Source organism: Procambarus clarkii, chromosome 88 (assembly GCF_040958095.1).
Source record: "Procambarus clarkii isolate CNS0578487 chromosome 88, FALCON_Pclarkii_2.0, whole genome shotgun sequence".
NCBI classification, from domain to species: Eukaryota; Metazoa; Arthropoda; class Malacostraca; order Decapoda; family Cambaridae; genus Procambarus; species Procambarus clarkii.
The window spans coordinates 62,291-134,379 of record NC_091237.1 but is presented as its reverse complement, the minus strand read 5'-3'; the positions used below and the strand labels follow the sequence as shown (position 1 = coordinate 134,379).

The following is a 72,089-nucleotide window of genomic DNA, read 5'->3' as shown; positions in this document are numbered from 1 at the left end:
TGGAATTTCTGTCGTTTAGTGGAGGGTTGTAAATGACTGCAACTATTATCTTAGGTCCACCCATTGTCATACTTCCTCTTATGTAATCTCTGAATCCGTCACAGCCCGGAGTTTCCATCTCATCAAAGCTCCAGTCCTTCCTTATCAGCAGGGACACTCCTCCTCCTCCTCCTCTCCCTTCCCTTTCTTTACTTACTATATATTAGTCCTTTGGAAACACAGCATCTGTTATGACCCCTGACAATTTTGTTTCAGTGAGTCCTATTATTTCTGGGTTTTCTTCTTGCACCCTTTCCGCCAGTTCACTTGCTTTATTGGTAACCCCACCGATGTTTGAGTACATTACCTTGAAGCTCACTTTCCTGTGTGTGTGTACTCACCTAGTTTTGCTTGCGAGGGTTGAGCTCTATCTCCTTGGTCCTGCCTATCAACTGTCAATCAACTGCAGATGCAGATCATATCTTCATTTAAAACTGAGTATGGAGTAAGCCTCTACCATATCACTGCCTAATGCATTCCATCTGTTAACTACTCTGACACTGAAAAAGTTCTTTCTAACGTCCCTATGGCTCATTTGGATACTCAGGTTCCACCTGTGTCCCCTTGTTCGCGTACCACCCATGTTAAACAGTTTATCTTTATCTACCCTGTCAATTCCTCTGAGAATTTTGTAGGTAGTGATCATGTCTCCCCCTTACTCTTCTGTCTTCCAGTGTCGTGAGGTGCATTTCCCGCAGCCTTTCCTCGTAGTTCATGCCTCTTAGTTCTGGGACAAGCCTAGGGGCATACCTATGAACTTTTTCTAGCTTCGTCTTGTGCTTGACGAGGTACGGGCTCCATGCTGGGGCCGCATACTCCAGGATTGGTCTTACATATATGGTATACAAGGTTCTGAATGATACCTTACACAGGTTCCTGAAGACAGTGATGATGTTAGCCAGCCTCGCATACACTGTAGTTGTTATTCTTTTGATATTGGCTTCAGGAGACAGGTTTGGTGTGATATGAACTCCAAGATCTTTCTCTCTGTTCGTTTCATGAAGGACTTCCTCCCCTATTCGGCATCCTGTGTCTGGCCTCCTGTTTCCACTGCCTAGTTTCATTACCTTACATTTAATCGGGTTGAACCTTAATAGCTATTTGGTGGATCATTCATTCAATCTGTCTAGGTCATCTTGTAGTCTCAAACTATCTTCCTCCGTCTTAAGTCTCCTCATAATTTTTTTATCGTCAGCAAACAATGAGAGGAATGATTATATACCACCTGGATGGTCATTTACATATAAAAAACAGTATGGGTCCAAGGACTGAACCCTGCGGGACTCCACTGGTGACGTCTCGCCAATCTGAGTCCTCACTCCGCACAGTGACTCGCGGTCTTCTGTTACTTAGGTACTCCCTTATCCAATGGAGTACCTTACCTTTCACTCCTGCCTGCATCTCTAGCTTTCGCACTAGTCTCTGGTGTGGAACTGTGTCAAAGGCTTTCTGGCAATCAAAAAATATGCAGTCTGCCCACCCCTCTCTTTCTTGTCTGATGCTTGTTACCTGATCGTAGAGTTCAATTAATCCTGAGAGGCATACTTGCCATCCCTGAAACCATGTTGGTGTTGTGTCACAAAGTTCCTTCGCTCCAGATGTTCCACTAGCTTTTTTAGCACAATTTTCTCCATCAGCTTGCATGGTATGCAAGTTAGGGACACTGGCCTGTAGTTTAGTGCCTCCTGTCTATCCCCCTTCTTGTATATCGGGACTATGTTCGCCGTCTTCCAAATGTTTTTCAGTTCACCTGTTACCAGTTATTTGTTATGCACCATGTAGAGTGGCAGGCACCGTGCTTCTTCTCTTTCCTTTAGTATCCATGGCGATATTCCATCCGGGTCTATAGCCTTTGTCACATTCAACTCTAGCAAAAGCTTCCTTACATCCCCACTGGAAATCTCAAATTCCTCTAGTGATGCCTGATTAACTATTCCTTCCCTTATCTCTGGAACTTCTCCTTGCTTGAATGTGAAGACTTCCTGGAATTTCTTATTGAGTTCCTTGCACACTTCTTTGTCATTTGTAGTGAATCTGTCTGCCCCTATCCTCAGTTTCATTACCTGTTCCTTCACTGTTGTCTTTCTCCTGATGTGGCTGTGTAGCAATTTGGGTTGAGTCTTAGCCTTGCTTGCTATGTCCTTTTCATATTGCCCTTCTGCCTCTCTTCTTACACTAACGTATTCATTCCTGGCTCTCTGGTATCCTTCTTTGCTCTCAGGTGTCCTGTTATTTCTATAGTTTCTCCATGCTCTTTTACTTGCTTAGCTAGCTTACATCTATGATTAAATCATGGGTTTCTCATCTGTATTTAATTTTTTACTTTTTGGGCCGAGATAAACTGTGTGTCTGTGTGGTTGTGTGTGTCTGTGTGGTTGTGTGGTAGTGTGTGTGTGGTAGTGTGAGTGTGTGTCTGTGTGGTTGTGTGTGTGTGTGTGTCTGTGTGGTTGTGTGTGTGTGTGTGTGTGTGTGTGTGTGTGTGTGTGTGTGTGTGTGTGTGTGTGTGTGTGTGTGTGTGTGTGTGTGTGTGTGTGTGTGTGTGTGTTTACTACTTGTGTTTTTGCGGGGGTTGAGCTTTGCTCTTTCGGCCCGCCTCTCAACTGTCAATCAACTGTTTACTAACTACTTTTTTTTTTTTTCCACACCACACACACACACCCCAGGAAGCAGCCCGTGACAGCTGACTAACTCCCAGGTACCTATTTACTGCTAGATAACAGGGGCACTTAGGGTGAAAGAAACTTTGCCCATTTGTTTCTGCCTCGTGCGGGAATCGAACCCGCGCCACAGAATTACGACTCCTGCGCGCTATCCACCAGGCTACGAGGCCCCCTCGCAGCCTATGTGTGTGTGTGGTTGTGTGTGTGTGTGTGTGTGTGTGTGTGTGTGTGTGTGTATGTGTGTGTGTGTGTGTGTGTGTGTGTGTGTGTGTGTGTGTTTGTGTGTGTGTGTGTGTACTCACCTAATTGTACTCACCTAATTGTGCTTGCAGGGGGGTTGAGCTCTGGCTCTTTGGTCCCGCCTCTCAACCGTCAATCATCAGGTGTATAGGTTCCTGAGCCTATTGGGCTCTATCATATCTACACTTGAAACTGTGTATGGAGTCAACCTCCACCACATCACTTCCTAATGCATTCCATTTGTCAACCACTCTGACACTAAAAAAGTTCTTTCTAATATCTCTGTGGCTCATTTGGGCCCTCAGTTTCCACCTGTGTCCCTTAGTGCGTGTGGCCCTTGTGTTAAATAACCTGTCTTTTTCTACCCTGTCGATTCCTCTTGAGAATCTTGAATGTAGTGATCATGTCCCCCTCTAACTCTTCTGTCTTCCAACGAAGTGAGATTTAATTCCCGTAGTCTCTCCTCGTAGCTCATACCTCTCAGCTCGGGTACTAGTCTGGTGGCAAACCTTTGAACCTTTTCCATTTTAGTCTTATGCTTAACTAGATATGGACTCCATGCTGGAACCGCATACAACTGCCGTGTGTACTCACCTAGTTGTACTCACCTAGTTGTGCTTGCGGGGATTGAGCTCTGGCTCTTTGGTCCCGCCTCTCAACTGTCAATCAACAGGTGTACAGGTTCCTGAGCCTATTGGGCTCTATCATATCTACACTTGAAACTGTGTATGGAGTCAGCCTCCACCACATCACTTCCTAATGCATTCCATTTGTCAACCACTCTGACACTAAAAAAGTTCTTTCTAATATCTCTGTGGCTCATTTGGGCACTCAGTTTCCACCTGTGTCCCCTTGTGCGTGTGCCCCTTGTGTTAAACAGTCTGTCTTTATCAACCCTGTCAATTCCCTTGAGGATCTTGAATGTGGTGATCATGTCCCCCCTAACTCTTCTGTCTTCCAACGAAGTGAGGTTTAATTCCCGTAGTCTCTCCTCGTAGCTCATACCTCTCAGCTCGGGTACTAGTCTGGTGGCAAACCTTTGAACCTTTTCCATTTTAGTCTTATGCTTGACTAGATATGGACTCCATGCTGGTGCCGCATACTCCAGGATTGGTCTGACATATGTGGTATATAATGTTCTGAAAGATTCCTTACACAAGTTTCTAAAGGCCGTTCTTATGTTAGCCAACCTGGCATATGCTGCTGCTGTTATCCTCTTGATATGAGCTTCAGGGGACAGGTCTGGCGTGATATCAACCCCCAGGTCTTTCTCTCTCTCGGACTCTTGAAGTATTTCATCTCCCAAGTGATACCTTGTATCTGGTCTCCTGCTTCCTAGCCCTATCTTCATTACATTACATTTGCTTGGATTAAACTCTAACAGCCATTTGTTCGAACATTCCTGCAGCTTGTCCAGGTGTGTGTGTGTGTGTCTGTGTGTGTGTGTTCACCTAGTTATGTTTGCGGGGGTTGAGCTTTGCTCTTTCGGCCCGCCTCTCAACTGTCAATCAACTGTTTACTAACTACTTTTTTTTCTCCACACCACCCACACACACACACACACACACACACACACACACACACCAGGAAGCAGCCCGTGACAGCTGACTAACTCCCAATTACCTATTTACTGCTAGGTAACAGGGGCATTCAGGGTGAAAGAAACTTTGCTCATTTGTTCCTTGCCTGGTGCGGGAATCTAACCCGCGCCACAGAATTGCGAGTCATACGCGCTATCTACCAGGCCCCCTGTGTGTGTACTCACCTAATTGTGCTTGCGGGGGTTGAGCTTTGACTCTTTGGTCCCGCCTCTCAACGTGCGTGTGTGTGTGTGTGTGTGTGTGTGTGTGTGTGTGTGTGTGTGTGTGTGTCTTTGTTATCATGTTGCTCTGCATGTTAAATTTGTTAATAACTAGTATAACTGTTGTTTGCACGGTCTTAAGAACTTCAGAAATGTTTCAGACTCGCCATGAATTAAAATAATAAATCTCATAATTTTTAAGATAATCCGGCTCTGTGTTAATTTTATAAAATCACTGGTTACTAAAATACACACACAGCTGACACTCATATTTATATACCATAAGAGAGAATATTCTCAAGAATTTACCGTCGGGCCGGTCAGATGCATGAGTTGGGCTCATGCTCGAGTCAAGTGTCTCTTATTAGTGAGAAAAATTAATATTCCACCTCATTTTCTTTCCCCTTCACATATTATATCCCTCTACCTCCTTCTCCTCCTTCTCCTCTTCTCAACTTGGAGTCCATTACATTATTAAGGTTATAATTACCTGAAGTTCTGCTATCCGGTGTCAACTTGCTCCCCGGGATAATAATTAGCGCCGTGATGACATTATTCATGTACTGAGGTGATTTTCTGGCGTTCTTGGGTCATGTTTTGAAAAAGTGTTGTGGTACGATTGAGTTTCAGTTATCATTAATACCGTAAAGGGTTCATATTATTATTATTATATTATTATTAAGTATTATTAAGTATTATGCAAGTATTAACGTATGTCAGGTCGTATTACCCCACACACCAGCAAGACGGACACGACGTCTCCAATGGATTTGTTTTAGCTTCCAACAAATTGCTGTAACAATGCAAGAAGAGACACGTGGTTTACTTATAGATAGGTAAAGAGATGCCACTGAGGGTCCTTTCACATAGTGCATCTCTGCATGGCCATATCATGGGAGATACATCCAATAGGCAGATAAACGTATCTCAGCAGGTATCATCCATATATACTGTCTTCACATGATAATCAAAGCATTCTTCAAACTTTAGGAACACATACTGCTCATATACAGCCAAAACAAATGCGCCGACCTCAAAAAAGTTGACGGAGACTAGCAAACTCCTCAGAAAACTTATAACAAATACATGACTAAACCTATTTATTTAGACGAACTTTTTGTAGCCACTCTGGCAATGAATGGCAAGTTGATAGCCATATAATTATCGCCATAGTCCAAATGTTTGTTTCTCAGTTGACTATTTGGTACATTTCTGTCATTAACGCAGAAACATTACAGGAACTTTTAGGCAATAATTGATGTCTTTAGGAAGCTTTAAATGAAGAACTCGATTTAGTCAAAAGTTATGACTTTATATTATAAATATATATATATATATATATATATATATATATATGTCGTACCTAGTAGCCAGAATGCAGTTTTTGGCCTACTATGCAAGGCCCGATTTGCCTAATAAGCCAAGTTTTCCTGAATTAATATATTTTCTCTAATTTTTTTCTTATGAAATGATAAAGCTACCCATTTCATTATGTATGAGGTAATTTTTTTTTTATTGGAGTTCAAATTAACGTAGATATATGACCGAACCTAACCAACCCTACCTAACCTAACCTAACCTATCTTTATAGGTTAGGTTAGGTTAGGTAGCCGAAAAAGGTAGGTTAGGTTAGGTTAGGTAGGTTAGGTAGTCGAAAAACAATTATTTCATGAAAACTTGGCTTATTAGGCAAATCGGGCCTTGCATAGTAGGATGAGAAGTGCGTTCTGGCTACTAGGTACGACATATATATATATATATATATATATATATATATATATATATATATATATATATATATATATATATATATATATATATATGCGGAAAATCCACAGAGAAATATGAAATGAGGTGAACGTTTCGGCTTTGTTAAAGCCTAAAGCCTATATATATAAATCCACACTGAATTTAAATTTTGATTTTAAACTTATAAGTTTCGATGTGACCTCTTTATTCACTAAAGTTCCTGTTGATGATCTGTTAGAATTTCTACGTGAGGAACTGCCTAAATATAATTTGAGCTTGCAGACCAATAAAGTATTGGAACTTATTAAATTGTGTATAAAAGACAATTATTTTAGTTTTAATGGAAAATTTTTCAAACAAACATTTGGTATGGCGATGGGCAATCCCCTGTCCCCAGTTTTAAGCAATTTGTATATGGAATTCTTTGAAACAAAAATCTTATCCAGGATTATCCCGGCTAATGTAGTTTGGTTTAGGTATGTTGATGATATTTTGTGCTTATGGCCGTGCAACAAAGACCAGATATTTTTCTTAATGAACTCAATTCTTTGGTACCTTCAATAAAATTCACTTGTGAGACTGAGGAGAATGGTACTCTTCCGTTTTTGGACATTATGATTCATAGAGTCACAAGAAAGTTCAAATTTAATGTGTATAGGAAACCTACCAACGTGGGGTCGTATGTTCATTTTTATTCGAATCATCATAGTAAAGTGAAACAGGCAGTATTTTCAGGAATGTTTCTACGAGCTTTGAGGATTTGCAGCCCTGAGTTTTTTGATGAAGAGATTGCTAAAATATATGAAATTGGGAAGAGTTTACAATATCCTAAGAGGTTTTTGGATTTCTCGTTTGTACAAGCCAAGCGTACGTTTTATAATCACGTCCCTAAGGCGAAACCAAAAATTATTAACTCATTGGTGGTACCTTATGCGAGTGGACTTGAAAAATTGTCTCTGATTTTTAAGAAACTTAATATAAATTTGGTGTTCACTAATAGTACGATCAAATCCAATTTAATAAAAAACTCCCCTGATACAGCAGGTTGTGTGTATTCGATTCCCTGCAATGATTGTGATTCTGTGTACCTTGGACAAACAGGAAAGTCCTTACAATTGCGGTTGTCACAACATGCTTATAGTATTAGAACTGCCCAAACGTCTAATGCATTGTATCTACATACGAGTTTATGCGATCACAATATTAACTGGAATGGGGCAAAAAGCATTACCAATTGTAGTGATTTCGTGGAACGGAATTTGATTGAGTCTGCTCTAATCAGTCAGTGTCCAAATCTTCTTAATGTTAGTACTGGAATGTACAAACTTGATCCATTTTTAAGTTATAATATTGCACAACAGTTTAAGAAACAACTCTGATAGAGAGGCTTACAATGTCTCATTATAATTGTATATTCATATATTGTGTGTTCATGAGGCTTTTCTTTAATCTTTCATCCTTATTCTCTGACCGCTTAATCCTCTTTGACCATTCTAAGCTAAGCTATACCTGTTTTTGGTTAATTACACCTGACCAACCCCACCTGATGCAGGGCCCTGCATAAGCAACAGGGCTCCATTAAGGAACATATAATGTCTTCCCACAACCAAACCATCGCCAGAGAAATCCTAGTAAACAACACAGAAATCATCGATAGATACAGCGATAGCAGGCGGCTTGACGTTTGCGAGGCACTACACATCAAGAAGTCAACACCAGCAATCAACAGCCAATTAATGCACAACTATATTCTAGTTGAATGGCAAGCATACCAACTGCCTGCCATTCTTCCAGGGGTTCACTGTGATACCATCCGGGCGACCAATAAGAGCATCAGAGTTACGGGGCGTTAGGTAACGGGGCTCCCTTTCAGCTGGGCATCCAGCTGTGGTGAGGCTCCTCTTGATGATGTCGTTAACTTCATTGTGCCTCGAGTGCCATCCCCCTGTGCTTTGGCAGAGTAGGCCATGGTGGCCGTACCTGTCAGCCACCACCTCGCCGCAAATACACCTATATCTGGTGTGGATTGGGGCAGCAAGGCCACAGCAATTCGTAGGGCGTGTGGTGTGAGACGCGTGCCAGTTGCCGACATTGGGGTTGCTAACAGGAAATCCCCTGCATGTGGTGCTGCTACTGCTGTGAGGCGAGCAATGTCGTGTTGTGTTGTTGCAGCACCCAGGCACTCTGCAGCAACTTGGTCTACAATGGGGCCATCCCAGCTGGATTGCTTGTGGGCTTTTGGGGATGGTGGTTGAGGTGATTGGCCTGCACGAGAGGCCCACTCTGTGGCACAGCGTGTAAAATTGGGATCATGTACACCTGCCAGCTGATGTAAGTGGGCAGGTAGAATTTCCTTCACAAGGTCGTCGGATGCTGATAAGGAGGACAGGAAGGCTGGAACAGCGATTTGCGTTGCTGTTCGAACTCCGAGGCCCCCAAGTCTTACGGGAAGAGAGGCTTGTTTCCACTGTAGGTCATCGAGAGAGAGGTTAAGGGCTTTTTCTAGCATTGATTTCAGTAACCGGTCATACTCACTTAGTTTTTGGCTACTGTAAGATGGTGAACACCTCAGAAAGTAGGTTAACCTGGGGAGGGACAGACATCTGGTGATGAGGTAGAGTGCATCATGAGCATCAATATCCTCAATCCTCCCATCCATCCTCTTAAGGTCGGCGATTTTCTTATCAAGGACCTCATCGATGGCTTTCAACCCCAGGGGAGCTCCTAGGAGTGTGCTGTCTTCAGGTTTAGTTTTATGGATATTTGGCAGAAGACCCTCTATTCTCTCTACGATGCCCTGGTTGGAACATATTATTTGACATTTATTAGGGTTCAGGGTGAGGCCTAAAACTGCACCTTGCTCCTTGATTTTTCTGATGTCCTCCAGGAGGGAGTCTTGGGAACCAGCTAGGGTACCATCATCCAAGAACCAGATGTTAAGCTCGCTGGACAGGACCTCTATGACTTGTTTGATGACTAAGCAGAAAAGGAGAGGAGCAAGGGGGTCACCCTATTGGACGCCTTCTCGCGAGTCAATTTCATGTTCGCCAAAAAGTAGCTTAAGATCCATACTGTAGCATGCATGTACAAAAGGGTAGAGGGAAGGGAAATGACTATGAACCGCACGGAGTACAGCATCCCTCCGCACCAAATTGAAGGCATTTTTGAAATCTAGCTTGATAAGGGCCTTTTCGTCTGTGATATATATTATACATATATATATATATATATATATATATATATATATATATATATATATATATATATATATATATATATATATATATATATATATATATATATATATATATATATATATATGTCGTACCTAATAGCCAGAACGCACTTCTCAGCCTACTATTCAAGGCCCGATTTGCCTAATAAGCCAAGTTTTCATGAATTAATGTTTTTTCGTCTACCTAACCTACCTAACCTAACCTAACCTAGCTTTTTTTGGCTACCTAACCTAACCTTACCTATAAATATAGGTTAGGTTAGGTTAGGTAGGGTTGGTTAGGTTCGGTCATATATCTACGTTAATTTTAACTCCAATAAAAAAAAATTGACCTCATACATAGAGAAAAGAGTTGCTTTATCATTTCATAAGAAAAAAAATATAGTAAATATATTAATTCAGGAAAACTTGGCTTATTAGGCAAATCGGGCCTTGAATAGTAGGCTGAGAAGTGAGTTCTGGCTACTAGGTACGACATATATATATATATGTCAGACCACGGAGGAAAATGAAACAGGAAATTTCCTTAAGTACTTTCGTATATTAAATACATCTTCACAAGGAATGTATTTAATATACGAAAGTACTTAAGGAAATTTCCTGTTTCATTTTCCTCCGTGGTCTGACATTGTCACATTCTTAATCACGTGTTTATTTTCGTGATATACACACACACACACACATATATATATATATATATATATATATATATATATATATATATATATATATATATATATATATATATATAAATGGAAATGTTCGTTATTTCAAAATCGCTAATCTCTGAAAGTTCTTCACCGATTGCTTTGAAATTTTCATACAACATTCCATTCGCATCCGGCCAGGTTTTTATATATATACTATATAGTTGTCTCTTCTGTGAAGGTAAAAAAAAAACATGCTTTTTCTGAAAAACTGAGTTTTTCATGTGAGGGAAATCTTCGAAACCTCTTTAGTGATTGCTTTGAAATTTTGACACAACATTGCATTCGAATAGGCGCGTCTTTTTATATATCTACTATATACATGCCTCACCTGTGACAGGTAAAACATGCTTTTTTGGAAAAACAACGCCATCTGTTGGACATAAGAGCAACCCACGCTTTAATCTCTGAAGTTCTTCACTGATTGCTTTGAAATTTTGACGCAACGTTGCATTCGAATAGGCGCATCTTTTTATATACCTACTATATAGATGCCACCTCTGTGACAGGTAAAACATGCATTTTTGAAAAACAGCGCCATCTGTTGCACATAGTAGAAACATGCACGCAATACTAAATATGTCACGATTTCCATTTCAATGTTTCCAATTGCATTGATAAATTTTATTTTCATAGACTTCGATTTATTTTATTTTTTATTTAATTATTTTGGGTGACATTATGTTGGAATTGAGCTGTGTTGTTTACCATACCATTAATTTCGTAAGAATAAGTATAGATGCCACACCTGAGACAGGAAAAAACTATGCTTTTCTTGAAAAACAGCGCCATCTGTTGCATGTAAGAGCAACATACATGCTATACTACATATGTTACAATTCCTTTTCATTGTTTCTGATTGCATTGATAAATTGAGTTTTCATTAATTTTTTTTTATTTTCATTTTGATTTAATTATGTTGTGTGAATTGCATTGGAATTGAGCTGTGTTGTTTACCATACCGTTCATTTCGTGAGTATAGTTAATTTTTATTTTTTCATATTTTCATTTAATTTTCTAACTATTTTTCTTATATTCCAGTGATAGGAACATCAGATCACTTGATGTTCCCAATTTTCTAATGGGAAAATCAGACCATTTAGGAAGGCATCGGACGAGGGAGTGGGGAATGGTGGGGACGAGTGGATGGGAGAATGGAGAAGGGTGGATAGGACAAAAGGACAGGGGAGTGGGCATGGTGGGAAGAAGAGGGGATGGTGGAGTGGGGAATGGTGGGGAGGACTGGAGGACAGGGAAGGTTGGTGTGGTTCAGCAACGCACATGCGTTGCTGAACCACAGCGCTGCTGTCACCATTATTACTATTATTTCCATAAATCCTTACATGTATCTCGTGTGTTGTAGTTTACTTTGAGTAAACTTTATTATTTTATCACTGCTTTTGGTGTAACCTCCATCTCAATGAGCTTTGTGATTAATAACGTGATTATACTGTACTGTTACTGGCATGGCATAGAGAGACCCTGTGTTGGCAACACGACATTTGATTTGAACACTGGTACTGGCATTCCCTAAAGAGTGACCCTGAGTTGGCAACATGACTGTACATTTGAATTCTAGTATTGGCAGCACATACTACGGTCCTAGGCTGCTGTATATATATTATATTCGAACTAACAGCGTTGCTGGGACGCTGAGAGAATTACCCAGCTGACGACCAGAAGATAAGAGGTGGAAGTGAGGCTACGGCCGGACGTCCGGCAAATTCTCTGCTGCATAGGTGCGCAGGCCCGGTGGGGGAGTCACATACTGCAGGATTGAGTTTAGTAGTCTTGAGGCATGACTAGGAGAGCTCCCTGGGGTGACATGTGACACTCTAGTGGACGGAGTGAAGTCCCACGGCGTGGGGTTACAGAATCAGTAGCACGATCCACCGCTGTTTAACTGTAACCTCATGTAACACAAGGCCAAGGTGAGCGCCGCGTGACAATTGGCCGTTTTTTTTATTTTATAGTAAATTGTGAATTGTATTTTCTAATTTTTGTCTGTAGGGATAACGTTCCTATCAACAATATCTTTCAGGACCCTTTCTTCCTTTTTATGAGCCATTGAAAAGAAGTTGGTGTAAAATAATCTAATAGGGGGTACAAGTGTTGTGTTGGTTGACTCTTCAAAAGTTGCATGGCGTTTCACCTTTCTTTTTATATCTTCAACAAAGCCGTTAGAGAAGCCGTTGTTGACTAGGACCTTCCTTACCCTACCGAGTTCTTCATCGACTTGCTTCCATCCTGAGCTGTGGCTGAGAGCACGGTCGACGTAAGCGTTGACAACACTCCTCGTGTGTTTGTCTGGGCAGTCACTATAAGCATTGAGGCACATTCCTATGTTTGTTTCCTTAGTGAAAACTGCAGTGTGGAAGCCTCCATTCCCTTCTGTGACAGTTACATCAAGAAATGGCAGCTTCCCATTATTCTCCATCTCGTAAGTGAAACTCAACACAAAATTCTGCTCAAATGCCTCCTTCAGCTCCTGCAGATGTCTGGCATAAAGTACCTGTGTAAAAATGTCGTCAACATTCCTGCAGTATATGGCCGGTTTCAAGTCCATGTCAACTAAGACCCTCTGCTCGATGGTACCCATGTAGAAGTTCGCAAACAATTCACCTAGGGAAGAACCCATGGCGACCCCATCTACTTGCTTGTACATGTGCCCATCTGGGCTCAAGAAGAGTGCCTCTTTAATGCAGGCGTTGAAAAGTTTCCTTAGTATGTTTTCTGGTATTTCAAGAGGAGTGCAAGCCGATCCGACGATACACTGTCCGCTATCATTAGCAATGTATTGTGTGAGCATGAGCTGGGTTTGACCGCTAGTTATTGTGCAAAAAATCATGTAAATTCTGTTGTGCTTGAGTAGTCAATGGCACCATTAATCATGCTCCATCTCATTAGTGAGGTAAAATATGTTGTAAAATATCAATGAAATATCATTAGATTTTTTATATTCTAGTCTTGATTCTAATCTAATCTAGACATTAGATTAGTCAACGTATATTTTTGAACAGGTTGAATCAGTATTGACCTTGAAGAAATCTTTTAATAATCAGATTTTTTTCAGTATAGATTTTTTCGTTTAGATTCCATATTGACTTTTCCCATATTGGAGAAAAAATGAACGTACTTTCCCAGAGTTTATCCATATATATATTTGTTTCAGTATCACATATTTGTACATTATTTAGTGTAATAAATAGTAAGAAAATATTGAAAAAAAAATTACTTACAAGGGACAGGGTTAAAAATCTCTATCAGAAGCTAGAAATGGAACAGAGTACATTGCCAGGCGCCGTTGTTCCAGGCACCGTTGTTCCAGCCGCCGTTGTTCCAGGCACCGTTGTTCCAGGCGCCGTTGTTGCAGACACCGTTGTTCCAGGCGCCGTGTTTGCAGACACCGTTGTTCCAGGCGCCGTTGTTGCAGACACCGTTGTTCCAGACACCGTTGTTGCAGACACCGTTGTTCCAGGCGCCGTTGTTGCAGACACCGTTGTTCCAGGCGCCGTTGTTGCAGACACCGTTGTTCCAGGCGCCGTTGTTCCAGGCGCCGTTGTTGCAGACACCGTTGTTCCAGGCGCCGTTGTTGCAGACACCGTTGTTCCAGCCGCCGTTGTTCCAGGCACCGTTGTTCCAGGCGCCGTTGTTGCAGACACCGTTGTTCCAGGCGCCGTTGTTCCAGGCGCCGTTGTTGCAGACACCGTTGTTCCAGGCGCCGTTTTTGCAGACACCGTTGTTCCAGGCGCCGTTGATGCAGACACCGTTGTTCCAGGCGCCGTTGTTCCAGGCGCCGTTGTTGCAGACACCGTTGTTCCAGGCGCCGTTGATGCAGACACCGTTGTTCCAGGCGCCGTTGTTCCAGGCGCCGTTGTTGCAGACACCGTTGTTCCAGACACCGTTGTTGCAGACACCGTTGTTCCAGGCGCCGTTGTTCCAGGCGCCGTTGTTCCAGACACCGTTGTTCCAGCCGCCGTTGTTCCAGGCACCGTTGTTCCAGGCGCCGTTGTTGCAGACACCGTTGTTCCAGACACCGTTGTTGCAGACACCGTTGTTCCAGACACCGTTGTTGCAGACACCGTTGTTCCAGACACCGTTGTTCCTGGCGCCGTTGTTCCAGGCGCCGTTGTTCCAGGCGCCGTTGTTCCAGGCACCGTTGTTCCAGACACCGTTGTTGCAGACACCGTTGTTCCAGACACCGTTGTTGCAGACACCGTTGTTCCAGACACCGTTGTTGCAGACACCGTTGTTCCAGACACCGTTGTTGCAGACACCGTTGTTCCAGACACCGTTGTTGCAGACACCGTTGTTCCAGACACCGTTGTTGCAGACACCGTTGTTGCAGACACCGTTGTTCCAGGCGCCGTTGTTCCAGACAGAATGGCTCCATTGTCGTCAACGGGTCACTGGAACCACTTGTATGTTCCTTCACTCATTCACAAGTAAAGCTGACCAACCAAGTCTAACTCTTGGCCTTTAAGACTTCTTTCTCGTAAATTGTCACACATAATATACCACGCGATATTATAAGATATATAATGAATGAAGGTTCAATCAATTATGATCATTATATCATTGAGAATAATATGTCGACAAGGAGCTATGAAATATGAATATGAAAATATGAAAACAATATTCATATGGGATATGGAAACAAGAAGCTGGGATATAAGAACAAAGAATTGGTAAATGTGGATATGGAATTGGGATATGAGGACAACGAGATAGGATATAAAACAAGGTGCTGATATATGAGAAATATATGATATATTAGGATAAAGCGCCAAGATATGAGTACGTTAAGCTGGAACCTGTTGAAAAGTAGCCGGGGCATTTAAGACATGGCGCTGGAATATGAGGACAAGGAATTGAGTTATGAGGATGGAACGTGATTATGAGGAGGGGGCAAAAGAACGGTGCCAGCCTCATGTACCATGGGGGATCGAGCCCTGACCCTGCAAGTAGCGAGGCCGTCGTTGAATCCATTAAAAAGGATGTACTATATTGAACAATGGACACGGATAAACCTTCCGGAATAGGCATCAGTAAATTCCCGGAACCAAGAACGGAAATCAGACAAGTTCCTTCGCTGAATTCCCGGCCACCTGCACTCAGAGAACCAGCAGCAAAACAGAATAGCCTGACTGGCCAAGAAATCTAATCTTCCAGTTCAGTAGTCAGAGCAAGAAAACATTCGACACTGGTCACAGAATAAAGTTAGAATTCATAATTACAACCACATAGGCCTTCTCATCCACCTTTATTTGGTCTAATCCTAATTATAATCAGATTATCGTGACCGTTTTGCATCATTTTATGTGGCAAATTATATTAATTATCACTGACAATATCACGTCGACCATGAAAGACTAGTTTCAGCGCAAAAACATGACCAGATATTTCCTTATCAGCCAATATCATTGAAGATTATTATTAGACTACAGTGAGCAATGTCCACATTATTCACATTTACTCCTTGTTGAATCAATATATTCTCCCTGAAAGAGAATTACACGGGTCAAAATATACACACATGTATTACAATTGCATATATTCAAAGACTGAAGGGCAGGTGATGTAAGAAACACCTGTCAGCTCTAATCGTAAGATAATTATTTAAATTGCAGTTACTCTTAACAATTTAATTCACGTACAAATTAATCATGCAGAGGGATGAATGGATACACAGCCCGTGACTGGATGGGTGAGTGAGTTGAGGATGGGTGAGTGAGTTGAAGATGGGTGCAGATGATTGATTGATTATCAGATGTCTGAGTGGAAATAAACGTATATTAATTCGGGGTTGGAGTGGCAAGAATTTGGAGCAATATACATGCCGTTCAGATATACTCCAGAATGACAACCATTTCTTGAATATAAATGTTGACTATTAGTTGATTAGCTAGGTGGCTACGTAAACTAATGATCCATTGTCTATCTAGCTGGAGGAATGAATGACTAGCAAAGTGGATGGGTGGAGGAATCTAACTAGCTAGGAAGGTGGAGGAATGGTTAAATATCAAGCTGGGTATGTGGAAGAATTATTGACATGCTGGCTGGCTGGGTGGGGGAATGTTCAACTATCTAGCTGGCTGGCTGGGTGGAGGAATGTTCAACTATCTAGCTGGCTGGCTGGGTGGGGGAATGTTCAACTATCTAGCTGGCTGGCTGGGTGGAGGAATGTTCAACTATCTAGCTGGCTGGCTGGGTGGGGGAATGTTCAACTATCTAGCTGGCTGGCTGGGTGGGGGAATGTTCATCTATCTAGCTGGCTGGCTGGGTGGAGGAATGTTCAACTATCTAGCTGGCTGGCTGGGTGGAGGAATGTTCAACTATCTAGCTGGCTGGCTGGGTGGAGGAATGTTCAACTATCTAGCTGGCTGGCTGGGTGGGGGAATGTTCAACTATCCAGCTGGCTGGCTGGGTGGGGGAATGTTCAACTATCTAGCTGGCTGGCTGGGTGGGGGAATGTTCAACTATCTAGCTGGCTGGCTGGGTGGAGGAATGTTCAACTATCTAGCTGGCTGGCTGGGTGGGGGAATGTTCAACTATCTAGCTGGCTGGCTGGGTGGAGGAATGTTCAACTATCTAGCTGGCTGGCTGGGTGGGGGAATTGTCAACTATCTAGCTGGCTGGCTGGGTGGGGGAATGTTCAACTATCTAGCTGGCTGGCTGGGTGGGGGAATGTTCAACTATCTAGCTGGCTGGCTGGGTGGAGGAATGTTCAACTATCTAGCTGGCTGGGTGGAGGAATGTTCAACTATCTAGCTGGCTGGCTGGGTGGGGGAATGTTCATCTATCTAGCTGGCTGGCTGGGTGGGGGAATGTTCATCTATCTAGCTGGCTGGCTGGGTGGGGGAATGTTCAACTATCTAGCTGGCTGGCTGGGTGGGGGAATGTTCAACTATCTAGCTGGCTGGCTGGGTGGAGGAATGTTCATCTATCTAGCTGGCTGGCTGGGTGGGGGAATGTTCAACTATCTAGCTGGCTGGCTGGGTGGGGGAATGTTCATCTATCTAGCTGGCTGGCTGGGTGGAGGAATGTTCAACTATCTAGCTGGCTGGCTGGGTGGAGGAATGTTCAACTATCTAGCTGGCTGGCTGGGTGGGGGAATGTTCAACTATCTAGCTGGCTGGCTGGGTGGGGGAATGTTCAACTATCTAGCTGGCTGGCTGGGTGGGGGAATGTTCAACTATCTAGCTGGCTGGCTGGCTGGGTGGGGGAATGTTCAACTATCTAGCTGGCTGGCTGGCTGGGTGGGGGAATGTTCAACTATCTAGCTGGCTGGCTGGGTGGGGGAATGTTCAACTATCTAGCTGGCTGGCTGGCTGGGTGGGGGAATGTTCATCTATCTAGCTGGCTGGCTGGGTGGAGGAATGTTCAACTATCTAGCTGGCTGGCTGGGTGGAGGAATGTTCAACTATCTAGCTGGCTGGCTGGGTGGAGGAATGTTCAACTATCTAGCTGGCTGGCTGGGTGGGGGAATGTTCAACTATCTAGCTGGCTGGCTGGGTGGGGGAATGTTCAACTATCTAGCTGGCTGGCTGGGTGGAGGAATGTTCATCTATCTAGCTGGCTGGCTGGGTGGGGGAATGTTCAACTATCTAGCTGGCTGGCTGGGTGGGGGAATGTTCATCTATCTAGCTGGCTGGCTGGGTGGAGGAATGTTCAACTATCTAGCTGGCTGGCTGGGTGGAGGAATGTTCAACTATCTAGCTGGCTGGCTGGGTGGAGGAATGTTCAACTATCTAGCTGGCTGGCTGGGTGGGGGAATGTTCAACTATCCAGCTGGCTGGCTGGGTGGGGGAATGTTCAACTATCTAGCTGGCTGGCTGGGTGGGGGAATGTTCAACTATCTAGCTGGCTGGCTGGGTGGAGGAATGTTCAACTATCTAGCTGGCTGGCTGGGTGGGGGAATGTTCAACTATCTAGCTGGCTGGCTGGGTGGAGGAATGTTCAACTATCTAGCTGGCTGGCTGGGTGGGGGAATTGTCAACTATCTAGCTGGCTGGCTGGGTGGGGGAATGTTCAACTATCTAGCTGGCTGGCTGGGTGGGGGAATGTTCAACTATCTAGCTGGCTGGCTGGGTGGAGGAATGTTCAACTATCTAGCTGGCTGGGTGGAGGAATGTTCAACTATCTAGCTGGCTGGCTGGGTGGGGGAATGTTCATCTATCTAGCTGGCTGGCTGGGTGGGGGAATGTTCATCTATCTAGCTGGCTGGCTGGGTGGGGGAATGTTCAACTATCTAGCTGGCTGGCTGGGTGGGGGAATGTTCAACTATCTAGCTGGCTGGCTGGGTGGAGGAATGTTCATCTATCTAGCTGGCTGGCTGGGTGGGGGAATGTTCAACTATCTAGCTGGCTGGCTGGGTGGGGGAATGTTCATCTATCTAGCTGGCTGGCTGGGTGGAGGAATGTTCAACTATCTAGCTGGCTGGCTGGGTGGAGGAATGTTCAACTATCTAGCTGGCTGGCTGGGTGGGGGAATGTTCAACTATCTAGCTGGCTGGCTGGGTGGGGGAATGTTCAACTATCTAGCTGGCTGGCTGGGTGGGGGAATGTTCAACTATCTAGCTGGCTGGCTGGCTGGGTGGGGGAATGTTCAACTATCTAGCTGGCTGGCTGGCTGGGTGGGGGAATGTTCAACTATCTAGCTGGCTGGCTGGGTGGGGGAATGTTCAACTATCTAGCTGGCTGGCTGGCTGGGTGGGGGAATGTTCATCTATCTAGCTGGCTGGCTGGGTGGAGGAATGTTCAACTATCTAGCTGGCTGGCTGGGTGGAGGAATGTTCAACTATCTAGCTGGCTGGCTGGGTGGAGGAATGTTCAACTATCTAGCTGGCTGGCTGGGTGGGGGAATGTTCAACTATCTAGCTGGCTGGCTGGGTGGGGGAATGTTCAACTATCTAGCTGGCTGGCTGGGTGGAGGAATGTTCATCTATCTAGCTGGCTGGCTGGGTGGGGGAATGTTCAACTATCTAGCTGGCTGGCTGGGTGGGGGAATGTTCAACTATCTAGCTGGCTGGCTGGGTGGAGGAATGTTCATCTATCTAGCTGGCTGGCTGGGTGGGGGAATGTTCATCTATCTAGCTGGCTGGCTGGGTGGGGGAATGTTCAACTATCTAGCTGGCTGGCTGGGTGGAGGAATGTTCAACTATCTAGCTGGCTGGCTGGGTGGGGGAATGTTCAACTATCTAGCTGGCTGGCTGGCTGGGGGAATGTTCAACTATCTAGCTGGCTGGCTGGGTGGGGGAATGTTCAACTATCTAGCTAAAATTACTACATAGCCATATAAGAAGGAAGATGTCGGTAAATGACCAAGTGACAAGACTGAGGAAAACAGAAGGGGCATATACAGAAAGCGACAAGGAAATCTGCGAGGTACTGAATGCAAAATTCCATGGAGTGTTCACAACCGAGCCTGAGCAGCTCCCATTGTTAGAAGAGATTACCCAAGATGAAAGACTATCAGATATAGAGGTGACAGCAGAGGATGTAATGAAACAGTTGACAACACTGGATGCAAATTAAGCTGTTGGACCAGACAAAGTATCACCGTGGATACTTAAAGAGGCAGCGCAGGCTCTCAGCGTGCCTCTGGCAATGATCTTTAATGAGTCACTTATGTCGGGAGAATTGCCCAGTTGCTGGAAGGAGGCAAATGTCGTACCGATTTTCAAAAAAGGTGATAGGGAGGAGGCACTTAACTACAGACCCGTATCACTGACAAGCATCCCCTGCAAAATACTTGAAAGAATAATTAGGCTAAGACTTGTTGAGCACCTGGAGAGCATTGGGTTTGTAAACAAGCACCAACATGGGTTCTGGACAGGGAAATCATGCCTAACAAACCTTTTAGAATTCTATGATAAAGTAACAAGGATAAGGCAGGACAGAGAAGGCTGGGCAGACTGCATATTTCTTGACTGCCAAAAGGCCTTTGATACGGTACCGCAAATGAGACTGCTATACAAACTTGAGAGGCAGGCAGGAGTAAGCGGAAAGGCCCTAGTATGGGTGAAGAACTACCTAACAGGAAGGAGCCAGAGGGTAATGGTAAGGGGCGAAAAGTCGGACTGGCGAACAGTAACAAGTGGAGTACCTCAAGGATCGGTGCTGGGACCAATCCTCTTTCTAATTTACGTAAATGATATGTTTACAGGAGTGGAATCATACATGTCAATGTTTGCAGATGACGCAAAATTAATGAGAAGAGTTGTGACAGACGAGGATTGTAGGATCCTCCAAGAGGACTTAAACAGGCTGCAGAGATGGTCAGGGAAATGGCTACTGGAGTTTAACACCAGTAAATGTAAAGTTATGGAAATGGGATCAGGTGACAGGAGACCAAAGGGACAGTACACAATGAAGGGGAACAGCCTACCTGTAACGATTCGAGAAAGAGACCTGGGAGTGGATGTGACACCTAATCTAACTCCTGAGGCACATATAAATAGGATAACGACAGCAGCGTACTCCACACTGGCGAAAATTAGAACTTCATTCAGAAACCTAAATGAGGAAGCTTTTAGGGTGCTTTACACTGCCTACGTGAGACCCGTCTTAGAGTATGCCGCGCCATCATGGAGCCCCCACCTGAAGAAACACATAAAGAAACTGGAGAAGGTTCAGAGGTTTGCAACGAGGCTTGTCCCAGAGTTACGAGGGATGAGATATGAAGAGCGGCTGAAGGAACTGAACCTTACGACACTAGAGAAAAGAAGGGAGAGAGGAGATATGATAGGGACATATAAAATACTCAGGGGAATTGACAAAGTGGAAATAGATGAAATGTTCACACGTAATAATAACAGAACGAGGGGACATGGGTGGAAACTGGAAACTCAGATGAGTCACAGAGATGTTAGGAAGTTTTCTTTTAGCGTGAGAGTAGTAGAAAAATGGAATGCACTTGGGGAACAGGTTGTGGAAGCAAATACTATTCATACTTTTAAAACTAGGTATGATAGGAAATGGGACAGGAGTCATTGCTGTAAACAACCGATAGCTAGAAAGGCGGGATCCAAGAGTCAATGCTCGATCCTGCAAGCACATATAGGTGAGTACATACACACACACGTACACACACACACAGACACAAACATACACACACTAATGCCTCTATTCACCTTGCAGTAAATAGGAACCTGAAAGTCAGGAAGCTGCTAAAGGCTGCATCTTGGGGATGTGTGTGTGTGTTAGATAAAAATATATGTTGTTTAGATATGATGGAGGAAAAGAGGCCGAGAGTCGGTACATTAGACAACCGACGCTTAGAAAGGCGGGGTCCAAGAGCTAACAGCTAAATCTTAGAAATAATAAATTAAAATATTTAATACACACACATACATGTTTCACATGAATTTGGCTGAGGGCTGATGGCCCCGTCGACGGGACAGGAAGTCGGCGGTTGATCAAAGGCCTCCCACATCCTCCACATACCTGAGGATTATTCCGGCTAAATTTTAAACGGAAGTAATGTCTTGGTATTTACGGCTTCAGCGGGTGGGTGGGTCCTTGGGTTTATTACACTATGAGTGAAAACAATCGCCTATTCTCTATTTTATATTGCCGCTTGCAGAGCTAGAAGCTGTTGCCTCTTGTGTGCGTTGCACAAGGGGATTAATATCTGGATTAATATCTTTCAATATTTCCTGTATTTTTTAAGTTATCGCTTAAATACCGAAGATACTGTTATTGGACACCGCTTAATTGACAATGTCTCAACAACGCAGGCTGAAGATGTGCGTGGCTCCTGCTACTGCAATGATGCTCATTTGCTTTTCAATGATGCGCCTTAGTTGTCCCCTCTCTAACTTACCGTTCTAAATACCCCTTCTCCATCTTTCGCAAACAATCCCCCTCATACATCTCCCCCCTTTCCTCCTGTCCCCCTGTCCATCTTTGTCGCCCTGTCCATCTTTGTCGCCCTGTCCATCTTTGTCGCCCTGTCCATCTTTGTCGCCCTGTCCATCTTTGTCCCCTTGCCCATCTTTGTCTCCCTGTCCATCTTTGTCCCCCTGTCCCTCATTTTGTCCCCTTGCCCACATTTTCTGTCCTCTGTCCCCGATCCCTTTCCCCCTGTCCCCCTCTCTGTCCCCCCCTTTCCATCTCTGTCCCCCTGTCCCTCTCTATCCCATTGTCCCTCTCTCTGTCCCCCTGTCTCTCTCTGTCCCCCCTGTTCCTCTCTGTCCTCCTGTTCCTCTCTCTGTCCCCCCTGTCACTCTGTCCCCCTGTCACTCTGTCCCCCTGTTCCTCTATGTCCCCCTGTCCATCTATGTCCCCCTGTCCTTCTCTCTGTCCCCTGTACCTCTCTGTCCCCCTGCCCACTCTTTCTGTCCGCTGTCCTTCATCTGTCCCCCTCCCTTTCCTCCAGTCCCCTTGTCCCTTTCTCTGTCTCCCTGTCCGCCCTTTCTGCCCCCCTGTTCCTGTCCCTCTGTCCCTGTCCTTCTCTGTCTGTCCCTGTCCCCCTGCCCACTCTTTCTATCCCCTGTCTCTCCTCTGTCCCCTCTCTCTTGGTCTCCTGCCCCCTCTCCTCCCTCTGTCCCCCGGTCCCCCTCTCTGACCCTGTCCCTCTGTCTCTGTGTTTCTGTCCCTCTGTCTCTGTCCCTGTCCCCCTCTCTGTCCCTGTCTCCCTCCCTGTCCCACTGCCCCCCCCCTCTGTTCCCCCGTCCCTCCTCTGGCCCTGTCCGTCTGTCCCTGTCCCTCTGCTCCTGTCCCTGTCCGCCTGTCCCTGTCCCTGTCCCCCCCCTGTCTCTGCCTCTCCTCGTTTCTGCCATTCTCTGTGTCAGCCTATCTCTCTGTCTCTTTCCTCGCTCTATCTCTGTCATTCTCTCACTGACTTTGCATATCCTTATCTATCCGTCTCTGTGTCTAACATTCTCTCCCTGACTCTGTCTATATCTATTTCTCTGTCTCGGTCTTCATCTCTTTCTCTCTCTCTCTCTCTCTCTCTCTCTCTCTCTCTCTCTCTCTCTCTCTCTCTCTCTCTCTCTCTCTCTCTCTCTCTCTCTCTCTCTCTCTCTCTCTCTCTCTCTCTCTCTCTCTCTCTCTCTCTCTCTCTCTCTCTCTCTCTCTCTCTCTCCTTCTCTCTCTCTCTCTCTCTCTCTCTCTCTCTCTCTCTCTCTCTCTCTCTCTCTCTCTCTCTCTCTCTCTCTCTCTCTCTGTCTCTCTCTCTCTCTCTCTCTCTCTCTCTCCTTACATACATACATACATACATACATACATACATACATACATACATACATACATACATACATACATACATACATACATACATACATACATTTATTTAACACATGTGGTACACGCACAAGGGGACACAGGTGGAAGCTGAGCACCCAAATGAGCCACAGAGAGATTATAGAAAGAACTTTTCAGTGTCAGAGTAGTTAATAAATGGAATGCATTAGGCAGTAATGTGGTGGAGGCTGACTCCATACACAGTTTCAAATGTAGATATGACAGAGCCCAGTAGGCTCAGGAATCTGTACATCAGTTGATTGACGGTTGAGAGGCGGGACCAAAGAGCCAGAGCTCAACCCCTGCAAACACAACTAGGTGAGTACATACATACATACATAAGATATAAAACAGTGGAGGATTCCCAGGTAGAACAATCAACCACAATGCCCATTACCCCTTTACCCTGTTGTCCTTAACTACACAACTATACAAGAGTCATTAACACGTGTAATGGCTGATCCCCCATAACGATAACATGAAGACCAATTGCCTGACCCGCAGTCCGTCTTGCTCCTCAAATAATTTTCGGGTTAACATGAAAACGTCTCTCGAGTATATCTCTTTATTGTTGTTTTCCCATCTTTCATTTTATCAGCTTAGTTCCTTTATTATGCCCCAATTACTCATCCATTGAGAGGTAGTTAAACTGAACCCAAATTTAATAAAGTTCCTTTTGCTAAGCAAGCTACAGTCTTGATAAAGTCAGATATATTGTTTGTTAACACATTTCTCAACAATGAACAGTCAGTTTTATCAAGCTAACATATCCTAACACAACGAGTGAGAGTATTAACTGGTCTAATTATTTTATTAGACCAGTATATATTATTAGATTATACTGGTATAATCTAATAATATATACTTGTATAATATATATATATAATATATATATATATATATATATATATATATATATATATATATATATATATATATATATATATATTAAAATATATATATATATATATATATTAAAATATATATATATATATATATATATATATATATATATTAAAATATATATATATATATATAATATATAGTGCCTGTTCATTACAACTATTTAACACTGGGAAGGGATCAGGATAGGATTTGGGATGGGATGGGGAGGAATGGTGCCAAACCACTTGGACGGCGGTCGGGGATTGAACGCCTAGGACTGCTACTGTGCATTTAAATTACTAACTTACCTGAGAGTCTATATCCCTACATGTCAATGTTTGTGTATACTGGTAATGTGAGGAACATACAGAAGATAAGGGTAGCTGAACACCACAAAATGCTGATGGACAACTTTATTAAAGTTGCATAATGAAATGTGTAAGTACTTCATTCATAATGATGTACTGCCCGAAATCTTAGGGAAGTATCCAAAATTTGCTTACTGTAGGTAATGCATGCACATGACTGTAAACCTGCCGCCCAGTTGGGTGGGTGTGCAGCACATGACTGTAAAGCTGCCGCCCAGTTGGGTGGGTGTGCAGCAAGACTAGTAACTGTGTGACTCACTATAGATGTAAAGTGCCTTTTATAGTGACTGTTGTGAGCCTCTTGTTGATCACTTGTGACACAAAGATTATTGATGAGTGTATTTGTGTAGGTGATTATATATGTATGTGTATGTATATATGTATACATATACATACATATATATATATATATATATATATATATATATATATATATATATATATATATATATATATATATATATATATATATATATATATATATATATATATATAGGGGGGTACCACCACTGGTGCAATTATAGGGACCCACAGCCTCAGAGAAGGGAACACAGAGCACTCAGGGAAAAACTTGACATTTAACTCTGAATACGAAAGAGTGTTCACTTCTCCTACCACCCCCTTTTTTTTTTATTATGATGTACACTTTATTATGCAAGGTTATACAGTTACATATCTGATTTTATACAAAAAATAAACATTAAGAGGACACAAGAAAAAGTTCGCTTCCTAGAGGCTGTAGATTTCCTCGAACTCCTCCGACGCCGGGCAGGAACCGAGGATGCAGCGAGCATTTCCCCTCTGGATCGCGACACTGAGGCGCTGAAAGAGAAAACTTGCTGCTCTAGGGTCTCTTGTGGTGTCAATGAGCTTGGAACCAAGATCCTTAAGAAACCTTCTTGCACTCTCACCCCATGGGCCTAGGGTCTCAGACCCTATTGGAACGAAATTGTACCTTTGATCTAATTGCCTGTACTTGACTGACTTTTGTTTTTCTCTGTGTGTCGCTGCGGCTCCTGCCGTGCCGGCAGAGAGGGTGATGTATGTCGTTGCCAGGGTGGATACGCAAGTATAGTCCCATGCTAACTGCCTGCCACCCTTCCACGGACGCAGTGTGATTCCGTCTGGTCGGCCGGCAAAGCTAACAGAGTCACGGTTCAGTAGGTTGCGGGGCTCTCTCTCCGCTGGACACTGAGCAGAGGCAAGGCTTCTTTTAATGATGTCGTTGACTTCGTCGTGTCTAGTGTGCCAACCACCCGATATATATATATATATATATATATATATATATATATATATATATATATATATATATATATATATATATATATATATATATATATATATATATATGTCGTACCTAATAGCCAGAACGCACTTCTCAGCCTACTATTCAAGGCCCGATTTGCCTAATAAGCCAAGTTTTCATGAATTAATGTTTTTTCGTCTACCTAACCTACCTAACCTAACCTAGCTTTTTTGGCTACCTAACCTAACCTTACCTATAAATATAGGTTAGGTTAGGTTAGGTAGGGTTGGTTAGGTTCGGTCATATATCTACGTTAATTTTAACTCCAATAAAAAAAAATTGACCTCATACATAGAGAAAAGGATTGCTTTATCATTTCATAAGAAAAAAATTATAGTAAATATATTAATTCAGGAAAACTTGGCTTATTAGGCAAATCGGGCCTTGAATAGTAGGCTGAGAAGTGAGTTCTGGCTACTAGGTACGACATATATATATATATATATATATATATATATATATATATATATATATATATATATATATATATATATATATATATATATATATATATATATATATATATATATATATATATATGTATGAGTGTGTGTACATGTGTATACAACATTAATAATTTTGTAACTAGCGTCAAACATTGTTATTTGCTTAGCTAAACGAACTAGAGGGTTCAGTTCCTGAACCGATTATGTGCCTCTGTAATCCTTTACACCACTGCCCACGGGATGGGTATGGGGTGCATAATAAAGAAAGAAATAGAAGAAATTGAAATTGCATAATACGGTTATTGACAGTCAATAATAGTAAGATAAAGCAATGAGGACCAAATGGGAGACCAGTGATCAGATGAATATTACAGACTCAAGGGTAGCCTTCTCTTCTTGTATATAAATGAAAAAATGAATTCGTTTGTTTAATTTTAATGCTTGTAGGCGAGAACAGTTGTGAACGCCAGCTAGCGCACAAGTACATGAGCGCCCAAAATACTTTTACACAAAAGACATGTACAGACAGGCGTGTGGCTTCTGACTTTTTTTTTATTGATTAATATTAAATATTAGGCGCTTACCTATAATAGTTATCATTTTATACAAGTATAACTCTCACATAATAAATATAAAAGGAGTTTATCCAAAAACTGACAGAAGTGTTGTGTTTTGTGCGTTGTATCGTGTTTGTGGGCATTCGGGTGTGTTGTGTTTACGCTGGCGGGCGGCGTCCTTACCAACTCCGGATTATGTCTATTACATCACTAAACTTCATTTTTTTTTTTTTTTTTTTTTGAGATATATACAAGAGTTGTTACATTCTTGTACAGCCACTAGTACGCGTAGCGTTTCGGGCAAGTCCTTAATCCTATGGTCCCTGGAATACGATCCCCTGCCGCGAAGAATCGTTTTTTCATCCAAGTACACATTTTACTGTTGCGTTAAACAGAGGCTACAGTTAAGGAATTGCGCCCAGTAAATCCTCCCCGGCCAGGATACGAACCCATGACATAGCGCTCGCGGAACGCCAGGCGAGTGTCTTACCACTACACCACGGAGACTTATTACCACTACACCACTATATGCCTGTTAAATAAAAGATTTTAATTGTTAATAGCATTATATTGTCGTTTTAATATGGAACACGTACACATATGCGAAACGTCGAAAGCTGGTGTCCGAAGTGGTAAAAATATTAGTGTGCGATGTTGTCAATGTACGGAGTGTCTTGTATCCGACACAATACCATCCTGTTTAGAGTAGTTTACCCCATAGACATTCCAATGAACCATCGTTTTCTGTTAGCGTTCCTACAAAACATCCTTTAAAGATTTGTAAAGCACCAACTATGGTATATAATATTGATTGGTGAAGGACTGTTATTCTATGTAATAATTTTTTGTGCTTATTATAATTTACTAAGAACAACTAATATTTCTCAAAACAAAACTACGAACCTTCAATAGGAAGTAGCTGATCTATAATATTCTAAGAGCATGGACAATAGTAGGTAAATTTCACAACCCATGTGGGACCTGAAAAGAACAATTTTCCTTATAATTGAACCAATCACGACTATTCTGCTATCTAGGTTGACGGACGGGTACTGTGAGACGCAAGTTGGTACGTGAGGAAGAGTTTGGGCCTTGGAAAAAAAGTAACTGGGAATATATCACATATTTACTAATTCATATTCAACATATTGACTTTAAGCATTAAGTCATATATGTGCTGTCTTGTGTGAGAACGGGTTGGAATGTTCATCTATCTAGCTGGCTGGCTGGGTGGGGGAATGTTCAACTATCTAGCTGGCTGGCTGGGTGGGGGAATGTTCAACTATCTAGCTGGCTGGCTGGGTGGAGGAATGTTCAACTATCTAGCTGGCTGGCTGGGTGGGGGAATGTTCAACTATCTAGCTGGCTGGCTGGGTGGGGGAATGTTCATCTATCTAGCTGGCTGGCTGGGTGGGGGAATGTTCAACTATCTAGCTGGCTGGCTGGGTGGGGGAATATTCATCTATCTAGCTGGCTGGCTGGGTGGGGGAATGTTCATCTATCTAGCTGGCTGGCTGGGTGGGGGAATGTTCATCTATCTAGCTGGCTGGCTGGGTGGAGGAATGTTCAACTATCTAGCTGGCTGGCTGGGTGGAGGAATGTTCAACTATCTAGCTGGCTGGCTGGGTGGAGGAATGTTCAACTATCTAGCTGGCTGGCTGGGTGGGGGAATGTTCAACTATCTAGCTGGCTGGCTGGGTGGGGGAATGTTCATCTATCTAGCTGGCTGGCTGGGTGGGGGAATGTTCAACTATCTAGCTGGCTGGCTGGGTGGGGGAATGTTCAACTATCTAGCTGGCTGGCTGGGTGGAGGAATGTTCAACTATCTAGCTGGCTGGCTGGGTGGAGGAATGTTCAACTATCTAGCTGGCTGGCTGGGTGGAGGAATGTTCAACTATCTAGCTGGCTGGCTGGGTGGAGGAATGTTCAACTATCTAGCTGGCTGGCTGGGTGGGGGAATGTTCAACTATCTAGCTGGCTGGCTGGGTGGAGGAATGTTCAACTATCTAGCTGGCTGGCTGGGTGGAGGAATGTTCAACTATCTAGCTGGCTGGCTGGCTGGGGGAATGTTCAACTATCTAGCTGGCTGGCTGGGTGGGGGAATGTTCAACTATCTAGCTGGCTGGCTGGGTGGAGGAATGTTCAACTATCTAGCTGGCTGGCTGGCTGGGTGGGGGAATGTTCAACTATCTAGCTGGCTGGCTGGGTGGGGGAATGTTCAACTATCTAGCTGGCTGGCTGGGTGGAGGAATGTTCAACTATCTAGCTGGCTGGCTGGGTGGGGGAATGTTCAACTATCTAGCTGGCTGGCTGGGTGGGGGAATGTTCAACTATCTAGCTGGCTGGCTGGGTGGGGGAATGTTCAACTATCTAGTTGACTGACTGGCTGGATGAATGAATAAAACAAATATGTGCCTGAGGTCAACAACCAACTCATCATTGGTGTGGGCGTGCAGCACTTACAGTGAGAGATCATGCTGGAACACCATTTAAGAGACGTCACACGGTCCGTAATACTTCGTAATGTGGGATGAACATTTCAGAGGGTAACCATAGCACTCATTGATCTTCTCATTGACTTAGTCACCTTCTCCTGGAACACGATGAGGTGGCGTTGTCCGCTAATTTTTGGTTTCCAGTGTTCCTTTTAGTGCTACTTATTGCATGGTTCAGACAGCAATAATGAACGATTCGGCCTTGCATGAATGATTGTCATGATTCCCTTTTATTCAAAAATATAATCTCACAATAGGTAATTATTGGTTAAAAGTTTATCATAATTGTGTGATAGATTACAGAGGTTCAACCGCAAATCTCCCATTCACTACACAAGGCTAACTTCACGGAAAAAAATATTGGCAAAGATGGTGGCATGTTTTGGGGATGTTATTCTAATAGTTGCAGCCAAGAACATTGCTCAACAAGACCCAACAACTCCACACTGATAATTCCTATCATGATAAGTGATTGCAAGTTTTTGTGGAATGTCAAATTTTATTCTTATTCCATTTTAGTTTCTCGTATTCTCGTTGTTTTCTTTCTTACGAGAACATCGACCAGTAATTAATTCATTTGATAGACGTGATCTGATTATTCTCTGAATGTTGTCTGTATATAGCAATTATCGACAACACTCTACGGTTTCAAGTGTGTACGTCACATTATGGTACTTTACATCACAGAGTTAAGAGCTTACTTAAGACGCCAGGTACACTAGTAAAAACACTTGCCCTTCAACCTCTTCACATCACTCAGCCCGACATAGCATGGCCCACTTTCTGCCACATAATTTACTGCTATATAAAAATAATTATATATGGACATTTGGCTTTGCCTAGCACAGCTCGCCTCTCAGTGTTAGCCGAGAGTTTCAACGGGAATACGTCCAGAGGATCCGGCCCCCCAACACATGAAGAGCATCAGGAAGGCTTAGCCGTGGCGGCCGCACGGCTGGAACACCAGCCAAGGAGGGCTGGGAGCGCGCCGGTGTTCACTACACAGCGACCAGACGCACACTGGCCCCTCTCTGGGTGCTGTAGGGACGCCTCCCTTCCCACCCTCCTACACACATCCCTCCCATCCACCTTGCTTGACACCTACCTTCCCTTCTCCTCCCTTGCTGGTCACCAAAACACGAGGGTATATAAGACTGGTTGACAGAATGACGGAACATCTGTCTGTCACTCTGACTGGTATGTCAGAGTGACTCTGACACGACAGATCTATTGCCTTTCCATTCACTAATCTCACTGATTCTTCCTAATCATTCTATCACACATCTGGTATCAAATATTGAATATATATTTAATCGTTTATTTATTCATTTCTTATCTATTGCCAGGCTTATCCATACCTTCACCTATCCATTACCAAGATTAGCAATACCTTCACCTATCCCTTACGAAACTTATCCATCCCATTACCAATTCTTAAAAAGTTTTAATATTCTACAAATTACTCATTTATCCATCCAAACTTTCCAGTGCCAATCAATCTATCCCTCCAATCCCATTCACTACCTAATCGATATAGATATAGACATGCCTCTCACAGCTACTTGACCACTATGACAAAATCACTGAGGCATTAGAGGAAAAAATAATGCAGATGTCGTATACACAGATTTTGCAAAGGCATTCGACAAATGTGACCATGGAGGGGCCTCGTAGCCTGGTGGATAGTGCGCAGGACTCGTAATTCTGTGGCGCGGGTTCGATTCCCGCACGAGGCAGAAACAAATGGGCAAAAGTTTCTTTCACCCCTGAATGCCCCTGTTACCTAGCAGTAAATAGGTACCTGGGTGTTAGTCAGCTGTAACGAGCTGCTTCCTGGGGGTGGAGGCCTGGTCGAGGACCGGGCCGCGGGGACACTAAAGCCCCGAAATCATCTCAAGATAACCTCAAGATGGAGTGATTGCACACAAAATGAGGTCAATGGGTATAACTGGTAAAGTAGGACGCTGGATATTCAATTTCCTGTCGAACAGAACACAAAGAGTAACAGTCAATCAAGTAAAATCGAGTCCGAGCGCAGTTAACAGCTCTGTACCTCAAGGTACAATCCTTGCACCACTGCTGTTCCTTATTCTCATATCAGATATAGACAAAAACACAAGTCACAGCTTCGTGTCATCCTTTGCAGAAGATACAAAAATCAGCATGAAAATTACCTCTGCTGAAGACATTGATAAACTATAAACAGATGTCAAGAAAGTTTTCGACTGGGCAGCAGAAAATAACATGATGTTTAACGGTGATAAATTCCAGGTACTCAGATACGGCAAAAATGAGGATCTTAAACATAATACAGGGTACAAAACACAATCGAATCTGCCCATAGTAGGAAAACCGCATGTCAAGGATTTGGGAATAATGATGTCCGACGACCTAACGTTCAGGGAGCATAACCAAGCAAATATTGTGTCAGCCAGAAAAGTGATAGGATGGATTACGAGAACCTTCAAGTCCAGAGATCCCATCACAATGGTTGTATTCTTCAAATCACTTGTGTTGTCCCGTCTTGAGTACTGCTCAGTACTCACTTCCCCCTTCAGAGCAGGAGAGATTGCTGAAATAGAGGGAATACAGAGAACATATACGGCACGCATAGACGAGATAAAGCACCTAAATTATTGGGATCGTCTCAAAGCTCTCCAAATGTACTCACTAGAAAGGAGACGAGAGAGATACCAAATAATATACACATGGAAAATACTGGAGGGACAGGTCCCAAATCTGCACAGTAAAATAACAACGTACTGGAGTGAACGACATGGAAGAAAATGCAGAATAGAACCAGTGAAGAGCAGAGGTGCCATAGGCACAATCAGAGAACACTGTATAAACATCAGAGGTCCGCGGTTGTTCAACGTCCTCCCAGCAAGCATCAGAAATATTGCAGGAACAACCGTGGACATCTTTTTTGTTTCCTTCAAGGAGTGCCGGACCAACCGGGCTGTGGTTGGTATGTGGGCCTGCGGGCCGCTCCAAGCAACAGCCTGGTGGACCAAACTTTCACAAGTCAAGTCTGGCCTCGGGCCGGGCTTGGGGAGTAGAAGAACTCCCAGAACCCCATCAACCAGGTATCAACCAGGTATCCTGTCCAGCCACTCGTCCATCCACCCATCCATGAACCAATACATCAGTCCATCTAGTCGCCTATCAATTAACTCAACCCATCCCCAAAACACACTCATTAATCATCAATCAAGAATTTGATTCACCCATCCACCAACTAGTATATCCATCCATTAACTAACCCACCCATCAACTCATTCGTTTGTCCATCCATCCACCAACCCATCCATCCCACACCCGCCCAGCACCACCTTCTAATTCTCTGATTTTATCGAGAGTTTTAATTATATACAATTATAGGCTTGAGCCAGACCGGGAGACGGCCTGGTTACCTTAAACACAATTATAGTAGTTGTGGTTATCTTGCCAACAATTATAGGCGTGGTCGTGGTTACCTGGCCAACAATTATAGGCGAGGTCGTGGTTACCTTGCCAACAATTATAGGCGAGGTCGTGGTTACCTTGCCAACAATTATAGGCGAGGTCGTGGTTACCTTGCCAACAATTATAGGCGTGGTCGTGGTTATCTTGCCAACAATTATAGGCGAGGTCGTGGTTACCTTGCCAACAATTATAGGCGAGGTCGTGGTTACCTTGCCAACAATTATAGGCGAGGTCGTGGTTACCTTGCCAACAATTATAGGCGAGGTCGTGGTTACCTTGCCAACAATTATAGGCGAGGTCGTGGTTACCTTGCCAACAATTATAGGCGTGGTCGTGGTTATCTTGCCAACAATTATAGGCGAGGTCGTGGTTACCTTGCCAACAATTATAGGCGAGGTCGTGGTTACCTTGCCAACAATTATAGGCGAGGTCGTGGTTACCTTGCCAACAATTATAGGCGAGGTCGTGGTTACCTTGCCAACAATTATAGGCGAGGTCGTGGTTACCTTGCCAACAATTATAGGCGAGGTCGTGGTTACCTTGCCAACAATTATAGGCGAGGTCGTGGTTACCTTGCCAACAATTATAGGCGTGGTCGTGGTTACCTTGCCAACAATTATAGGCGAGGTCGTGGTTACCTGGCCAACAATTATAGGCGAGGTCGTGGTTACCTTGCCAACAATTATAGGCGAGGTCGTGGTTACCTTGCCAACAATTCTAGGCGAGGTCGTGGTTACCTTGCCAACAATTATAGGCGAGGTCGTGGTTACCTTGCCAACAATTATAGGCGAGGTCGTGGTTACCTTGGCCAACAATTATAGGCGATGTCGTGGTTACCTTGCCAACAATTATAGGCGAGGTCGTGGTTACCTTGCCAACAATTATAGGCGAGGTCGTGGTTACCTTGCCAACAATTATAGGCGAGGTCGTGGTTACCTGGCCAACAATTATAGGCGAGGTCGTGGTTACCTGGCCAACAATTATAGGCGAGGTCGTGGTTACCTTGCCAACAATTATAGGCGAGGTCGTGGTTACCTTGCCAACAATTATAGGCGAGGTCGTGGTTACCTGGCCAACAATTATAGGCGAGGTCGTGGTTACCTGGCCAACAATTATAGGCGAGGTCGTGGTTACCTTACTAATGATGTCCTCTTCAGTATTATCTTACTGAAACCTCAGGAGAAAATTAATCTGGTTTTTGACATTCAGAATGTTGTGTGAGAACCTTGGCAGCGCTGTTCATTGTGTTCATGGCGTTCTTCACCTGGACTGGCGTTATGTTCACCTACCACCCTTGTTAACGTTATGTTCACCTGCCTCCCTTGTTAACGTTATGTTCACCTGTCAACCTCACACACGACACAACCTCACACATGACACAACCTCACACACGACACAACCTCACACATGACACAACCTCACACACGACACAACCTCACACATGACACAACCTCACACACGACACAACCTCACACACGACACAACCTCACACATGACACAACCTCACACACGACACAACCTCACACACGACACAACCTCACACACACACAACACAACCACCGCATGGGAACCGCATGGAGGCGAGGATACGTGGAGAGCCAAATTACTGGAGGTGGTGACTAAAAACTTCTTAACCCAGCATGTCAGAGAACCCATAAGGATGAGAGGAAATGACGAACCAGCGAGACTCGACCTGGCCTTCGCCCTGAATGACTCTGACATAAGAGAAATCGGTTTTGAGGCCCCAGTAGGAATGAGCGACCACAGTGTATTGGTGTTTGAGTACCTGATTGAAGAAGGGTTATTGAACTCGAGGAGGGATACCGAAACCAAAAGGTTAGCATACCGAAAGGGAAACTATGAGGAGATAAGAAAATTCCTAACAGATATAGCATGGGAAACAGAGCTCAGGGAAAAGACGGGTCAAGATATGATGGACTACATCACGCAAAAGTGCAAGGACGCAGCAAACAAGGTTGTCCAAGTCCAAAAGGAAAACAGTGAAATGAAGATGAGAAACCCATGGTTTAATCAGAGATGTAGGCTAGCTAACCAGCAAAGTAAAAGGGCATGGAGAAACTATAGGAATAACAGGACACTGGAGAGCAGAGAAAGATCCCAGAATGCCAGGAATGAATATGTTAGGATGAGAAGAGAGGCAGAAAGACAATACGAAAATGACATCGCAAGCAAGCCAAAAACTTAGCCTAAATTGCTGCATAGCCACATCAGGAGAAAAACAACAGTAAAGGAACAGGTTATAAAATTAAGGTTAGGGGCAGAAGGATTCACTACAAACGACAAGGAAGTGTGTGAGGAACTGAATAAGAAATTCCAAGAGGTCTTCACCTTAGAGCAAGGAGAAATCCCAGAGATAAGAGAGGGAATAGCTAACCAGGAACCACTGGAAGAGTTTGACATTACCAGCGGGGAAGTAAGGAAGTGTTTACTAGAGTTGGATGTGAAAAAGGCTATAGGCCCAGATGGAATCTCCCCTTGGATACTAAAGGAAGGAGCAGAAGAACTGTGCCTACCACTCTCCATAGTGTATAACAAATCTCTGGCAACAGGGGAACTGCCAGAAATTTGGAAAGCAGCTAACGTAGTCCCGATATACAAGAAAGGGGATAGACAGGAGGCACTGAATTACAGGCCAGTGTCCCTAACCTGCATACCATGCAAGCTGATGGAGAAGATTGTGCGAAGAAACCTAGTGAAGCACCTGGAGCGAAAGAACTTTGCAACACAGCACCAACATGGATTCAGGGATGGCAAGTCCTGCCTCAAAGGGTTACTTGAATTCTACGACCAGGCAACAAAAATAAGGCAAGAAAGAGAAGGGTAGGCAGACTGCATATTCTTGGATTGTCAGAAAGCCTTTGATACAGTGCCACACAAGAGGCTAGTGAAAAAGCTGGAGATGCAGGCTGGAGTGAGAGGGAAGGTACTCCGTTGAATACAGGAGTACCTAAGCAACAGGAGACAACGAGTCAGTGTGAGGGGTGAGGTCTCAGATTGGCGAGACGTTACGAGTGGAGTCCGGCAGGGGTCAGTCCTTGGACCTATACTGTTTCTGATATATGTAAATGATCTCCCAGAGGGTATAGAATCGTTTCTCTCAATGTTTGCCGATGATGCAAAAATTATGAGGAGGATTGAAACTGAGGACGATAGTAGGAGGCTACAAGATGACCTAGACAGACTGAGTGAATGGTCCAACAAATGCCTGTTGAAGTTCAACCCGAGTAAATGCAAAGTAATGAAACTAGGCAGTGGAAACAGGAGGCCAGACACAGGATACAGAATAGGAGATGAAGTACTTAATGAACCGGACAGAGAGAAAGATCTAGGAGTTGATATCACACCAAACCTGTCTCCTGAAGCCCACATAAATAGAATAACGTCTGCGGCATATGCGAGGCTGGCTAACATCAGAACAGCGTTCAGGAACCTGTGTAAGGAATCATTCAGAATCTTGTACACCACATATGTAAGACCAATCCTGGAGTATGCGGCCCCAGCATGGAGCCCGTATCTTGTCAAGCACAAGACAAAGCTGGAAAAAGTTCAAAGGTATACGAATAGACTAGTCCCAGAACTAAGAGGCATGAGTTACGAGGAAAGGCTGCGGGAAATGCACCTTACGACACTGGAAGACAGAAGAGTAAGGGGAGACTATGATCACAACCTACAAAATCCTCAGAGAAATCGATCGGGTAAACAAGGACAAACTATTCAACACTGGTGGGACGCGAACAAGGGGACACAGGTGGAAACTGAGTACCCACATGAGCCACAGAGACGTTAGAAGGAACTTTTTCAGTGTCAGAGTAGTTAACGGATGGAATGCATTAGGCAGTGATGTGGTGGAGGCTGACTCCATACACAGTTTCAAATGTAGATATGATAGAGCCCAGTAAGCTCAGGAACCTGAACTGACAGTTGATTGACAGATGAGAGGCGGGACCAAAGAGCCAAAGCTCACCCCCGACAGCACAAATAGGTGAGTACAACCACACACACGACACAACATCACACACACGACACCACCTCACACACACCCACACACACGACACAACCTCACACACATGACACAACCACATACACGACACAACCTCACACACACGACACAACCCCACACACGACACAACCTCACACCCGACAACACAACCTCACACATAACACAACCTTACTGACACGACACAACCTTACTAACACGACACAACATCACACACACGACACAACCCCACACGCTACACATCCCCCCAACACACACGATGTAACGGGGGTGGGGGAAATAGCTCTATCTTGTCCATTATTCCACCCCCCAGTTAACTAACGAGGCCGGGGGAAACAGCTCTCTCTAGTCCGTTATCCCGTCCTCAGTTAGCTAACTATTCTAGAGCACCTCCAGAGTTCCTAAGGCAACCTCTCTCGTTCAACACCTTGTAACCTAGGTATTCGACTACCTAGGTGCTAAGACTACAAGGCGCCGTCACTTGACCAGTTACCCGGAACTCTAGAGAGAACTCTAGAATACAGAATCATTGCCACAAACGTATAAGAGAAAACGAAAGGAAGAAATGAATAGTGAAGTAATTAGTGAGGGTTTGGGGTGAGAGGTAGGGAGGAGCGAGGAGGGTCATTAGTTGAAAGTGAGAGTTTAGAGAGGGGTGGAGGGAGAGGTGTAGATAGGTAGAAGTAGAAGAGTAGATAGTAGAAGACGAAATGCTGCCACCATCCATTCTAGACCATTACATACAAGACAAGGAATGGAACTTGTCTGTATCACAATATTCTCAAAAGATGTTATTACCATGTATCAACTCCATACATAGGGGACACAGTTAAAGGCAATTTAAATAATAAATTCAATTATATTTCACATACTAAGTATCATACTTTAAGCAATGTTCAAGATATATATAGGTAAAGTGAGTCATCCTCCAAGAATCTGGAGAACACTACAACTGACTGCCCCTGATCATCACACAACACTTGTAAAACACGACCAAGTCACCTTACTGCTCAACTCACCAAGTGTATGCCTATAGTTGGATAGAGGGGGGGGGGTCTATAGCTGATAGAGACTGTCCCGCCCTGCCGGCCGACAGCCTCCCTGCTAGGGCCGTCTCCTCTGCTCTGCTCCTCGTCTGATGTTCTTCTCTTAATCCTTAATGCTCTCGAATCGATAGTTCTCCGAGTATATATTGGGAACCTAGTAGCTAACTCCGCCCACAAGTAGATAGCCTCCGGCTCTCTACCAAGCCACTCCTTAAACGTCGGCATGTTTGAAGGCTACCAGGCTCCAATTATACGATTAGTAGAAGTAAGGTGAAATTCGCATGATCTGACCACAGGTCACTTGGGGTCATTAACTTTTAGAGGTGTGAAACTCAGGCCGACCAAGCTGGTGCCTTCCCAAATCCCTGTCTCTGACTCATATACTATATATATTTTAAATAAACTAAACCAAACACCTTACAGTGTTACATCGACACAACCCCACACACGACACAACCCCACACACGACACAACCTCACACACACGACACAACCTCACACACACTACACAACCTCACACACAACACAACCTTACTCACACGACAAAACCTCACACACACACACACACACGACACAACCTCACACACGAAACAACCCCACACACAAAACAATATCACACATGACACAACCCACACATGACACAACCTCACAGACGACACATCCTCAAACACGACACAGCTCCACACACGACACAACCCCACACACAACACAACCTCACACATACACGACACAACCTCACACACAAGACAACCTCACACACGACATAACCACACATACGACACAAGGCTACACATGACACAACCTCACACACGACACATCTACATATACGACACAACCTCACACACGACACAACTCCACACACGACACAACCTCACACATGACACAACCTCACACACGACACAACCTCACACACGACACAACTCCTCACACAACCCGTTCTCGCAAATTCGTAAAGTCAATATTGACTTATTAACTACGTGCATAGGTGATATACTAAACATAATAGATACCCCTAAAAAGATTCATAGAAAACACCGACCTTACCTAACCTTGTTAGTATCTTAAGATAAGCATCTTATTGCTACGTAATTACAATTATTACTTAACCTATACCTATTATAGGTTAGGTAATAATTGTAATTACGAAGCAATAAGATGCTTATCTTAACATACTAACAAGGTTAGGTAAGGTCGGTGTTTTCTATGAATCGTTTTAAGGGTATCTATTATGTTAAGTATGTCACCTATGCACATATTTAATAAGTCAATATTGACTTATTAAATTTGCGAGAACGGGTTGCCACACACGACACAACCTCACACATGACACAACCTCACACACGACACAACCTCACACATAACACAACCTCACACACGACACAACCTCACACACAACAAAACCTCACACACAACTCAACCTCACACACACGACACAACCTCACACACACGACACAACCTCACACACACGACACAACCTCACACACGACACAAGGCTACACATGACACAACCTCACACACGACACAACCTCACACCACCACCTGCCACACACCACCAGTACACCACACACCACCACCTGCCACACATCACCACCTGCCACACACCACCAGTACACCACACACAACCACCAGCCACACACCACCAGTACACCCCACACCACCACCTGCCACACACCACCAGTACACCACACACCACCACCTGCCACACACCACCAGTACACCACACACCACCACCTGCCACACACCACCAGTACACCACACACCACCACCTGCCACACACCACCAGTACACCACACACCACCACCTGCCACACACCACCAGTACACCACACATCACCACCGGCCACACACCACCAGTACACCACACACCACCACCGGCCACACACCACCAGTACACCACACACCACCACCTGCCACACACCACCAGTACACCACACACCACCACCTGCCACACACCACCAGTACACCACACACCACCACCGGCTTCACACCACCAGTACACCACACACCACCACCTGCCACACACCACCAGTACACCACACACCACCACCTGCCACACACCACCAGTACACCACACACCACCACCGGCCACACACCACCAGTACACCACACACCACCACCTGCCACACACCACCAGTACACCACACACCACCACCTGCCACACACCACCAGTACACCACACACCACCACCTGCCACACACCACCAGTACACCCCACACTACCACCTACCACACACCACCAGTACACCACACACCACCACCTGCTACACACCACCACCTGCCACACACCACCACCTGCCACACACCACCAGTACACCACACACCACCACCTGCCACACACCACCAGTACACCCCACACTACCACCTACCACACACCACCAGTACACCACACACCACCACCTGCCACACACCACCACCTGCCACACACCACCAGTACACCCCACACTACCACCTACCAGACACCACCAGTACACCACACACCACCACCAGCCACACACCACCACCAGCCACACACCACCACCTGCCACACACCACCACCTGCCACACACCACCAGTACACCACACACCACCACCAGCCACACACCACCACCTGCCACACACCACCAGTACACCACACACCACCACCTGCCACACACCACCAGTACACCACACACCACCACCTGCCACACACCACCAGTACACCCCACACCACCACCGGCCACACACCACCAGTACACCACACACAACCACCGGCCACACACCACCAGTACACCACACACCACCACCTGCCACACACCACCAGTACACCACACACCACCACCTGCCACACACCACCAGAACACCACACACCACCACCTGCCACACACCACCAGTACACCACACACCACCACCTGCCACACACCACCAGTACACCCCACACCACCACCTGCCACACACCACCAGTACACCACACACAACCACCGGCCACACACCACCAGTACACCACACACCACCACCTGCCACACACCACCAGTACACCACACACCACCACCTGCCACACACCACCAGTACACCACACACAACCACCTGCCACACACCACCAGTACACCACACACCACCACCGGCCACACACCACCAGTACACCACACACCACCACCTGCCACACACCACCAGTACACCACACACCACCACCGGCCACACACCACCAGTACACCACACACCACCACCTGCCACACACCACCACCTGCCACACACCACCACCAGCCACACACCACCACCTGCCACACACCACCAGTACACCACACACCACCACCTGCCACACACCACCAGTACACCACACACCACCAGTACACCACACACCACCAGTACACCACACACCACCAGTACACCACACACCACCACCTGCCACACACCACCAGTACACCACACACCACCAGTACACCACACACCACCACCTGCCACACACCACCAGTACACCACACACCACCACCTGCCACACACCACCAGTACACCACACACCACCACCTGCCACACACCACCAGTACACCACACACCACCAGTACACCACACACCACCACCTGCCACACACCACCAGTACACCACACACCACCACCTGCCACACACCACCAGTACACCACACACCACCACCTGCCACACACCACCAGTACACCACACACCACCTGCCACACACCACCACCTGCCACACACCACCACCAGCCACACACCACCACCTGCCACACACCACCAGTACACCACACAACCACCACCTGCCACACACCACCAGTACACCACACACAACCACCGGCCACACACCACCAGTACACCACTCACCACCACCTGCCACACACCACCACCTGCCACACACCACCAGTACACCACACACCACCAGTACACCACACACCACCACCTGCCACACACCACCAGTACACCACACACCACCACCTGCCACACACCACCAGTACACCACACACCACCACCTGCCACACACCACCAGTACACCACACACCACCACCTGCCACACACCACCAGTACACCACACACAACCACCTGCCACACACCACCAGTACACCCCACACTACCACCTGCCACACACCACCAGTACACCACACACCACCAGTACACCACACACCACCACCAGCCACACACCACCACCTGCCACACACCACCAGTACACCACACACCACCACCTGCCACACACCACCAGTACACCCCACACCACCTGCCACACACCACCAGTACACCCCACACTACCACCTACCACACACCACCAGTACACCCCACACCACCACCAGCCACACACCACCAGTACACCCCACACTACCACCAGTACACCCCACACCACCACCAGCCACACACCACCAGTACACCCCACACTACCACCTACCACACACCACCAGTACACCCCACACTACCACCTACCACACACCACCAGTACACCACACACCTCCACCTGCCACACACCACCAGTACACCCCACACTACCACCTACCACACACCACCAGTACACCCCACACTACCACCTACCACACACCACCAGTACACCCCACACCACCACCAGCCACACACCACCAGTACACCCCACACTACCACCTACCACACACCAGCAGTACACCCCAAAACGCCATTACTAGTACACACCACACAATCCCCAAAAATGTTTAAATATGCTTAGGTCAGTGTCGATTTGGGTCACCATGTAGGTTTTCCACCCTGACTTGTGTCCAACCTCACTCGAGGACAGGAATGCTATGGTCTCAGCTGCCCGTACTCTACGTGAAAGGCACAGAACGCTACATAAAGAGTGGCAAACAAGATAATGAATTTGCAGGAAACTCAATTATTTTTTTTATACCAAGCCGAAAGAAATTTCAAATGGGGATTTGGGATTCCATAGAAAATGTATGGAACTGGATGCCAGACCCACTTGCATACCAGAATTACAGATACAATTACACACCAAAAAGGAACTACAATTTCGACAGGCAACTGCCCTATAACAATCTGCACTGGTCAGAACAAACCCAATATGTCCACGCATAATGGACTTGCCAAAAAAGTCTCCCAGTCAAACTACCCCTAATAGAGTAATCCCTCATTCATCTTGGCCAACATGCAAGGACATAAAACAAGAACAAAAACCAAAGTACAATTCATATATGGCCTCCTCACTGAGTCAAATGCAGTATTTGGAGCTTTCACAGAAACCCCATGTAGGGGAATTGTTGGACAGTGAGATCTGAATACCAGGATATAATCTATACAGGCGTGATGGGATAATTAGGTCACATGGAGGAGTGGGTCTGAATATTTGAGAAGATCTTGTATACTCGGAGCTCCTTAATGCTACAAACGAGGTGGTAGAGGTACTGGGAGTAAAAATAGAGAAAATAAACTGAGGTGTTATTCTAATATACAAATCACGAGCTGCAACGGCTTAGGAATTCGCAGAACAGATAAACAAAATAGAGAATAACCTTGATAATTTGGCGAACCCGATAATTGATATCGGGTTCGCCTGATATCTGGTAGGTAGACTTCCTAGGTGAGTTCACCTTGCCAAATCTAAGATAGAGAATAACAGTAATATTATACAAGGAAATTTATCAGGACATAACCAACCACAGAGTAGAGAACTGCTAAAATTTGTGACAAATTTTCACTCAACCAGCAGATATCAGAGCCAACGAGAAACGAAAATATTCTAGATCTGATCTTTGCAAACAATGACGACATAATCAGTGACATTGCGATATCAGATACCACATACTCAGATCACAAGCTCATTGAAGTGCAAACTACCGTCAATACTCAGAATACACTTAGAACAATGATCAAGCGAGAGGGGTTATTCAATAAATTAAATTTTAATAATAAAAGACTAGACTGGGAGACAATAAACAAGGGAACTTACAAACATTCCATGGGAAACTGTTTTAAGTAATATAAGTCATACAGAAGGAATTGAAAAAGTGACTTGTGAAGCGTATAAAGTCAGTCTGGAACAGGTTCCTTTGAGGAAAGCCAGGAAGAGGTCGAACGTAGAAAGAGAACGCAGACGACACTATAAAAGAAGTAAACAAATCACGGAAATGCTTAAGCAGACACGACTTTCCCTACAAACAAGGAATAATTTAAATAAGGAGACTGAAGAAATCGAGCAGAAATTAAAACACTCATATCAGACTGAAGAATATACCATCTGAACATGAGCCTCCCTCCCACTACCACCATAACAACAGCCTCCCTCCCACTACCACCATAACAACAGCTTCCCTCCCACTACCACCATAACAACAACAGCCTCCCTCCCACTGCCACCATAACAACAGCCTCCCTCCCACTACCACCATAACAACAGCTTCCCTCCCACTTCCACCATAACAACAACAGCCTCCCTCCCACTACCACCATAACACAACAGCTTCCCTCCCACTACCACCATAACAACAGCCTCCCTCCCACTACCACCATAACAACAGCCTCCCTCCCACTACCACCATAACAACAGCTTCCCTCCCACTTCCACCATAACAACAACAGCCTCCCTCCCACTACCACCATAACACAACAGCTTCCCTCCCACTACCACCATAACAACAGCCTCCCTCCCACTACCACCATAACAACAGCCTCCCTCACACTACCACCATAACAACAGCCTCCCTCCCACTACCACCATAACAACAGCCTCCCTCCCACTACCACCATAACAACAACCTCCCTCCCACTACCACCATAACAACAGCCTCCCTCCCACTACCACCATAACAACAGCCTCCCTCCCACTTCCATCATAACAACAGCCTCCCTCCCACTACCACCATAACAACAGCCTCCCTCCCACTACCACCATAACAACAGCCTCCCTCCCACTACCACCATAACAACAGCCTCCCTCCCACTACCACCATAACAACAGCCTCCCTCCCACTGCCACCATAACAACAGCCTCCCTCCCACTACCACCATAACACAACAGCCTCCCTCCCACTACCACCATAACAACAGCCTCCCTCCCACTACCACCATAACAACAGCCTCCCTCCCACTACCACCATAACAACAGCCTCCCTCCCGCTACCACCATAACAACAGCCTCCCTCCCACTGCCACCATAACAACAGCCTCCCTCCCACTACCACCATAACACAACAGCCTCCCTCCCACTGCCACCATAACAACAACAGCCTCCCTCCCACTACCACCATAACAACAGCCTCCCTCCCACTACCACCATAACACAACAGCCTCCCTCCCACTACCACCATAACAACAGCCTCCCTCCCACTACCACCATAACAACAGCCTCCCTCCCACTGCCACCATAACAACAGCCTCCCTCCCACTACCACCATAACACAACAGACTCCCTCCCACTGCCACCATAACAACAACAGCCTCCCTCCCACTACCACCATAACACAACAGCCTCCCTCCCACTACCACCATAACAACAGCCTCCCTCCCACTACCACCATAACAACAACAGCCTCCCTCCCACTACCACCATAACACAACAGCCTCCCTCCCACTACCACCATAACACAACAGCCTCCCTCCCACTACCACCATAACAACAGCCTCCCTCCCACTACCACCATAACAACAGCCTCCCTCCCACTACCACCATAACAACAGCCTCCCTCCCACTGCCACCATAACAACAGCCTCCCTCCCACTACCACCATAACAACAGCCTCCCTCCCACTACCACCATAACAACAGCCTCCCTCCCACTACCACCATAACACAACAGCCTCCCTCCCACTACCACCATAACACAACAGCTTCCCTCCCACTACCACCATAACAACAGCCTCCCTCCCACTACCACCATAACAACAGCCTCCCTCCCACTACCACCATAACACAACAGTCTCCCTCCCACTACCACCATAACAACAGCCTCCCTCCCACTACCACCATAACAACAACAGCCTCCCTCCCACTACCACCATAACACAACAGCCTCCCTCCCACTACCACCATAACACAACAGCCTCCCTCCCACTACCACCATAACAACAGCCTCCCTCCCACTACCACCATAACAACAGCCTCCCTCCCACTACCACCATAACAACAGCCTCCCTCCCACTGCCACCATAACAACAGCCTCCCTCCCACTACCACCATAACAACAGCCTCCCTCCCACTACCACCATAACAACAGCCTCCCTCCCACTACCACCATAACACAACAGCCTCCCTCCCACTACCACCATAACACAACAGCTTCCCTCCCACTACCACCATAACAACAGCCTCCCTCCCACTACCACCATAACAACAGCCTCCCTCCCACTGCCACCATAACAACAGCCTCCCTCCCACTACCACCATAACAACAGCCTCCCTCCCACTACCACCATAACAACAGCCTCCCTCCCACTACCACCATAACAACAGCGTAACTCCCACTACCACCATAACAACAACAGCCTCCCTCCCACTACCACCATAACAACAACAGCCTCCCTCCCACTACCACCACAACAACAACAGCCTCCCTCCCACTACCACCATAACACAGCAGCTTCCCTCCCACTACCACCATAACACAACAGCCTCCCTCCCACTACCACCATAACAAAAACAGCCTCCCTCCCACTACCACCATAACAACAACAGCCTCCCTCCCACTACCACCATAACACAGCAGCTTCCCTCCCACTACCACCATAACACAACAGCCTCCCTCCCACTACCACCATAACAAAAACAGCCTCCCTCCCAATACCACCATAACAACAACAGCCTCCCTCCCACTACCACCATAACACAGCAGCTTCCCTCCCACTACCACCATAACAACAGCCTCCCTCCCACTACCACCATAACAACAGCCTCCCTCCCACTACCACCATAACACAACAGCCTCCCTCCCACTACCACCATAACACAACAGCCTCCCCTTCACTCTTACCCTTCCCCCACTCACTGTGCAAAGTATTCTTTGCACAGTGTCACTATCTCCTTCCAGCTCCCTCACAATTTTATCCAACATATTCACTATCTTCTCACAAAAGCTTTATAATCTCCCAGAAACCAAATTATTTTTTACCACACACACTATCACCATCTCACCCCAACACTCACTCTCCCTTTCATCACCGTCACAATATCCTGCAAAACTTTTACAATGTTCTCCCAAAACTCTCCCAAGGTCTTCCCAGACAACGACAATCTCATATCTACACCCTCACCATCTCCAACCCACACTCTCACTATCAAGTACCAACACTCTCATAACCTGCTTCCCACACCCCTCATAATCTCCTACCTACACTATTTCTCAAACTTTCAAATTCTCTCAGTCCTTGATAAATCTGACTTACCCAGAGACATTGTGCCTGCTGACGTTGTCACCCGCGGACGGTGACAACGTCCGGGACCTGACATAATAATACAGCAACAATGGAAACTGAAAGAAATTGTTACGTACCTTAAAGATTGGTGAAGTTGTATCACGTGATGAGCTGTTTATGTTGACGTACCTGAAGAGGTATGAAAACTAATTAGGAATTTTAAAGAATTTTTTCTTCATTAAACACCTAATATACCACATGAATAATGACATTCTAATCCACATATATAAGCAGCGAAGGTACGTGTAACATTTGAGCATCAAAATGATCATACCAAGGTTGACAGCATTGGAGTACTTCGTCTCGACGAAAGAGGGGGGCTGGAGTACTCGTCATGAAGGACGAGGAGGCAGGAGTACTCGTAATGAAGGACGAGGGGGCTGTAGTACTCGTCATGAAGGACGAGGGCGCTGGAGTACACTTCGTGAAGGACGAGGGGGGGCTGGAGTACTCGTCATGAAGGACAAATGGGGCTGGAGTACTCGTCATGAAGGACAAGGGGGGCTGGAGTACTCGTCATGAAGGACAAAGGGGGCTGGAGTACTCGTCATGAAGGACAAGGGGGGCTGGAGTACTCGTAATGAAGGACAAGGGGGGCTAGAGTACTTGTCATGAAGGACAAGGGGGGCTGGAGTACTCGTAATGAAGGACGAGGAGGCTGGAGTACTCGTCATGAAGGACGAGGGGGCTGGAGTACACTTCGTGAAGGACGAGGGGGGCTGGAGTACTCGTCATGAAGGACAAGGAGGGATAGAGTACTTGTCATGAAGGACAAGGGGGGCTGGAGTACTCGTCATGAAGGACAAGGGGGGCTAGAGTACTTGTCATGAAGGACAAGGGGGGCTGGAGTACTCGTCATGAAGGACAAGGGGGGCTAGAGTACTTGTCATGAAGGACAAGGGGGGCTGGAGTACTCGTCATGAAGGACAAGGGGGGCTAGAGTACTTGTCATGAAGGACAAGGGGGGCTGGAGTACTCGTCATGAAGGACAAGGGGGGCTGGAGTACTCGTAATGAAGGACGAGGAGGCTGGAGTACTCGTCATGAAGGACGAGGGGGCTGGAGTACTCGTCATGAAGGACAAATGGGGCTGGAGTACTCGTCATGAAGGACAAGGGGGGCTGGAGTACTCGTCATGAAGGACAAAGGGGGCTGGAGTACTCGTCATGAAGGACAAGGGGGGCTGGAGTACTCGTCATGAAGGACAAAGGGGGCTGGAGTACTCGTCATGAAGGACAAGGGGGGCTGGAGTACTCGTCATGAAGGACAAAGGGGGCTGGAGTACTCGTCATGAAGGACAAGGGGGGCTGGAGTACTCGTCATGAAGGACAAAGGGGGCTGGAGTACTCGTCATGAAGGACAAGGGGGGCTGGAGTACTCGTAATGAAGGACAAGGGGGGCTAGAGTACTTGTCATGAAGGACAAGGGGGGCTGGAGTACTCGTAATGAAGGACGAGGAGGCTGGAGTACTCGTCATGAAGGACGAGGGGGCTGGAGTACACTTCGTGAAGGACGAGGGGGGCTGGAGTACTCGTCATGAAGGACAAGGAGGGATAGAGTACTTGTCATGAAGGACAAGGGGGGCTGGAGTACTCGTCATGAAGGACAAGGGGGGCTAGAGTACTTGTCATGAAGGACAAGGGGGGCTGGAGTACTCGTCATGAAGGACAAGGGGGGCTAGAGTACTTGTCATGAAGGACAAGGGGGGCTGGAGTACTCGTCATGAAGGACAAGGGGGGCTGGAGTACTCGTAATGAAGGACGAGGAGGCTGGAGTACTCGTCATGAAGGACGAGGGGGCTGGAGTACTCGTCATGAAGGACGAGAGGACTGGAGTACTCGTCATGAAGCAGTTAAGTCGTCTGTATCTCCAGTAAAACTATAAAATATCCCGAGTCATCACTTCGCCCTGTACAACAGTAGCGCCGTTTTCTGTGCTGGTTTCCCGCACATAACACAGTTTAAACTACAATACACTTTTAGAACATTGTCCGGCCAGGATCTAATAACTACGGTACCTGTACCCTTTAAAGCACTATATTTGTACTGTACACAATCAGGCATGAACACTACAACGTCCAGTTCCAGTAAATCACTTTCACTAAACATTTGTTTCATCATAAGCGGTAAACTATTCATATAAACTCTTTTTCATTTCCGTCATTCTCAGCACAGCACAGCACAGCACAGCACAGCACAGCACAGTACTGCTCTCACTGACCACACATAATGAGTGAGAGCTCTGACGACCCGTCCTCAGGCGGTGGTGGGCCAAGCCGTGACTTCCACAATGACGCATTTATTAACTTCATGAGGAGTACTCCAGCGCCCTCGTCCTTCACGACGAGTACTCCAGCGCCCTCGTCCTTCATGACGAGTACTCCAGCCCCCTCGTCCTTCATGAGGAGTACTCCAGCGCCCTCGTCCTTCACGACGAGTACTCCAGCCCCCTCGTCCTTCATGACGAGTACTCCAGCCCCCTCGTCCTTCACGACGAGTACTCCAGCGCCCTCGTCCTTCATGACGAGTACTCCAGCCCCCTCGTCCTTCATGAGGAGTACTCCAGCGCCCTCGTCCTTCACGACGAGTACTCCAGCCCCCTCGTCCTTCATGACGAGTACTCCAGCCTCCTCGTCCTTCACGACGAGTACTCCAGCCCCCTCGTCCTTCATGACGAGTACTCCAGCCTCCTCGTCCTTCACGACGAGTACTCCAGCCCCCTCGTCCTTCACGACGAGTACTCCAGCCCCCTCGTCCTTCATGACGAGTACTCCAGACCCCTCGTCCTTCATGACGAGTACTCCAGCCCCCTCGTCCTTCATGACGAGTACTCCAGCTCACTCATCCATCACGACGAGTACTCCAGCCCCCTCGTCCTTCATGACGAGTACTCCAGCCTCCTCGTCCTTCATGACGAGTACTCCAGCCCCTTCGTCCTTCATGACGAGTACTCCAGCCCCCTCGTTCTTCACGACGAGTACTCCAGCCCCCTCGTTCTTCACGACGAGTACTCCAGCCCCCTCGTTCTTCACGACGAGTACTCCAGCCCCATTTGTCCTTCATGACGAGTACTCCAGCCCCCTCGCCCTTCATGACGAGTACTCCAGCGCCCTCGCCCTTCATGACGAGTACTCCAGCCCCCTCGTCCTTCACGACGAGTACTCCAGCGCCCTCGTCCTTCACGACGAGTACTCCAGCGCCCTCGTCCTTCACGACGAGTACTCCAGCGCCCTCGTCCTTCACGACGAGTACTCCAGCGCCCTCGTCCTTCACGACGAGTACTCCAGCGCCCTCGTCCTTCACGACGAGTACTCCAGCGCCCACGTCCTTCACGACGAGTAATCCAGTTCCATCGTCCGTCGAGACAAAGTACTCCAATCTTGTCGACCTTCAATTTAAGGTAAGATCACTTCGATACTCATATGTCACATAAACCTTCACTGTTTATATATGTGGATTGCAATCTGATTATTCATGTGGTATAGTAGGTGTTTAATGAATAAACTTAAAAAAAAATCCTAATTAGTTTTCATGCCTCTTCAGGTAAGTCAACATAAACAGCTCATCACGTGATACAACTCCACCAATCTTTAAGGTACGTAAAAATTTCTTTGTTTCCATTGTTGCTGTATTATAATGTCAGGTCCCGGACGTTGTCACCGTCCGCGGGTGACAACGTCAGCAGGCACAATGTCTCTGGGAAAGCCAGGTTTATCAGGGACAGAGGGGAGGGGTCGCCATGCGTTGAGTCCCAGGAATCGTAGGTGTGGGGGCAATAGGGGTCCAGGGTGAAGGATTCCTGGGTTCCGTCCTTCTGTGTACTGAGTGTGTGGAGGCGCACTTTTTGGCTGAAATATTGTCCAGCAAGTGGTGTCAAGCTGCCTAGCGAACCAGAAGTAATCTGTCCGGTCAGTTCTCGTGGAGGACTGAGCCGGAGGTCATTTTAGACAGGTCTGGTGAAGACGGTACCTGAATTAGTGGCAAACAAGTGCCTTTTCTTTAAACATATAAGTGTAGAGTAAACAACTGTAAACTAGTTCCCAGAGACACATAATGTGGCACAATTAACACATTCGAAAATACGTCAGCACCAATCGGGTGTGCAATTATGAACACCGACGGAGGTATAGCAAACAAGAACGCCCCTTGTGGTTACAGTATTTGCTGGGGTCGACAATGTGGCAAGCATCAAACTATGCTGTTTGAGGCAGGATTCTTCATGAATATCTGATAGTAGCGACGGTGACGAGAGCAGAGGTGACTGTCACCGCTAGTGGGTGTAGTGACTGGTGAGGGTGTTGAGGAGAGCAGAGGTGACTGTCACTGCTGGTGGTTGTAGTGACTGGTGAGGGTGTTGAGGAGAGCAGAGGTGACTGTCACTGCTGGTGGTTGTAGTGACTGGTGAGGGTGTTGAGGAGAGCAGAGGTGACTGGTGAGGGTGTTGAGGAGAATTTCACTGCTTGTGGGTGTAGTGACTGCTAGAGGGTGTAGTGACTGGTGAGGGTGTTGAGGAGAGCAAAGGTGACTGTCACTGCTGGAGGGTGTAGTGACTGGTGAGGGTGTTGAGTAGAGCAGAGGTGACTGCTGGTGGGTGTAGTGACTGGTGAGGGTGTTGAGGAGAGCAGCGGTGACTGTCGCTGCTGGTGGGAGATAAATTGGTTCCAACTACAATTTTTTTTTCTGAATATGTGCGCATGTTGCGATGTTGATCCCTTTGTAAAAGTTGGAACATTAATCATGTGGAGTAAGCATAACAAATAGTGTGAGTTTGAGGATTCATCTATTAGTTTTTCGCCTCCTTAATTCTCGCAGTGATATTCTGAGGTTTAATGGTATTGATGTTGTAATAATGGTGTTTAATGGTGATGTGATAATAACTGAATGAGCTACGCTGAAAGTGAACAAAGCATTTTTATTGTTTTTAAAAGCCTTTGTTGACAATAATAATGATTGATGAAAAGTAGTGTTGACAATATGTGTATTGATATTATTTTATATGTCTTATGGGTTTGTTGAAAGTCTACTGGATCCAAAACCGCCTGAGTGTCTTTTGTGTAAAAGCTCATTTTAAAATTAAATTATGAAGCCGTCAAGACGTGTATAGCGTATTATATAAAAAACTGCCGGAATGGACAAATCCATTAATTATTTATAATTGTTAACATAAAAAAAACGAAAACTGTTATTTCTTTATTTAGAAAAGCACATCTTCAATGATTGCTGCACATGGAATTGCACAAATCATTGCAAAAACTGGAAGTGCACATAGAGGTATTGAAAAGGCATTTTAAATTCATTTGCAAACTTGTGTTGCATCAAGATTCATCAAGTATTCTAAAAACTTTACCAATGAACTCATGTAAATGAATCGATTCGGAGAAGAATTGATGAAATATCAGCTGATGTAAAAACCCAACTAGTTGAAAAAAATAACAGAGCAGACAGTTCTCAATTGAAATTGATAAATCAACGGTTAGTAATAGAAGAGCTGTTATTGAAGCTTTTGTTGCGTTTTGTAGATGAAGTTTGTAAAGTGTATGAAGAAATGGTGTCGTTGAATCTTTCAGAACCCTCACAACAGGATCATCCATTTTTGAGGCTTTGAGGTCTTGGTTCCAAGAAAAACAAACACACTTTGTAAACTTAGTTTCCTGTGCAAGTGGTCGTGCTCCATCCATGGTGGGACAGCATTAGGGATTTATTGCCCATTTTATAAACGCATGTCCTTGGATTCTTCCATTGTATTGTGCAATACTACACCTGCATATGAGACCTGCATGCACCCTGTCACTAATGGTAAACACCTGAAACACCTGCATACTGTAACACATGTAATGGTTGAGAAAGCAATACGATAAAAAATATAAGTTATTGTAGCCTTATTAACATATACTCTAATGACCTTATCCATAGAACGCTGGAGCTCTATGTTTATCTACCAATGTGTTTTACAGGCTTTCTCTTCCGTCCAGTACCACCTAGGCTGGACGGTAGAGAGACGGTCTCGCTTCATGCAGGCCGGTGTTCAATCCCCGACCGTCCAAGTGGTTGGGCACCATTCCTTTCTCCCATCCCTTTCCAAATCCCTATCCTGATCCCTTTCAAATGCTATTTAGTTGTAATAGCTTGGTGTTTTCTCCTGAGAGTTCCCTTACCTTCCTATGGTACCTCGTCATCTCTAATAAACGCCTCTGTACTTATTCTCATACCAAAGTTCTGTCGAGCTCGCGTCGAGCTGTAAAGAAATAATTGGATATCTCATAAATCAAGATCTTAAAAGTTATGAAGATTATTTAGTGTCGTGTAAAGAAAACTTGTATAGCCGATTTTCTTATGTGATCCACTGTATTTGAGCAGTGCTTTCAATTCTTCTCTTATAATCACAAGTGTTTTCTTGAATGAATGTTTGTAGTTAATTTACCTGTTAATGGCGCCACATATTCTTGCAACATACAGTTCATGAACGCATCCGGAGAATACGGATTCGCAAAGTTATTGTTTACTGGGGCAGAGTGCGGGCCTCAAACACCAGTATCACAGAGTGCTCGTGGGATTCCTGATTCCGTCTTGACGAGCGACGTCTGGACACCTATTCCGCCTTGTGAGCCGCTGGAACACATTGGAACACATTACACTGTTTACCCGTAACGTCTCGAAAGCCGTTACCGCCGCCAGGCAATCCTTTTTAACAGTCCGGCTTGTTAAGACTCTGTGGCGCACTTGCCGTCCAAGGTCACGGGGACGCTGACGAATTTTAACATGTTCTAGCTGGTTCCTCGGCCGAAGAGGCGATCTACGCCGGCCGTCTTGGACGAGCGATGCGGAGCGTTGGCATGTCTTGGTGATTCCTGCTCTGTCCTTTGGGGCGAGGTGTGCGGCTCGCCCCTGTTTTATCTGAGGTCACTGGGAGGCGTTTTGCGATTTTGCCCTTTTGGGGAACAAGTTTAGGAGATGCCTTGTCATTCTTTAGCTCCCCAGTGGCTGTTACTAAGCAGGAACTACTTTGCTAGGAAGGAAGAAAGGAAGGAATTATTAGGAGAAAGCACCAAGCTGATAAGATTATTGTGGGAAAGCTTGACTAATGTAAATCATTTAAATTGATTCTATTTTCGATAGCTACGAAGGACCACCACTTTTTGTGAAATAGTGGAAAACTAGGTAGAACAAGTGGTTTGATATTAATTCCATGAACTAGTGTCCTATCTATGTTCTTAATTAATAATACATTGAATATAAAAGGGGCTGTATATTATGAGTCAAAATCACTCACCCAAAATGGGGGTTACATGCCAAAAGATTAATATATCCCAAGCATAATTTCAGTGCTGCTTCTTCACTGAAGTAACTAAATGTAATTGAAAATTAAATGGATAATATAATAATAATTAGTTTCAAAAGTACCTTAAGATACTACAGTAATATGGTAAAATATATAATCAAATTAATGGGTTAGTAGTATTGATCTCATTAGGAGACTATTAAGGTAGCTAAGTTATTATGTCTTTACAAACAACAATTAACAGCTTAGCTGAGAAAATAAGAGTTGTGAAATCAGTTGTCACACACCACTGACGACGTGTTGCGTCGGGGAAACTGTTGCACGTGAAGGTGGGTAGCCTAGCTCCTGGCGTCACCTGGACTCGGGAGCTGCAAGGTAATTACAATGTAGAAATCTTCTACATAAAGAAATACAGATACATCTAATAATAGGGAATTCTTCCATCTGTAATATAAACGATATATTTGACATTGTAGAATTCTTCTACAGACATTAATGTAATATATTCTTATATCAATTACGGAATACAGCTAGAGAATAAACGTTCTGGATTTTTGTTGTAAATAAATGGCCTAACGACAACTGGTCTAAATATTAAATGTGTACACAATAAACATGCAGATAATTAATAGTTGCCGGGACAAGTGTCCGTTGGTCGAGGGAAGGACTCCAATCCTCCGTCCTGAACTGCCGTTGCTAAGATGTCAACTACGGGCTGGAGTATTAATTAGTTCCAGGACACTGCCGTTATGTGCCGAAAGAACATGGCACCGCTCTTGTGGTTGTAGGAGCGAATAAAATGACACTAAGAAAGTTCCTTGCAATAGCGCCTCTCTCTTGCACGCTGCTAACACACTGTTAATATGGCGTCACTAGTAGGAATTGCCTCCTTCCTCCCTGGCTGCCATACACATGCGCAGAACGCTCCAAAGTAGTCTAGAGCGTAAAGTGTTTTATTTACTTGTAATTAATTAGGGAAGTAAGGAATTGTAACAAGTACTGATGTCACAGATAATGTATTAAGATGCAATATTTTTTTGCATAATGCAAGTCAGCTTATTAAGACGGCATAAAAATAAGGGAAGGAATATTATGTTGAATGGTTCTACATTGCAATATTTTCCACTCTAGTTGTTAATTCACCTAAATAAGCGAGTTCAGTAAGGAGTAATATTAATGTAATATATTCTTATATAAATTACGGAATACGGCTAGAGAATAAACGTTCTGGATTTTTGTAATATGTAATATGATGTAATAATATGTAATATGTACAGCAGTAATATGCTGTATACTTAAAACAACTAAATAAACAATTATCCTTAGTAAAGGGAAGTAATTAACTGGACTCGGTTTAGATTCAACTAAATGTGGAGATGTTTCATGTTTCAACTTGCTGCTGCCTCCCGGCGTCACGGAGACTGTACGAAGGATCTGGTAAAATACTGCGTCACAATAGAAATATTCATTGGATTAATTCTACGAAATAGTAAGATTAGTAATTACTGTGGTTAATACAGTAAGGATGTATTATTATACAAAAATGTTGTATAAGTGTTGGATAATTTCCAACAACTATAAGGGGTCAGGATAAGGATTTGGGATGGGATGGGGGGGGGGGGGGGAGGAATGGTGCCCAACCACTTGGACGGTCGGGGTACCTCGCTAGAAGCGCATCTCCTACAAGTGAAGGGATAAATTTGTTGCAGTTATCAAAAGTGAACAGTGTAGTAGTAAGAAATAGCTGTGATATGGGAAATGGTAAAGGAGAGAACAGTGATGGAAAAAGTGATAGGAAATTGCAAAGAATACGTGTAAATAGGATATAAAATTTCAAATATGGAAATTACTACGTCAGTTTAAAACATGATGTATTACTTTTTTCAGAAATATAATTATATAATAAATGAACGTAATTCCTTTGTGTAAGGCCAAGCCTCTTCATTTAGTTGACAGAATATCCAGATTTAAAATAAATTTTGGTATTTGTTTATTAAATTTATTCTTCACTTTAATGAGTGTTATGGTGAGTATTCTTTCTTGTTCATTTGCAAGAATCATCGTGTTATATACCTCTAATAAATATGATTAGACAGAATACCAATTCACAGAACCCATGTTCATGGGTAGAGAGTAATGTGGTGTTTATTTGATACAACTTGATGTCATTATAATGTACCATTACAGCACCTTCAGAGATCTTTTCGAGAGTGTCTGATGCCTTCTTGCACCTGACATCACCTGACACGAGGATGTCGTAGGCTCTTGCTATAAACTTAGGCTCCCAGAAGTCATTGATTTCTACCTTCAGGTAATATAAGTTTTTGACTTCTTAAGCATTTCTTCAACTCTCTGGTACCTCAGGTCTTGCCTTCGTGTGACATTACCCATATTAACTACTAAACGCTCACAGCCACATGCACCATTACTGCAATTTTTCCAGGTTTCCAATTTGATGTGGTCCCATTTTACCCGTTTTGATCCTTATTGCTATTTACACGTTATCATTAACCATAGCTAAGACACAGTAAATCCTTTCTGGAAACTCATTTATATGGAGAAAAAAATATTATATGCTCTAATTCTGATCATTGTGGGTTATCGAAAATGGTTCATCCTTCTGATAACTCTTTATTATTGTCATTCATTTCATTCCTTACATGCATTCTAAACCACTTGAGTTCCTCTCTTCGTGTCTTCATTTTCCCTAACAAGTGAGCTAGTGTCACGTTGACCTGAGTTGCTTTAATTGGTCAAAATTACCACAAACTAAATATTTTTTTGCCTGCTTGAGTTGTTTTAGGGTATCATGATTCCACTAGATGTAGTCACCTAGTTGTTCTTGCAGGGGAGGAGCTCTAACTTTTTGGTCCCGCCTCTCAACCGTTAATTTACTGGTGTACAGATTTCTGAGCTTCTCAAGTTCTATCATATCTCCATTTGAAACCTTGTATGGAGTCAGCCTCCTCCACATCACTTCCTAGTGCATTCCATTTACTAACTACTCTGACACTGAAAAAGTTCTTTCTAACGTCCCTGTGGCTCATTTAGGTACTCAGCTTAAGTGTTGGGCTCCTCCCTAGAATGGCAATTTCTCATGAAATTAGTTTGGTCTGTCAAGTATGTGAACAAATGTATTTGAACGAGTATTTGATTTTTGTTCAACTATTTTTAAGAATATGAAAAAATCAGCGGAATCGAGGCAGAACTCTTCATTTCCTCTGAATTTGTGAGGGGGATGCAAAGAGTCCACCACGCCCCCTTCGGGTGGTGGGGGGAGGGGTGTGGCGCGCCGACGGCGACCTATCCCTTATATAAGTCTCTTCACAGTCACCAGTTACCATGCTAAGTTTAAAGATATAGATAAAGTTTTCTATGCAGGATTGAAAGTCTCAATTGCACATGGTTGTATTTTAGTATAATCTCTATATGTTTTCTCTGTTTTCCCATGAACTTGCCTCGTAAATTGTATTTTCCTCTGTCTTTCAATATGTTTCTTAATCTTAATTGTTACCTTAATCTATATTCATGGAAATCGAGCCGATGCTTCCATCTATATGTTAATTTAAATGGCGAGTCACTTTGTTCAATAAGGAGTTTCCATTTACCTTATCAATTATTCTGAATTCTACCTCTCAAGGCCATTCCAGGAAACACCAACTACCCAATTTATTTGGTCATAATTAAAAAAATATATATAGGAGGGAATATTTTTGTATCTGTTCGAAGTTGGAGGCCAGATGCTTAGGGCTAGCCCATCTAAACTTTGCAGGGTGATCAGTGATTGTATAGCGCGTGCCAAGGGGTGGTAGCTAGTTCGGGTTAACCTCCCCCCCCCCCTCTCCGTGTTATTTAGGTAAGATTGACTCCTATTGCGACTAACAACTTGTTGTCTGAAATGTTTCATTTCCATAGAGTTTAATCACATATTTATACTGTTTTAAAAGTTAATCAACATTGTCGACATTGATTCAACGTTATGTTCAGCATGTTTTGAGGTTGACAAGCGCGACAACCTCGACAACTAGGTTGTCGTTCAGCAGGTTTTTACCACTGGGAGAAGAACAGAGGGAAAATAAAGGGAAAGGATTGAGGGAGAGACAATGAGAGAGAATGGGAGGTAGGGAACAGAGAGAGATGTGAGGGGATAATGAGAGGGACGGAGAATTGGAAGGAAGGAGAGATAATTGGACAGAGAGAGAGAGAGAGACAGACAGACAGAGACAGAGACAGAGAGACACCAGGGCAATGTTGAGTAATCCATCTCTCTGTAAAAGAGAATGGTTGCCTCTTTCTCTGTCCACAGTTCAAGCCTCACACAACTTTACATGGTAATGGGTTATTTTATGGAGTATTTCACAGTGTGGTCGGGGTGGGCCTCCAGGTCCCCATGTAACAAACTCCTTCACTAACTATAGTGACTGACATATAGCCCTAAGTCCAGAGGATTAACTACACTCTAGCAACAACGCCTCTGACTTAGACTAATATAATAGGGAATAGCAAAGCTTAATGTCCGCACTTAGCCTAATATACAAGAAAATACTAACACTTGGGAAAAACATTTAACCGGGGATTGAATTTAGGGGAAACAAAAAATAATCTCTAGAACAACGCAAATAAACGGAATTACTTTATAAATTTAATTATACTTAATTCAAAGATACACTCGATTTAATCTTATAATTGCTCCTACAGGCTCGCCGTACCGCACCTAGCCTAGGGGTCTCGACCATCTAGATTCCACAGAGCGACACGCAGCTTTCAGCAACAATTAAGACTAGAGACGATTCAACCTCCACTAAGTGTGCGATCACTTAGTTGTTGAATCGCTGCTAGGTAAGTTACTAGTCCGTCCCTCGGAGGTCGCAACGCCCTTCACGGACTTACGTTTTTCCTAGCGTTTTGGGTCGTCTAATAACGCTCTCGGACCTATCTCCTAGCGTCCCACAGATAAATCCGCCCAGACAGCCCACAAGGAACTGCTGTTGAGAGTATGGCGGCTCCCAACACCTCTGAATTAATTGCAATGGGTCGAGTATGGTACCCAGTCCAATCAACTCGGAGCGGTCTCCTTAGCCAATAAATCTTAACAGCCTAATCTTACTAACTAAACCTTAATCCTATCAGTCCGCATGTCCCCAAGATTCGCCAATTCCCACTCAAACGCACTGTTGTGAGGCGCACGACTAATCCTGGCCCGCGGCTGTCTCCTTAGCATCCACGCACGTGTTCGAATGGCTAGACGCGTGAGCCTTTCAACAATTTCAAACAAAATTATTGAAACCACCGATGTGCACCATTGTAACACGGGGGGGGGGGGGGTTTCTCGAATGATCTTTCCTGCTTTTTACTCCCTCTTCCCGTATTCTTACTTTTAGTTCTTTACCAAGGGACTCCAAAACTTTTACTAAAGCCGACTCCACGCCACGTGGTCCTAAGACGATTGACCGACTTAGGATTCTACAACCCGTATGACGTGACCTAGGCTTTGAGCAAAACCCTAGAGTCGCCTCCGCCGCCACCACCAGACCAGTAACACTGAGTAATGATCGAGGTCTGGATCGATCATGCTAATTAATCAACCTTGGGGCTTGATCCCCACTAGTAATATATACCCTTTGGATCTTAGTGTGGAATTAATTAAAAATCAACGGTAATGATGACTTCCGATTTGGTGTTAGAATTGGCGCCTCATTCAACTCGGCCACGTGGGAACCACGTGACAAGGACAAGTCCACATAAATATAACATACACATGGAAATAATGAAAGGACAAATTACTAACTAATTAATTTATTAAAAGAAAAACTAAAACAAAATCTAAAGATGTTAGCGCTCCCTACTTGAACACTCCCTAATTGACCAGATCGACAATGAATTGACTATCCCTATAAAGAACCATAGCAACTATACCTCTATGTTGACCAGCTTGGGTGGAGTGCTGGTCTTGGGGGGAGAGGTGAGATGGTTGACCTCTCCCAGTTGATCTTGATCCCACACTGATCTCTCCTCGTCTGGTCTTCCCCAGACTAGAGCATTGTATCCTTCCGCATAGTCTAAGTTTTACCAAGTTACTAGCAAGGCTTAAGTTTAACAATTAACCTCTGTTTGTACTGAATTGATCCAGATTGGTTGAAATATTTTTTTAAAAAATTACACAAGCCTCTTAAGGAAGGGCTATTCCCAAATCTAAAATGGCTATTTAACCTTTGAGAAATTACTGAATGTGGGAACTCTGGTGACCTGTGACCGCCAAGTCACTCAAATTCTTCCGCGCCGAGGTCTAGTCATGGATAGTGACGTCACTGATGGTGACTTAAACACATTCTCCTAATAATTAGAATACTCTTGATATTATAACCAGGAATATTATACAATACATTTGAATGCAAAATGAATAAAGGCTAATTTCTCTAAATAAGTGAATACTATAGAATGGTTCATTATACGAAGCTATGAACAAAGACGTCAGCCATTTTGTGACTCAGACTTGCTAATCCCCAGAGGAATGCGTGTTGTGAGGTCAGGTCCTTACACGACTTCTGGAACCTTCTGGATAATTCTTACAACAGCCTAGTTTGTTACACCCATAAGTTCCTATATATGAAATATGAAGTCATAAGTCTACAAAGTTGAGCTCTTTTAAATATTAGTGTATTCAGACACTGACATGCCAAACGAATGTTCAGATAACAGATTTAAATTCTGGGAACAATCTTTATATCTCTATTATAGTGATGTACATAGTATACAGTGAACATTGTTACAGTGACTGGGGATACTTTCTCCACCCCGCGTGTGTGTGGGTGGAGACAGGGAGGGTGTGTGTGAGTGCGAGGCTAAATGGGCAGACTGTTTATAGTGGGAGAGTATGTGTGTGGAAACACCTGAGAGGGTATGTTCGGTTGGGTGATGGGGTGCGTCGACGTTTCGAAACGTCGTCTCTTGTTAATTTTCCGACGTGTGGTTTGGTCATCATGGGGGCGGGTATGTGTTTGGAGACAGGGAAGGGTGTGTGACGGAGAAAATAAAGAAGGGGATATGTGAGGGGTGCGGATTGGAAGGGTGTGCCTGGGGAAAACCTGTAAGGGTGTGTAGGGGTCCTGGGCTCAGGGTCGACCCTGGCTCCGCCGGATACCATCTCCCCTCACCTATAATTTGTGTCATTTTCCTTTGCATATAAATGCCATGCCCGTCTTTGGTTTAAAAAAAATTGTACTGTATAAGCATTCAGGAGATGGAAGAAGTATTGTAATGGAAAACCAAGGAGCTTTCAATCTTCCTACGGTTGTAACTCGTGTCTCACAATCAGTAATCATTATTATCATTTCCAAAGTGGTGCCTTAGACGTTAAAATTTTCCTTGGCTACTTCTACATGTGAATTGTTTACTCACTAAATAATATCCCAAGACCAGTTTAGTGGCTTGCCTCTCTGCTCAACCTCTTCTACAATAAACGTCGCGTTTCGCTTGTATGCGTTAATTAAGGCCAAGAATTGTCGAAAAAGAAAAGGGAAGCGGCATGCGAAAGTTACGCATTGCCCTGTTTTCTGTTTTGGGTCCTCTGGTAGGTTAGAAGAGGGCACATTAAAGTGACTTTTTCTCGACGTTGGGGAAACCTTAGGAGGACAGCTGCTCTGCTAGGGTCAGGCATCACCACTATTATCATCTCTTATGCTCCGTTAGAGAAACAATTACATTAATTATTGATATACCTTTGTCTGAGATTACTTTTGCGATAACACTTCGTGGCAATTGATGAGGGGAAAAAGAAGACTTGGTCAGTGGACTAAAGGGTTAGGGTGAGGGGTTAGGGTGAAGCGTAAGGGTGAAGGGGAAGGGTGAGGGGAAGGAATGGAATGAAAATCGGAGTTGGAAGGAAAGAAGAACTATCAGGAGAAAGCGTCAAGCCGTTAAGGTTATATAGCACGTGGAAGGGGTTTGGAATGGGATGGGACGGGGAAAAGAAATGACGCCCAAGCATTTGAACAGTTGGGGATTGAACTCCGACCTGCATGAAGCGAGACCGTCGTTCTCCCGTCCAGCCCAAGTGGTTGGGCAGATTGATGAGTATTGGGGACTGATGAGGATGTACAGGGGTGGAGATAGTGACGACATGCGAAGAAAGAGGAAAGGGAATATATAAAAGATGATGCAGTATGGAAAAGGAAAAGATGAGATTTATAGTTGAGTACGATGTTGGATGTCCTGGAAAGGTATATTATGTGTGAGGAGGAGGTAAGATACGTAGGGTGAAGGTAGTGGTGAAGGGTGAGGGAAGTGTAGGGTGAAGGGTGAGGGGTAGAGTAGGGTGAAGGTAGTGGTGAAGGGTGAGGGAAGTGTAGGGTGAAGGGTGAGGATAGTGTAGGGTGAAGGGTGAGGAGGGGTAGTGTAGGGTGAGGGTAGTGGGGAAGGGTGAGGGTAGTGTAGGGTGAAGGTAGTGGAGACGGGTGAGGGGGTAGTGTATGGTGAAGGTAGTGGGGAAGGGTGAGGGTAGTGTAGGGTGAAGGGTGAGGGGGGGTAGTGTAGGGTGAGGGTAGTGGGGAAGGGTGAGGGTAGTGTAGGGTGAAGGGTGAGGGGGTAGTGTAGGGTTTTGGTAGTGGGGAAGGGTGAGGGTAGTGTAGGGTGAAGGTAGTGGGGAAGGGTGAGGGGGTAGTGTATGGTGAAGGTAGTGGGGAAGGGTGAGGGTAGTGTAGGGTGACGGGTGAGGGGGTAGTGTATGGTGAAGGTAGTGGGGAAGGGTGAGGGTAGTGTAGGGTGAAGGGTGAGGAGGGGTAGTGTAGGGTGAGGGTAGTGGGGAAGGGTGAGGGTAGTGTAGGGTGAAGGTAGTGGAGACGGGTGAGGGGGTAGTGTATGGTGAAGGTAGTGGGGAAGGGTGAGGGTAGTGTAGGGTGAAGGGTGAGGGGGGGTAGTGTAGGGTGAGGGTAGTGGGGAAGGGTGAGGGTAGTGTAGGGTGAAGGGTGAGGGGGTAGTGTAGGGTTTTGGTAGTGGGGAAGGGTGAGGGTAGTGTAGGGTGAAGGTAGTGGGGAAGGGTGAGGGGGTAGTGTATGGTGAAGGTAGTGGGGAAGGGTGAGGGTAGTGTAGGGTGACGGGTGAGGGGGTAGTGTATGGTGAAGGTAGTGGGGAAGGGTGAGGGTAGTGTAGGGTGAAGGTAAGTGGGGATCAAAGGGTGAAGGTAGTGGGGAAGGGTGAGGGGGTAGTGTAGGGTGAAGGGTGAGGGTAGTGTAGGGTGAAGGTAGTGGGGAAGGGTGAGGGGGTAGTGTAGGGTGAAGGGTGAGGGTAGTGTAGGGTGAAGGTAGTGGGGAAGGGTGAGGGTAGTGTAGGGTGAAGGTAGTGGGGAAGGGTGAGGGGGTAGTGTACGGTGAAGGGTGAGGGGGTAGTATATGGTGAAGGTAGTGGGGAAGGGTGAGGGTGTGGGGGGTTGATATCACGCCAGACCTGTCTCCTGCAGCCCATATCAAGAGGATAACATCAGCGGCATATGCCAGACTGGCCAACATAAGAACGGCATTCAGAAACTTGTGTAAAGAATCATTCAGAACATTATATACCACATATGTCAGGCCAATCCTGGAGTATGCAGCCCCAGCATGGAGTCCATATCTAGTCAAGCATAAGACTAAACTGGAAAAGGTTCAAAGGTTTGCCAGCAGACTAGTACCCAAGCTGAGAGGTATGAGCTACGAGGAGAGACTACGGGAATTAAACCTCACTTCGCAGGAAGACAGAAGAGTTAGGAGGGGACATGATCACCACATTCAAGATTCTCAAGGGAATTGATAAGGTAGATAAAGACAGTCAATTTAACACAAGGGGCACACACACTAGGGGACACAGGTGGAAACTGAGTGCCCAAATGAGCCACAGAGATGTTAGAGAGAACTTTTTTTTTAGTGTCAGAGTGGTTGACAAATGGAATGCATTAGGGGGTGATGTGGTGGAGGCTCACTCCATACACAGTTTCAAGTGTAGATATGATAGAGCCCAATAGGCTCAGGAAACTGTACACCTGTTGATTGACGGTTGAGAGGCGGGACCAGAGAGCTAAAGCTCAACCCCCGCAAGCAGAACTAGGTGAGTACAACTAGGTGAGTATACACACACACACACTGTGCGAGTTTTTGTATGTAACTTGTGAGAAGTTTGGAATAAAATGTAATTGGTATAAGGAATTGAGCTCGGAAAATTTCTAAGAATTTTCTTTATTCTTTAACCTTTATTCCTGTCGTGATATTCAACTAGGTCGCCTGAGGAAGGACTTGCTTAGCTAACACACCAGTGTAGTAAGCAGCTCATTCCTCACTTTGGGACCATGTATGAACAATTGACTAGGCGCGAGCAAACGCCGAGACCCCAATGAAAATTGAAATCCCCCCCTCTTAGGTCGCTGACCTTCGCCATTCGCCGAAGCGAATCTAACGAGTAGGTCACGGGCTCTCACAACAATAATTTATTGTTGTGTGGTGCCGTATATTTGGTCCAAAGCTCAGAATCAGTCTCAATTTTATTAGTCGAGTGTGAAGAACATTTGCATAACAATAATAATGTGTGGGGTGTATCGAAAAGACAGTGTTAACCATAACAACTTAGTTTATTCAATAAAGTACTAACTACTACAACAAAACAAAAAGAAATGTCAATGACGTTACTCGAAATCCTTCCTGTGACACTATCAATGACAGCTAGACACCAGCCCCTCGGACTGCATAATGAACTAACTCGAACATAAGCGTGACCACAGAGGAATCAACAAGAAACAAGAACTAACAGATCTATAATCACAATTACAACAAATGACACAGTAGGTTCTGAAATACGTCTCCAGTAACCTCCTAACTGTTCTACGCCTCAGTGCAGTCTACTCCTGCAACAGCGGTTGCAATGCAATCAAATCAGTAGTCTTTCAATGACAACAATAACTAATGGGTTCACTGGCAACTCCAGCACCCTTCCTCAAATTAATCCTTACGTTAACACTCCGTCCCACGGACGATCAACAATCAATAACAATTGATTTACGTTAATAACAAAATAACATTTACATTAATTTAATTAATAACTCTTACAACTGTCACTAGTAACTCGGAAATTACACAACACTTTACCCGTCGAGCATTCAGTAAATCCCATTAATCCCTGTACTTCCAGACAGCTGATTAATCTCTTTACTAGTTACGTTAATTTACGTTAATCGGTTACTAATCACTCTGCGATGGTAAACTCTGATTTACAATGTCCAAAGTGCTAAGAGAACGGTAATCACTCGTGATTACCTTTAGAGTAATTAATTACTATCCTCAAGATCAATAATTAATATTTTTTTTTTTTTTTTGAGATATATACAAGAGTTGTTACATTCTCGTACAGCCACTAGTACGCGTAGCGTTTCGGGCAGGTCCCTGGAATACGATCCCCTGCCGCGAAGAATCGTGTTTTTCATCCAAGTACACATTTTACTGTTGCGTTAAACAGAGGCTACAGTTAAGGAATTGCGCCCAGTAAATCCTCCCCGGCCAGGATACGAACCCATGACATAGCGCTCGCGGAACGCCAGGCGAGTGTCTTACCACTACACCACGGAGACTGTGTCTCCGCAAATACGCAACCTTTCACACTGGCTCAGCAATTTACATTTAGGTATGAATTCCGTCTGAGCCTTCCATACTCAGACCAATTCAGGTGGTTAATAACAGTTATTAAGCACCACGTTTACGTTATTCTAAAATGACGCTACTCCTCCCACGAGTCAATCAAATGCCGGTACTCCGGGACAGATAAATAACGACGTTACGTTATTTTTTTTTTTTTACATGCAAAGCATGCAATTTAAATACAATAAAAACAATACAGAATACATAACAAAAGAAAACAATAGACCACCGGCCAGAAGGGCCGACAGCATCTTGAGGTTATCTTGAGATGATTTCGGGGCTTTTAGTGTCCCCGCGGCCCGGTCCTCGACCAGGCCTCCACCCCCAGGAAGCAGCCCATGACAGCTGATTAACACCCAGGTACCTCACACACAGAGATCACACTAACGTGATACATCAAATGAACAAATCCACAAGGGCCGTGACGAGGATTCGAACCTGCGTCCGGGAGCATCCCAGACACTGCCTTAATCGACTGAGCTACGACAGGTTAAAGAGGTTGAAACCGAAGTTCTACTGAACTTACTGGATCCCGCAGCCTCTCCGAGGCACAAACCAGGCTTTTACCAACCCCCCCCCCCCCCCCCTGCACCCGAGCTATGTCAATAGGCCGTTCTCCCTCTTCGCCCTTACATCATTACACACAAAGATCACACTAACGTGATGCATCAAATGAACAAATCCACAGGGGTGACACTGAGACAACATGTTAGGGGTGACACTGAGACAACACCTCAACTGAGACAACATCTCATCTGTTTATGAGACGGGGGTTGCAAACAATTAATTCTAATGTTGTTCCAGTCATGCCCAATTGGATGACTAACTTTAAATCGTACCTACATTCGGGTACCTTACTTTGTACCATTGGAAGCTGGAAGCCAGTGCAGTTATTGAGGGACACTGGTGCTTCCTAATCTCTAATCTCTCACCGTGCTCTTGCTGATGTTAGCACAGAAGACACTGGTGAAGTAATATTATTGCAAGGTATTGGAGGTCATGTCCAGCGTGTACCATTAATTAAAATTCAATTGAAGTCAACTATTACACCGGGTTGGTGCACTGTAGCAGTTAGTGAGCAGTTGCCCATCCCTGGGGTTGATGTTATTGTGGGTAATGTTATTGACAAGTGTCAAGTTATTGGGACAGAGTGTCTTATCATGTTTACTAACCCTAGTTGTGTGCTGGCTCAACCGGATGCGGATGATGGTGACATTTATCCAGCCTGTGTTGTGACCAGATCCATGGGTAAGTAGGGTGAGGTAAATCCTGTGACTTCCAGGGTGGATGTTTTCGAGGCCAGGACCCCTTCAGACAGGGAGGTGGAGGTGGATCTTGAGGATACATTCTTAGCTCGCGCGGATGTCGAGAGTGAGGCTGGTGCCAAAGCCCTAATTTATTCTGACCCAAAAGGATGGTCTGGAAGAGGTGGCTCAGGTACCAGTTCCTTGCCCGCTCGCTCGCACTCCCAAACCTTGATTGAGTTGCAGAGTACTGATCCCAGTCTAGCTGACTGTCATACAGAAGCAGGTGACAGTATTGATACCTTGGATGAGAGCACGGGTCACTACTTCAATGATCGATGTTTGATGAGACGATGGATGCCACCAGGAACTCCCTTATCAGATGATTGTGAGTCTAGGACCCAGCTCGTCGTACCCAAGGAGTATAGAGAGCAGGTAATGCAAGCTGCCCATGATGACCTTATGGGAGGTCACCGAAGGATCTCCAATATGTATCATAAAGTATGTATGTTTTTCTTTTGGCCAAAACTCAAAAATATGTGGTCAGATATTGTCACAATTGCGTTGTATGTCAAGCTGTTGACAAACCTAACCAGACTATTCCACGAGCACCCTTACACCCTATAGTAGTGCCAGAGGAGCCTTTTACACGTGTGGTGTTGGATTGTGTCGGCACCTTACCTCGAACTAAATCAGGAAATATGTTTGTTTACTATCCTATAATACAACCGAGGAAGATTCACCCACACATTGGGATGACAATTTACCATTTGTACTATTTGCTGCCAGGGACGGGTTGCACACTGCCCTCGGCTGCTCCCCATTTGATCTTGTGTTTGGACATCAGGTGAGGGAACCCTTAAAAATGTTGCAAGAGAAAATTTTGGGAGATGTAACAGCTAGGCAGAGTGAAAGATACCTGAAGGATGTGAAGAGCAAGCTGTCTCGAACGAAGGAGTTGGCGTTACAACATCTGGGTGAAGCACAGCAGGTAATGAAGGAGCGGCATGATAAGCGGTTCAAGGCCAAACTCTGCGTTTTTGAATCAGGAAATTTAGTAATGGTCTTGAAGCCTCGTATGGGAACTTGTATGTCACACAAGTTTGGAGGATCTTATCGAGTGGTAAAACGTTTCGGTGAACTTACCTATAAAGTCTGTAACCCCAAACATACCCGTCAGTCAATGATTGTGCATGTGAATCATTTGAAGGCTTATTGTGGGCCCAGTATTGTGGCTTGTTGTGTTAATGAGGAGGTAAACCCTGAGGAGACAATTGTTGTAGGGGAAGATGGTAATCCTCTTTTATCTAATTCCAGTTCCGGTGAAGAATTGTTGTGTCATTTTCAGGATGAGCAGAGAGCAAAGTTCCAGGACCTTTTGAAGACGTTCTCCAACTTGTTTGGGGAGGTCCCCACTCAGACACCTCTCATTACTCATGATGTTCAACTGACAGAGGTAACTCCACTTCGGCTACACCCTTATCGAGTGACCCCCTAGAAACGACGTATCATCCAGGAGGAAGTTGAGTATCTTCTTCACCATGGCTTCATTCGCCCCAGTGAGAGCACTTGGAGTTCATCGTGTTTAGTGGTACCAAAACCAGATGGAAAATGGCGGTTAGTAGTGGACTATAGGAAATTAAACAAGGTAACTGTAGTTGATGTATACCCACTACCTTTGTTAGAAAACTGCATTGATCAGATTGGTCATACTAAATATGTATCAAAACTAGACTTATCTAAGGGGTATCACCAGATACCACTTATTAACTTTGCTAAAGAAGTGACAGCTTTTATCACCACTGATGGAGTATTTGAATTTAATGTGATGCCATTTGGACTGAGAAATGTCCCAGCAACTTTTCAAAAGTTGATGAACTCTTTGCTAAAAGATGTGCCAGATTGTAGAGCATACTTAGATGATATTGTGATTTTTAGTAAGTGTTGGGAAGACCATATTTCTAGTTTGAAACAATTGTTTGCAGTGTTACGACATGCTAATCTAACTGTAAATGTAAATATATGTATTTGGGCTAAGGGAACAATAATTTACTTGGGACATGAGGTCGGACAAAGTAAGACAGTCCCGTTGCAAGACAAGATCCAGGCAATCGTGGATTACCCAGTACTAACGAACAAGAAATCTGTGCAGAGGTTTATTGGGATGTGTGCATAGTATAGAAGATATTGTAAGAACTTTTCCATTGTGGCTGCACCTATAACTAATCTTCTCAGAAAGCCTGTAAAGTTCAAGTGGACACAGGAGTGTCAGAACACTTTTCAAAAGTTGAAAGTAATTCTCTCAACGTCACCTGTATTAGCCAGTCCTCAGTTTGATAAGCCATTTATAATGCACATAGAGGCTTCGGATCTAGGAGCAGGTGCGGTTCTTTTCCAGGTAGGACCAGATGGTTTAGAGCACCCTGTATACTATTGTTCTCGTAAATTTGATAAGGCACAAACTAGTTATTCTGTAGTAGAGAAGGAAGCTCTTTGTTTGATTTTGGCGGTTAAGAAGTTTGAAACATACGTGTCAGGTAATCATGTTGTCATATACACAGATCATAATCCCCTGACATTCATTAACTCCATGAAATGTAAGAACCAAAGAGTTCTTAGGCGGTCTTTGATTTTACAAGAGTTCAACATAGTAATTAGACATATCCCTGGAAGGCAAAATGTAATTGCTGATGACTTATCCAGGGGATTCCCCATTGTAGTGCCCTAATGAGAATTGCTTTATACATGGGAATGTCTTTACCTTTTTGGTTATTTCATATATTTCATTTAATTGATTGTTTTATACATTGATTTTGTGTTGTTGGAGTACTCAATGCTATATCCTATACCCAATGCTATTCAAAAAAATGAAATTAACCTTCAGTTAATTTCATTTTTCTTTAAGGACAGCGCGGGATGTGTACGAATCCATATATTTGATTCTAACATTCATCATGATAAATATGTTTGTCAATTATTTTCTTTCCTCAGTTATTTAAATAAAACTTGTATCAATTTATGTTCCAGTATATATATGTTTGATTTAAATGTAGCATGCTGTAGTGTGCCTGTATTGGATATTTGTTAATGCTATTGCATGTTCATTCCTGTGTGGGAGACAGTGGCGTCTCATGGCGGGATGACCATATTTGGGATGTTATAGGCATATAAGTTAGTTATAATTATGTTCTTTAGTGTTACTAAAGAACATAATTATGTTCCTAAAGAACAGAATTTATGATACTAATGAACATAAATCTAGAGGTTTCATGTGGGCTTTATAGTTGGTAACGTCTAGACGCCACGCCGTCCATGCTCGAGCAAGCAGTCGTGTGGGTGGAGTTGGCTGGCGTGGTCGTGTTGGGAGTTAAGTCTGTGGTCCCTGTTATTGTTCAGTAACAGATTGATTTTCTGGTTAGACCATTATGTGCATACCCATCTAACCATTTAAGTTTTAAAATATTGATCAGTGCTTGTATAATGATATTGTGTTGTATTCTGATGCATTAATATTTCTGGCTGCCTGTAGTTCCATTTATATATTTGTATGTTCTTGTTACCCTTACTTTAAGTATATTGCTTTGTTAAATAAGCAGTGGATTCATTTACCCTAGACACTTAATTAAGTAGGCAAGGCCGTATTATTATATATTTTATAACCACGGCAACGGAGGAACTATACCCAGAGGTCAAGAGACGTAACACTACAAATATACTAATTACCCCAATAGAGACACACGAATCAGGCGACTCAAACAATTACACAAATGTACTAGGTGTCTCAAACCACATAATGTTAACAGCTGTGACACCCCACTGAACACCTGCAATATGTGTAGAAGGGGCAAGCATCATGCTGCACTGTGCGAATTTGCCAAAACAAATTATATTAATCCTAGAATAGGAGGTAGAGAATCTACACATGTACAGTGCTAAAAGGTGCGAGATGTATACAGCGTAATTTCAATCTCAAGTGGATGCAACCTTGCCAACTGCAAGTAAAGAATAAAGGGATCAAGATCACCACTCGTGGACTATTTCATCAAAGATCCCAGAGAACTTTCATTACTCAGAAAGCGGCAGAGACACTCAATTTACAACCAATCAGACAGGTAAAATTAAACCTTGTCAGGGTTCATGATAAATCGAGGACCCCAAGAATACTCAGTAGTTCAACCGCTTGTAGGACAAGGTGGTCATGTCAAGGCTATCCAAGCCATTGTTGTAGATCAAATACCTTTTGACCTAAATATTAAAGGTCTGTGGTACACAGCCCACTTCTTGCAGGAACGTAAAATTAATTTGGCTGACAACAAGTTAACGTCTG

General features: G+C 44.8%; 1 protein-coding gene across 1 annotated transcript; it reads right to left on the bottom strand.

Moving 5' to 3' along the window:
• Nucleotides 1–15,893: 15,893 nt before the first annotated feature.
• On the bottom strand, nt 15,894–57,566 carry LOC138358980 (mucin-2-like). The gene is made up of 7 exons (XM_069317469.1): nt 57,525–57,566; nt 57,044–57,169; nt 53,795–53,820; nt 47,665–47,716; nt 33,479–33,610; nt 33,152–33,379; nt 15,894–15,932 (listed from the first exon to the last, which is right to left on the bottom strand). Exons 1-7 carry the CDS (start codon nt 57,564–57,566, stop codon nt 15,894–15,896), a joined length of 645 nt encoding a protein of 214 aa, XP_069173570.1.
• Between the last annotated feature and the right edge of the window lie 14,523 nt (nt 57,567–72,089).

Bases quoted from the DNA above. Each gene is read 5' to 3' on its own strand.
- LOC138358980 (XM_069317469.1), bottom strand. From the start codon at position 57,566: ATGAAGACACGAAGAGAGGAACTCAAGTGGTTTAGAATGCAT. The intron at 47,717-53,794 runs GTATGAGAATAA...ATACCTCTTCAG, and splicing joins GCGAGCTCGACAGAACTTTG to GTACGTCAACATAAACAGCT. The intron at 15,933-33,151 runs GTAACCAGGCCG...ATTCTCTTTCAG, and splicing joins CTACTATAATTGTGTTTAAG to GGAGAATATATTGATTCAAC.